We start from the raw sequence: 72,089 nt of genomic DNA on the forward strand, positions 1-72,089 counted from the left end.
GGTTTGGTCAGGAGGGAGAAGACGTGGCACCTGCGAGCTTCGGACATCTGGCAGGAGGAGCGAAGGCCACGAGGCCGTTGCGAGGCTCGAACGTGGCGTCTGCAAAACCGAGCACGTGGCTCGCATGTGAGATGGGTGCGGTGGTGACGAAGCGAGGTTTAGAAACGTATAAAGGCAGGTGTCGCTGTGAGGCGAGGCCACATCTCCGGTGACGCACCTGCTTCATGCGAGGTGACGTGGCCGGTTACTATTCATGCGAGATTTCTCGGTTTTTGAGCCCCGAACTTCTAAATCCATAACTTTCGCATACGAGCTCCGTTTTTGACGTTCTTTATATGCACGCGTAGCTAAAATTACGCTCTACAACTTTTAGTTTAGACTTCGTCAACTAATTTTGAATTTATTTTTAATATTATTATTTTTAACAGACCGGGATAGGAAAATCTGTTAAAAATTCATAACTTCTTCATCCGATATCCGTTTTCGTCAGACTTTTTACCGTTGTACTACATATGACGAGACCTTCGATTCTCGTTTAGGATGTATCGGTAAAATATCGCTTGATCTAAAATTCAAGTTTTTAGTTGTCTACTGCTAAGTTGAAACTTCGAAAAATCATAACTTCCTCATACGAAGTCAGATTTTGGCGTTCTTCTTATCGAATTTATCGGTTTAACGAATACTACGACTTTCATTCAGATTACTAAGGCTAAAAAGTAGTTTATCAAAAACTCACTTTTTACGTCATTCGGCACCGTGTCTGTTTTGTTGCGGATCTTCGGTTGGTCATAACTTCTTCGTTATAACTCGGATTTTGACGAGGTTTTCGCCTACAAGTTTCTAACGAGATGATTTACAAACATCAAATAATAAAATTTTACTTATTTCAAATTTTATATTTTTCGCTAGATTTCACTATTTGGCTATTAATTGGAATCTCATAAGACTTCCAATATTTTATGAGTGATTCTAAACATAGTTTACTTCATTTCTAGTAAAAGCTAGTTGTTAGAACTCAACACTCAATTTTATTCACTTTTAATAATAACAATACACAATTTCAGAACGTGTATGTTACATTAGATCCTAGGCTTTCTGGCTATGTGCCATTATTAGGCTTTGGGCCTTATTGGATTTAGGCCTATAATAGGCTTTGGGTGTCATTTAGGAATTTGGGCCATATTGGACTTTTGGAACCATTGGGTTGGGCCTCGGTTATTGGGCCAAGTGAGAAAAGGGTAAAATGGTCTTTAACCCTAGGAGTTGGACAAATGACTTCGATTCCTAGTTATGGTTTATGAACTAATTAGTAATTGGGGTTTTATTTGATTGATTAGCACGGGGATTTTCCGGATCAGCAGTCCGAGCATTTATCTGATGTTCAGCAGTTTGAGGTGAGTCTCCTTACTGTGTCTGATGGGTCGAAGGCACCAATGTTGACCCATGACTTATTATGATCAGGATGCTAGTTGCCGGTGTGACTCTTGCATATGTAGTATGTGATATGTATACCAGGTCGGGTCCGATACCAGGTAAGGCCTAATGAGTGTATTGTATGCTATTTATATTAGTGATCCTTGCACGTATTTTATGTGTCTGTATGAATGTCGGGCGGGGCTAGATGCCAGATAGGGCCTGATAACTGTGATGGGGTGGGGCCTATCTCATATCACTGACAGATCTGTTCTAAGTGGGGCCCGATCGTTGTCGGGCATGGCCCATCGTATGTTGAAATGTATGGAATGAGGTGTTTTGGGGAGCTCGCTAAGTTTCGTGCTTGTAGTTTTCAATTTATGTTTCAAGTACTTCCAGAGCGAAGGGGAAGAGCTCGGGATGATCGCATCGCACAGACCATGATTTCCACTTTATTTGACTCTAATGTATTGGGATGATTGATTGATATACTCCGATTTTCTTGTATGGTTTTATGAACACGTTTTGGTTGATGGTTTTATTATTTTGAAAACAAAGTTTTTTGCTTTAAATTTTGGGACGTTACAAAGTTTGGGCATCTTGGGGAACACGTTCCTTAGCTCTCGCTAATTGTATACATCACATCCTTTATGTTAGTCTTTTTAGAGTTAATTTTTAAAAATACTTTTGCAGATTCTTAGTTTGAGAATGGAATCACACAAGTGTTCGTCCAATTCTCTCAAACCAGGACAATGATACCAACTTGTAACGTCCAAAAAATCATAGTAAAAATTTTCATTTTCAAAACATATTATAATCCATAAGTCATATAAAACATTGTTTTCAAAAATCCATAATCATAAATTAGAGTATCCCAAAATCATTTATCAATAAAATATCCAAGGATGATGTGCACAATCACGCCTTCCCCAATTATCTGATGTACCTGAAACCATGGAATCAAACTATAAGCCAAAGCTTAGTGAGTTCCCCTAAAATACCACCACAAAAACATATAACAACATGCATATTAGGTCCACAGGCATCGAACTAGATTAACCCTGAGCTCACAGCTCGAGTCTGGATTGCCAAACTAGCCCACAACTCATGCCTGGATCGCTCCCGAGCTCACAACATAAGTCTCGATTGCCCACCTGGCCCACATCCCATGTCTGGATTGCTCTTGAGTCCACAACATAAGTTTGGATTGTTCACCTAGCCCACAACTTATGTATGGATTGCTCCCAGGTTTTTTGGCCTCCGCAAAAGAGCAGCATTGCCTCAAATCAACCGCACTATGTCGATATATGCAACAGATAAACATATAACCAACAAAAGATAATCATGCAGATCTAATAGATCACTACGGCATAGCAGCATCCTATCTACAAGGATACATAACCTAGTGGGTCGGCATTGGTGCCTTCGAGTAACAAGTACAGTGAGGAAAACTCACATGAACCACTCGCCAGAAGCTCATCAGCTACTTCAACAACAGAACAGCCAACCCAAGCTTCCTAAAGCCAGACCGAGACCAATCCTTAGTCAAATACTCAATTATACCGAAGTTTAACCAATAGTCAAAATGGTCAAAAAGTCAACAGTCAAAGTCCACAAGGTCAACGATCATCTTAGTCAAAGTTAACATCACGTCGTGACCATTCCTTGGAATCATAGTTCTAGACACCGTCACTTCGTGATACTTCCTATGTCATGTCGTGACTTTTGGTCAGAAGGCCAAAATCTTCGTTAAGTGCTTAATCTCTTCAGACCAAGGCCCACAACCTTAGATCTACCTCCTAAATAGCTTCATAATGGATAAAATTTCCAACTTTATCCATTAGGATGGTCCAAAAAACCAATATCTAGTCTTTAAGTCTCAAGGGACCAAGAATGCATCTTTCTCAGCTAAATCCATTAAGTCCAAGTCTCCAACCTTCAGAGTTGAATCAACATAATGTTTAGATGGATAAATTTTCAAACTTCATCCATAATAATGTCTCAAGCTTTCAAAATCTAAACTTCAATACACCAAAATTGCCTAAATAATCAAAATAACTTGCATGGCTGAAAGGGAAGGCAAAAGATAAAAACTTTCCTAGTCCAAGAGGTCCAAGAAAACATTTTAAACTGATCAAAAGGTTTTGGTGTCCAGATCTGAAACATACAATGTTTTTGGGACATAAGAGAGTAATAAAGTTGCAAACTTTATTCCCAACTCTCACTCAAAACTCATTAAAAATGGACCAAAACACCAAATACACTTAGATCCAAAGATGAAATGCAATAAATTTTGGAACTTTATAACTTACAAAGGTCTATAAGGTAGATGAAAGTTGAGATCTTCAATTACCAAATTTCATGAATCAATCTTGCATGAAAACATTGCTCCAAAACCACCAAAAACTCCAAAAAAATGAATGAAAGGGAGAGGCGAGGCTCAAATCTTGAAAATGGAGGCTAGGGTTTCTCTTAAGAGGTTCTAGATATGATGGAGGCTAAGAAAATACCCTAACACATGAAACCTTACCTTTAAATACACTGAAAACCCAAAAAATTTTGTGGGATTTGGGTTGCACAGTTCTCACATCGTGAGAATATATTTTCACCTTGTGAGGACTCTCACGTCGTAAGAATTGCTTTTCACTCTGTGAGAACGGGTTTTCACCCAATTTCACTCCAACTTAAAACAGTGATAACTTTTTCGTTTGAACTCTGTTTTCGGCGATCTTTATATCCACATAAATGTATAACGAACCCCACACTTCTATCTAATTAATTTTGGCTTAACTCATGTTGAACCAAAAATCACAATCCATGTATGAAGCCTAACAAATAACTTTTTCCATTTTACCCTTTGACTCCATAACACAAACCAAGGGCTTAGATCACATAACCAATATTTTCAACATCCAATAGGGTCTAAACCTTATTCATTTGAAGCCCAATGCCTTTATTTGATCCATTTAATGTCCAAAATTTTGAAATACAAAACTTTTTCAAAATAGGATGTTACAATTGAACTCTACTGGGAAGTTTACACAAAATTTAATGTTGCCTTTTTTATTCATTTAAGAGATAATTTGATTAAGTTAATAAAAAGTTAAGTTTAACTCAAAGAATTTATTATGGTTAAATAATTTGGTAAAAAACAATTATTAGAGTGTGTTAATGATTTTCAATACCCGTTTAGACATAACACATTTTAAATAATCGGCTAACGATTAGGTCGTGTCATTGTGGATTCAACCTACTTCTTCGTGCTACCTTTTAGTACAACCAAGCAGTGAGCTTTATTATATGTTTAGGTTTGACGCGCCCAACAATTATCCATTAATATAGTACCTACTTAATGTGACCTACATGCTACAACAAACAATCATTTAAGAAAGACCAAAAATAACAAATGATCTTAATTTGGAACTTAGAATATATATGAATTTACGATATGCAAATACTAAGTGTGATATTTCCATAGCCTTTGTTACAAAGAACACAATAAATAATCATTTCAAACAGAATTTGTATACAAAATTTGGAAAGGGAAAGTTGCCATTTTTCATAATTTTCACGGAGTACCCTACCTCATAGATAAATAAGTATAAGTTCCCGACCTCCAAATTTGGAGTGTGGTATGTCCATGGATAGCCTTTGTTAGAGTGGTATAAGGAAAACTCAGTTAACACACTCAACTCACTAGCACATTAGCTCCACACTCATTTATCTTTCCAAACCCACAACACATAAAAACAATATCTTTTCCAACCTACTCAACACATTTAATTAAAAACATAAAAATCAACATATGGTCCAAATCCTTAAACTGTTGGTACAAGAGAAAAATAGAGAGAGTGATGAAATCGGGTTCCTCAACTCGTCAAATAGCTTGCATGCGATCCATGTGCAATGTCGGAGAAACCACCTTGGCGTTGGTGGTACTGCCGATCCAAGGGCCTCAACCTGTTCCTACTCTGTCTATCCTTATAAAGAGCACAATAAAAAAATTAGCCAAAATAGAATTCGTACACTACAACAAAATTTCGATTCAACTACGGAAAAATTTCGTAGCAAAAAGTTAAAATTTCGTAGCTAAACCTAAATAACTACGGAAGTTACTATGGAATTTGCCAATGAGATTCTATAGCAAGATTTCTTGTAGCAAAATATTTAACTACGAAAATATAGTTACGTAGCAATTTTGCTATGGCCGTTGCTATGACGTCTATCCGTAGCAATTCAACTACAACATACTTTCATAATAATTACGTAACAAGGAATTGTGTAGCCATTTGTTCCGTAGCGAATTCCGTAGCCAATTGTTTTGTAGAAAATTCCAAATTTCATAGTTATTTGTTCCGTAGCAAATTTTGTAGTCATTTGTTTCGTAGCGAATTTTGTAGCCAATTGTTCTGTAGCAAATTTTGTAGCTATTTATTCCGTAGTCATTTATTTCGTAGTAAATTCTGTAGCCATTTGTTTCGTTGCAAATTTCGTAGCTATTGGTTCCATAACAATAGGCTCCAAAGCAAATTTAGTATGATGAAAAGATTCAACCAAATCCAAATTTCCGATTATAATATTCATAAAATATTTAAAAATGTAGTAAATAAAAATTTAATAGGTACATCAACTTTATAGATATATTACATCATCGAAAATTCTTCTACAAGGTTGCCTAATCATCAAAACTAAAAATTAATTACAAATACAGTAACAGTTCAACTGAACCACCACGAACACACAAACAACCACATATACTCAGCCAAAATGGTAAAACATGCAAAACCAAATTTACAGTCAACTTAATTAAAGTTCAATTTGTAGTATGAAATGTAAAAATGAATTTAAAATAAAACAACAAGCTAACTAGGGATGAGCAAAAGGACCGAACCGGCCCAAACCGGACCGGAACCGGGAACCGGCTTCGGCCAAAATCAAGAACCGAACCGGCCCGGCAGTTCTATCGGTTCCGGTTCTACCGGTTCCCGGTTCCTACCGGTTCTTGTCGTGTCTTCAAATGTTGGAACCGGTCCTTGAAAAATAGCATGATACGGTTCCGGTTTTTGCCGGTTCTACCGGTTCCGGTTCCTACGGGTTCCCGGTTCCAAAAATCCACAAAAATAATGTCCCGGTCCCGGCCCAACCGGTTCCATCGGGTTCCGGTTCCGGTGCCGGTTCCGGTTCCGGTACCGGTTCCGGCCTGTTCCCCGGTCCATTTGCTCATCCCTAAAGCTAACTCTTTTATTTGATGCACTATTAACATAGACACAAGAATAAAATAAATCATCTTTTGAGCACCATCAAGAAATAAAATAAAATGGTTGTCTTATCTTTTCTCTTTCCAAGCTATCACATGATGCCATAAAGATATGAATCTGTCACATGATGCCAAATGCTTTTGAAATAAAGTTGAAAACACATGATAACACAATAATCATAGACCTGAATAGTAAATATTAACTTATTTTTGTAACACTTTATTTTCAATTATAAAAGGTAAAGAAAATGAACCTGCATACTGATCTTATTAAGTTATTATTGACATTGTTCCATAATTATCTATAATGTTGTTACATGTGCCTTCGAATCTAGTCAAAACCAATACAAATAAAATAAGATATAAGATAACAAGGGTTAAGAAATAGCAACCTACCTTCATTTATTTATTTATTATAGCATCCTACTCTCATTTCATCCTATTAGAACATCGAAAAATCTACCCAACTATTTACAAAGTAATTTCCATTGATATAATTTGGTAGATTTTTCAAAGTATAATTTTCAAATAAGAAAAACTTAAAAGTACAATGCTATAATAAGCAAATAAATGGAAGTGCATTGACACCACTTGTGTAAGATAAAATTTAAAATTTACCAAAAGATTATTCTTTGTATAATATGTGTGCTTGTGTGAAACGACGGTTGTTTGCAGCCTACAAAGATAGTGGATGTCAGAAATTATTAAATAACAACAATAATAATAGTATAAAAGTCAAAAAATACAGACATCACATCACATACCTTAACACATTCCAAATATATATATTTTTAATAATTATAATAAATGAGAATTTGTTACCTGATTCAATATGCATATTAATGTAAGTGAAAACATGAAATGACTTATTTAACCCGAACATTGTCATTTTCATCCAAATCTTTAATGAATCATTTTATTAGTTCAAATAAAGCCCCAACCTACAAAAGATCACAAATGTTAAAAAGTGAAACATTTATTAAAATACAAACTCTACTCTTTTCATCATGAAGATCAACTTTAGGTTGTGGCTTTCTTTTTTTAACCGGATGAAACAAACCCTCATATGGAACTACACTCCCATGTCCTTGAAAAGGAACAATAGTATTAGCATTCTCATTCTCATTCCTTTCACTATACCCCAAAAAATATAGAACAACCGCCACCCTATCCTTTTCCTCAATCAATCCATTAATAATCAACCACTCAAATTGTTTGTAAGTTTATCAAAATGACATCTTATATTTGGATGACACCCTGCAATAGTGTACATTGATACATATGTCTCCAAAGAAACAGGAAAAGGTGACATTCCATGTCCATCAATTTGTTGCTTTGATCCATGTACACTTGTCTTGCAGTTTGATTATAATACTTCAATTTTTCCATTTTTGTAAATATACTCAACCTTTTAACAAATCAACCAAAAATGTAAATTACAGTAATTAGTCACAATGAAACCACTAGAAATCAACGCAATATCATATAAAAGATCAATAGCTCTCAACGCCCCATCATCACCATTATTACTCCTGTAATCTGCCTGCATCATTCATAAATAAATTATAATCATATTATTTTCTTAAATAAATTTTTTTTTTTAAAATAAATCTTACAGTCTGTCAATGTCAGAATGATTATATGTTACTTTATGTGCTTTTAGCCTTTACAAGTGAGTCTAGGTGCAACCAAGAAGAGTCTTGGGTGAGGCAATTTAGGAAATGGCATATCATGAACTCTAAATCTTGTGGAATATAGTAAAAATTACAATGGTGGTGTAGTGGATTATCTATCTAAGGAGTAGGAGCCAAAAAGACATGATTTTTATGATAATGCTAAAACTATTATAAGACAACAGCATGTGCCTTATTTGAAAGAAATGAAAGAATTTCTTTAATTTCTGTCAATTGTGATATAATGTATATTACATAAAAAAGTAATTTTTTTTGGTCTTTTGATTTAGATAGTTAGATGGATATCATTTGTTTCGAGTTTTTAAAATTGTATAATCTATTTAGGTTATGGTTTCTTGATTAGGATTGCATGATGTGTTTTTTTGATCAGGGTATGTTTAGTTCTTAACTTCTAGCAAGCAATCAATAAGCTCAGTCAAATAACATTTTGCTAGTTAAAAATATGAAAATTGAACTATTCAATGAATGCATATGGATTTATATGAACCTTATATATTTTCTGAGTTATGCTTTATTTTTTTGGTATGATTTTAATGTCATATAGTTCTTTTAATACTGATCACCAAGCCAATTAACACTAAAATAATCAAATGAAATGTGTCATGAACTTTTTCTCCCTTAAACTAATTAACTCTACCACAACCTTTAGAGAAGCTACTATGGAGTTCATAGTTCTCAAAAGCTAAACATTGTTCGAGAGGATCTAATTTATAAAACCAATTGCTGGAAAATTGCTCAAATGAACAAAACTACTTTATAACAATAGTACTTACTTAAATTAGACTTCAGAAACTCTAAATTTAATAAGTAATTAGCAAATCTTCTAGAACTTAACATTCTTGCTAAAAATGTTTTAGTTTTTTCATGACTAGAATAGAGAAAAATGGATGCAACGTACCTAGTGATTGACAGAGTAGGGGACGATAGGCAGAGCAGACAAGAGGATTTATAGGATTTGGGGGCGAATCACGACAAAGGATGTTTGTAGTTCACACCAAAATGCTTATTAACGGCCTCTAATTTGTTCATGAAATCTCATCAGTGGAAGTCAATTTGGAAGTTGAATGGAACTTTCCCTGTGTGAAAGACAGTCTATAGGTCACACTGTACTCCATCACAGATCTCACTGTCGTCCAACATCATGGATGCCTCTCCAAAGAATTACATAGGGTTAATGTTGCAGAAGACTAATATAGATCACATCGTATCTCTCACGTGACTGGCCCGAGCATAATGCTCTCGTCGAAGTTACATGATCTTCTTTGGAAAGTAGATGCTCTGTTGGAAAATGTTTTCAAGCACAGATCCAACCTCACCTTTGATTTATCTACACTCAACTTAGCTAACACCGCAACTAATCAATTCGTATACATGACAATTACACATATGTACTGATCCGACTCTAGTTTAAACTTGATCCGCCTAGTTTCTTTGCCGAAGTTATTGCTTTCCAAACATTAGATACATTGGAAATTAGACTCGCTCCTACCATCGACTCAATTTCCGACCTCAGTAATCAAATAGCTGAAATCCTTTGTAACCACTTCACTTCACCGGAGCACTTCATTAAATCAACAAACCTTCGTCGGAAATCTGAGCAGTGAATGCCTAATTCTCTTCCTCTTCATCTCTCTCTCTCTCTATATATATATATATATATATATATACATATATATATATATATATATATACATATATATATATATATATATATATATATATATATATATATATTAAAGCTACTTCAGCCACGCTAGAATGTTACCGTCGGAAAAACCTCATAGAAGCAATCCATGCTAGGGACCGAAAATACTTAGCTCTTCATCACATGTGGTCTAAAATGGCGTTGCTTTTGTCTGCCCTAGATCTAGAACCTCCCCTCGAGAATAAATTTTATGAGCATTACCAAACTTGATCCCATTTATTTAATTTAAACCATTTATATTCTCATATCTACTCTAAGCCCCCTAATACTTAATTTACTAAATTACCCTTCAAATGTTTTTATATTTTCACTAACTCACAGTTCCTAAATGGAAGTGGTACGGTTTATAAATCATTTATCAACTAAAATACCCAATATTCTTACCTAATATTACTAGTTTGCTAGTGGAGACCATCATCTTTAATCTATCATGATTATTTTCTCTTTTAACTGCCCTTAAAAATAATCATTTTTTTTCTATGGAAAGATATTTCGTCGCTACTTGACTGTGAAATATTTTGTAGCCAAATAGCTACGGGATATGTTTCCGTTGCTATTTTACAAATTCAAAAACCAAGTTGTATACATAAGTAACTATGGTTAAGATTTTCGTAAAAAATTCCATAATAGATTAGCTACAGAATTTTATTGTATAACAAATTTTTGTAGCCAAAGTAGCTACGAATTTCAATTTCATAGTCAACTACCTACGGATTTTAATTTGGTAGTTAGTTATGTAGCTAACTAGCTACATATATGAATTCTATAACAGGTTTCATAGTGAACTAGCTATAACCAACAATTTTGTAGCATATTTAGTAGTAAAATAGCTACGCAATTTTGCTTTCGTAACAATTATTTAGAATTTAGCTACGGAATGCAATTCCGTAACCATTTTCGTAGCAAAATGGCTACGACCAACTATTATGTAGCATATTTCGTAGTTAAAAACCTACGGATTTTGATTCCGCAGCAACTTTCCGTAGTTATTTAGGATTTAGCTATGGAATACAATTCCGTAACCATTTCCGTAGCAAAGTAGCTATGACAACCCATTTCGTAGCATATTCCGTAGAATAATAGCTACATATTTTGATTCTTAGTAGCTTTTCGTAGCTATTAAGAATTTTTCTTGTAATTGTATGAACAGTTATGAATGTTCAAAGTTCTGGAAAAAAATTGATTTTTGCAACCTGCATGCTAGTTAGATTTTCGCAGACGATAGACTTCAAAAACTATTTGTCTATTTTAAATATTTTTCTAATTTTTAGTTATTCTATAAAAAAACATTAGAAAAATGGCTTTTAATCTTTTATAGTATTTCATATTTATGTCCCTTTCCCAAATAAATATTTATGAGGCAAAATGACTTAAAAGCCCAACAAAATTTTCAAATCATTTAAAAAATCTCAATCATGTTTTGTCTGTTCAAAAAAAACCCAACGAACTTATCTATTTGTCTAAAAAATCCAACAAAGTTTCAAACCGTTCAAAAAATCCAAATTTTGTTTTGTTTAAGTTCATTTGGGGTTTTTATTGAACATTCAAAACATGATTGAAGTTTTTTAAACGTTTTAGAAACTCTGTTGGTCTAACAAGTCATTTTCCCGATTCGGTAATAAACCACGACATTTATTTCTCTTATTTGACTTTCATGAAAGTGTAACATAGTTGGACTTTTTAGATAAAATATTAAGTTTATTGGGTTTTTTTATAGATAAAATATAATTGGGGTTGATTTTTAAGAGTTTAGAAACATTTTCCCATATTTTTGATTATGGTTGTTTATGAAACAGTGACACCCTCTTTCTTTCTACTCACATCTTTTTCTCTCCTCAACCCCACAACCCCAAAACCATAAGAAAAAAACCATCTACAGATCTGTATTTCTCTCTCTACTCACCCCGGAGATAAACACATCCTTGAAGATTACTACCCACACGTAGATGCTTTGTAGATGGAATTGTGGGTTAAATCGGCCTCATCGTCTAGCCTATGTCAAGTTCGATCAACTGGACTCCTCATCTTCGTCGTGACAATGGCTATAATTTATATTTGAAATCAAGTGACCAGAAGCCATTCGCAACCTACCCCTTTTAGTCTCTCTATGTGTATCGTTTAGTTTAATTGGTGTTTGATCACAGGAGCTGCATCGTAGTTTAATTGGATTGGTGCTTGATCACAAGAGATGAAGATGATGAACGACCAGGTGTGGATCGAAGCTTTATTGGTAACTTTGTGTAGGTTTTAGATTAGGTTCCATCTGTTTTTATTGCTTTAGTCAATCTTCAAAACTTTTTAGTTATTAGGTTTGATTTGTTTTAGTGGGTTAGTCAACATTCAATGACTATTTTTTTTTTTTTTTTCATCACCACATCCGACCACTAAACTATACCCATCATTATATACCTCTTATTTTATAATTTTTAAATAAAAAATTACTGTAGAAAGAGATAGAAAAACTTAGAGAGAGATAGAGAAACAGAGGAAGAAAGAATTTAATTAGTGGTCGTTGCCGCATCAACCACTAATTAAATCCTTCGTTAAGGTCTTAATGTATTAAGGAAATCTTGGGTTTTGTTTGGTTTTCATTATTGGTTCCCCTGTTTTTGGTTTTTGTACAGATAGATATTTATTTATTTATTTATTTTATTTTTTTGCAGTACGTGTAACTGTAAGCATCCGCTTTTGAGAACAAGAAGCATGAGGGTACTGCTGTGACCTTGAAAGTGGCACTTTTGGTTAAATTAGAAAAACAAAAAACGAGTGAGTTTTTCAGAAAAGTAGTCAAACCACATTTTATAACCATTTCCTCTTTTCGTTTTATATAAATAGTTGGGATTTATAGATGAATATGTAGTACTTTGTTGTTGATGTAATTTGTGTGTGCGTCTAAACTTAAGTGTTACTAATATTTTAATGTTATATAACGGTCTTTCCTCAATTAATCATGATGATGAGCTCCACACCCCATTAGGATCCTGGGCAAAAGAAGCGGAAAAACCGGAACCAGTATGCCTCCACAGGTTTGGTCCTCGGTCATCAATTTTCCTTCAAATCGGTCCAATCAAAAAAACCGGTTCTCGATCTAAAAAAAAAAACAAACTTTGTACGTTCTAAAAAAATAAAAAATAAGGTTTTGAAAACTTTTCATTGTTATAAATTGGTTTTTTTTTTTTTTTTTTTTTTTTTGTTGCAGATGATGCAAAGCCCTAATGATGATATGTTCCTCAAGGAGGCCATCAAACCCGACCCGAGTGGAGGGAAGGTGACCAGGAGGAATGACATTGCGGTACAAACGCAATACCTTTATGTCCGTGTAGTGAAAGCAAGGAATTTAGGTGCCAAGGATGATACTGCAGGCAGTAGTTGTGACCCTTATGCTGAGGTTCGGCTGGGAAAGTATAAAGAAACAACTCGTCATTGTGAGAAGAATTTTGATCCTCAGTGGAACCAAGTGTTTGCTTTCACTAAAGACAGGATTAATAAGGCGTCTGTGGTTGAGGTTACTATAAAGAATAAAGATATGGTGAAGGATGATTTCATGGGGTGGGTATTATTTGATCTTACCGAGGTTCCAAAGACCGCACCACTGGATAGTCCTCTAGCTCCTGTATGGTATAGACTGGAAGACAGGAAAGGGAACAAGTTGCAAGGATTTATTATGTTAGCTGTGTGGTGGGGTACTCAAGCTGATGAAGCTTTACGTGAAGCATGGCATGTAGATGATGATGGTGATGCTGCTTCTTCTTCTCCTCCTGTTGTTGGAGCTGATGCTCTTGCAAATAATATCCGTTCAAAGGTGTATCTTTCTCCTACTCTATGGTATCTCAGAGTTAATGTGATTGAAGCCAAGGACTTGGTACCCGGTGATATAACTAAAACCCCTGAACTTGTTGTGAAAGCCACCCTTGGTATTCAGACTAAATGGACTCGCGTATCCACAAGCAGGTCTATCGATCCTAAGTGGAATGAGGATTTGATGTTCGTAGCTGCAGAGCCATTTGAAGAGCCTCTGATATTGAGCGTGGAAGATAAGTCTGCCCCTTACAATAGTAAAGTATTTGGAACGTGTGCAATTCCTTTGCAGTACGTGGAACGAAGATTAGATCATCACAAAGCTATAAACAACGCAAGGTGGTTTAATCTGGAGAAGGATAATGTTACCATAGATGTTGAAAACGAGAAGGAAGTCAAGCTTGCTAGCAGGCTTCATACGAGAATCTGCTTGGAAGGTGGTTATCATGTTCTTGATGAATCTACTAACTTCTGTAGTGATTTCAGGCCAGCAGCAAAGAAGTTATGGAAGAAAAGCATTGGGGTTCTTGAAGTGGGAATCTTGGGTGCTAGTGGGTTATTACCGATGACGAAGAAAGATGGAAGGGGAACAACAGATGCATATTGTGTGGCCAAGTATGGGAAAAAGTGGGTCAGAACAAAAACAGTAACAGACAGTCTTTCTCCAAAATGGAATGAGCAATGCACTTGGGAAGTTTTTGATCCGTGTACTGTTGTAACCATTGGTGTGTTTGATAACTGCCATCTGCCAGGTGGAGGAGGGACTAAGGATTCAAATATTGGGAAAGTCAGAATTCGCCTTTCAACCCTTGAAACGGACTGTATATACACTCAAGCATACCCTCTTCTGGTTTTGCGACCATCTGGGTTGAAAAGGATGGGTGAGATTCATTTAGCTGTGAGATTTACATGTTCTTCATTGCTAAACATGATGCATATGTACTCGCAACCTTTGTTACCCAAAATGCACTACATCCATCCATTGACAGTGAGTCAACTCGATATGTTGAGGCACAATGCGACTCAGATTGTGGCCATGAGGCTCAGCCGGGCTGAGCCGCCATTGAGGAAAGAGGTGGTGGAGTATATGCTTGATGTGGATTACCACATGTTTAGCATGAGAAGAAGTAAAGCGAATTTCTTCAGAATCATGGGTGTTTTACGCGGTTTGATTGCAGCTATAAAATGGTTTGATGATATTCGTAATTGGAAGAATCCAATCGCCACTGCTCTGGTTCACATCGTTTTTGTTATATTGGTCTTGTATCCTGTGTTTATTCTGCCCTCTGTTTGCCTCTCTCTCCTTTCAGTTGGAGTTTGGAACCACAAAGGGAGACCAAGGAGTCCTCCCCATGTGGACACTCGCCTGTCTTATGCAGATAATGCACACCCTGATGAACTAGATGAAGAGTTTGATACCTTTCCAACATCTCGTCTTCCTGATGTTGTGAGGATGAGATATGACCGTTTGAGGAGTGTTTGTGGAAGGCTTCAGACGGTTGCTGGTGATATAGCAATACATGGAGAGAGGCTTCTGTCTTTACTCAGCTGGAGAGACCCCAGAGCTACAACGCTGTTCATAATATTCTGTTTGATCGCTGCTATTGTTCTATATGTGAAACCTTTCTATGTTGTTGTCATTCAGACAGGCTTTACTGTGTTAAGCCACCCAAGGTTCCAGCACAACCTACCTCTCATCCCACTCAACTTCTTTAGAAGATTGCCATCGAAATATGACTGCATGATATGAGAAAAAAGATATGCAACTTTCTGCTTCATTACAAACCTCTTGGTCTTTGCCCTACAAATATGGTGCAGAATCACAAGGGAGTTCCTTCAATTATTCTTCTCTCTCATGCATGTAGCAGAAGAGTATTAATCTTAGAACAAAGTTGCTGGTCTGCCTTTTGGCTTGTAGTTTAAGTTTGTGTTTTTGTTTGAATCAATAAGTTGTTATTAGTATGTAATAGGCGTACAATAATTATGTTGGACTGGCTTTTAAATGTGTGTGAATTGCGTAACAAGTTTGACATGTGCTCTACAAAACATGCTTCTAAAAAAAGTAAATGGTGTGTCTTAATGTCTTATAGTAATAAGTTCCACGACAGCTTTGAAATAGCACTAAAGTCCTTAACAAAGTGTCCATAAATTCATGCATGTCCCAACTCCCAACTACAACCCATTCCGTAATCAGAAACTTTTTCTTCTCCAAACTTGGTACTAAACTTGTCGCCGTGTAATGTTTTAGAAATTTTTTACAATTGTTAGAGAAAATTATTTAAATGATGACCCAAATATAGAAGAATCACCCGTGAAGATTTTAAAAATAATCCAGACCATGTGAGAAAAAGAATATCATAAGGCTTTGAAAAGTAGTATGGGGAATGTAAGTTGTTTTTATATAATTTGAATTACATTCACGGAAAGCAAAAATAAGATATATATTTGAACAATCCATACACTAATTTAATATGTTTGTTTGTGTTCCTATGCTTAGAGATGCACAAAACCCGAATCCGATCCGATCCGATCCGGATCCGAATCCGATCCGGTTTCGCTTACGTCATCAAAAATCCGATTTGGTCAAAATCCGATCCGGTTCCAACCAAAATCCGAATCCGATTCTAATCCGATTTTAGTGAGTTTTAATCGGATTTTGGGGCGGATTTGGATTTGGTTTTTAGCGAATCCGGTTTACGATCCGGTATCAAATCCGATTTGGAATATAGGATTAGGATCCGATTGAAAATCCGGTTTTAAATCTGATCCGATCCGGTTTGGTCAAAACCGGTTTTGACCCAATCCGGTTTCGGATTGGATCCGGTTTTGAATAGTGAAACCGGTTTTTGTGTGCATCTGCCTAATATTTTAATTAGGGTTAAACTAATTTAGTATTGAAAAACCTTTTTTTAAATCCAAAATACCGTATGATATTACTAAACTATCATTCTTAAATTATAACAATAGGATTTAACCGATTTAATTAGAATCGAAACCAATTTAATACTTAAAACTTTCAAGCCTTCAATGTCATTTTTTAAAGCTTTCGACCAACATATATTCAAAATGTAATAACATGTAAATGAATAGACAAAAGTCATAAAACTACATTACTTAATATAAATATTAATGTAAAATAAGTCTAAGAAAAACAAAATTCTTTTGATGTCAATGTTGGTTTAAATTGTTTATTGTTGTTAACTTCGTTAATCAAATATCGACATAATGCTATTCAATTGAATCGATACCCATATTAGTAATCGCAAACCCTTTTACGCAATTGATAAACACACAAGTCTATAACACTAGATTTCCCCAAACTCCAAAGAACATCAAGTGAACGATACCAAAATGCTTATAAACACTCCAAAACATTAGATATATGCATAAGAATCATAAATATTGAATCTTTATAACTTATAAATGTGCACAAGATGATTGACAAATTTAGAACTTCATTGTATTTTGTTTCTCTAGCACAAAAGACACATTCTCCTCCTTCTAACTCAAGGCACTAGAACACCGTAAAGGGAAGAGAGGAGGCTAAGGTTTGCTTCTACGGTTCTCTCTGAAGGATCAAGGCTACAAATGAAAGAAACCCTAAGAGTTAGAGTCTTTAAACAGGACCGAAGACCCGAGACCTAGGGTTTTGAGTTTTGCGGTGGTGCGTCACACCTTGCAGTTAAGACATGTCACGCCCAACACACGCCACAATAGATGCTCTGGGTTCCAACTCAAAATCAACATTCTCAAATTCATGAATTTAATAAAGAAGGTGTCACAGAATATGGGGTGTTAGATGGCCAAAAGGCCCAAAACTGTTTGCTTTTGGTCATTTTGAATGTCAAACACATTTTTTACTTTTGCAAATAAAGCCTAGGAAATTAACGGGTGTGTAAGAAAAATTCTTAATTTTTGTGTAACTTTTAAAATACTTGATAAATTTAGTGAGATTTATCTGTTTTTCTCTCAAAAAATTATAATCGAGTAATCGTCAAAAAAGTATATAACTATATAAGTAAAATAACTTGAATTGGGTTCGATCGTTTGGTTTGGTCTAACCGTGGATACCGTCAGTGCAATTTTTGAAACAACAGAAATCAACCAGAAGGAAGAAAAAAGACCTTGGAAACTAGTGTAGCGATGGCGGAGGAAGATGATGATTACATGGGCGACCTCTCTCAGTTTCTACCTTCCGAATCCCAACCCTCTCCAAATCCTCCCGCCCAAAAGGTGAGCCATGCAACATATAGGAATTGATTTTACATATCAAATGAATATTTGTCAAAACCCTAGCTTTTCAATTTGTATCAGGTTCCTAACATCAATGGTGGTAGTAAAGCAACTTCTTTACAATCTTCGAAGAAGAGACCCAAAACTCGAAATTGGCAAGAACAAAGAAAGCTCAAGCGAGAAATCAAGCAAGTGGAAGAGGATGAACGAACCCTAGCTAGCCTAGAATCAGCCATCCCCCAATCCAACATCGGTTTCAAGATGTTGAAGCAGATGGGCTACACTCCTGGGTCTGGTTTGGGTGGTTCGGGTCGGGCGGAGCCTGTGGGGCTGGAGATTCGGAGGTCGAGAGCTGGAATTGGGCGTGAGGACCCGATAAAGGAGAAACTGAGGAAAGATGAAGAGATGCTTTGGGAGAAGCGGAAGAAAGAGGAGGAATTGATGGCGGATTTTGGGTGTAGGGTTAAGGAGAGGTGGCGGAATAAGAGGGTGGTGGTGAATTTTCACAAGGCTAAAGGGGTGTTGGATCAATTGGAGAACAAAGAGGTTGTGGAGGTAGAGAAGAAAGATGATGATGATGAAAAAGACGATGAAGATGATGAAGAGGAGGAAGTGATCACAGAAGAGGTAAATAAATGGTTACATTTCTTTGATTTTTACACATTATTACATTTACATCAATGATTTTAATTGAATTCAATTCCATTTGTCAGTTGATTCATAGCAATCAGTTCTTGGTTTTTAGATTTTTGTTCATCATTTTAAATTCTGTAATTATGCAGGATCTGCACGAAATATTAATGAAGCTGAGGGATGATTTTAGTTACTGTCTGTTTTGCGGATGTCAGGTGTGTTGTTTTATGCTTTCTAGTTTAATCATTTGTTTCTTGTTCCCAATTGTTTGTTTGACTTTTGTTGACTCTGTTTCAGTATGAATCAATGGAAGCACTCTTGGCTAACTGTCCTGGCATAAATGAAGATGATCACTAGCACTTGTAATGATAGTGGAAGATTTTTGCATTTAGATATAATGAACAAGAGATTCATGATTGTAATTAACATTCTGATAAGTTCATTGAAGAAGGTACTTTTTTTTTTATATATGATCATATACAAGGGTAGTTGGATTTTATGTATATTGTGGGATGAATGGTGTTTAAGGAAGAGGCCAATTTGCCTGAAAAGCCCTAGATGCTTAATCTAACTGTAGAAATCCTTATGGTTGTATAGCTTGTTAAAGGAATGACATGGTATTTGTTATTTTGTGATATAGTTTTGATGACATTTCTATAATGTTGCAAATGGATATCAAAGATTAGGTTTTCCTCCTCTGAAACAATAGATTTGCCTTTTTTTTTTTTTTAATTTATTTATTTATTTATTTTTAATCTCTGTTTGGTGATATGAGTATAAAAAGGTATTCTTATATATCTAACTTCGGATTAGTAGTTGATGTTTGTTAGAATGAAAAATCAAACGAAAGGATCACACATATATATATATATACAAAATCTTTTTTGTTGGAGTAAATTTGAACATTTTTTACAGTCTTATCCGAAACATATATCTTTACTATCTTATAAAAGAAATCTAACTATTTCTAAAAATAGATTGATTATAATAATAATATTTTTTTAAGACGTCCAAATAATGAAGCTGATAGTACAAGTAAACATTAATAAAATAATATTAAATCTTAACCACATTTTGAATTCAAATATTTATCATTAAATCTCCTTATATTTCTCAGCAATTTGATATTGTTCCCTCAAATCCCGGATTCATTCAAATTTTGAACCCTTTTAGATATCCTTAAATTTAGCATGTTGATTCAAATATCCCTCCAATCGCATATACCTCTTTGTTCCCTCATCTGCTATAAAGCCCACCGTCTAGAAACAAAAAATGACTTTATTTCTCAAATAACACCATAGTTTGATTATTTTGTTTTCGACATGTACTTTCTTTTGTAACATAACATTTTTTAGAGGAAACATATCACCGAAAGAATTTACACACCCCGCCGCTTTGCGCGGGTACGCTGCTAGTATATATATATACAAAATCTTTTTTTTTTAATATATATATATATATATATATATATATATATATATATATTAATTTTGAGTCCCTTTACGAATATACCTTGTTCCTAGGAACAGTATTGTGTTCCTATTGGACCATTATCAATTGTTTTTTTTTTAGATAAAACTGCAAATTTAGTCCTTGTGGTTTGCAAAAATTTTTGGATAGGGTCCAAAAAGTTTTCGATTTGCATAGAAGGTCCAAAATCAAAACTTTTCCGTGAATTTGGTCCAAATAAATATGAAAAGACTATTTTACCCTTATTATTTCTGTTTTTACATTTTCTTTGTTTATTTTGATTGTTTTAGTATAAAAGAAAAAAAACAGGCATGACCATTTGACTAGACAATACCCACCCCACATATTTCTTTCTTTCTCTCTCTCTCTCTCTCTCTCTCTCTCTCTCTCTCTCTCTCACATCAAAAAGACTTCCATGATCAATTCGTTTCCATAGCTATCACCTTCCTTTCCCGTCAAGATGCCCTACAATAGTCGTCGACCCTTCTCGCCGGTAAGTTTCTTACCTTACACTGCCTCCACTCCCCCTTCTTCTTCTCGAGCCAATGGGTTTAAGTTTTAGATCTTGAAGCTTGCCATCTACACCAAAACCTCGATACGACAACGGTGAATCCGATAGGAAATTCGATAGCTTGAAACGTGTTAACTTGTGACAGCCTACTAATATCTTTTCCCAGCCATCGAAATCTTCTAAGGTTCCATTTTACATTTGATTTTGTGTTTTCTGAAAATTTCTAGGTTAGCTTAGAATTTTGATTTTCAATTTCTACAATTGGTGTTTGTTATTATGTGGGTGGGTGTAGATTTTCTGGTGAAGAGATTTTCTAGGATCCATTCATCATCTTAAAGACTTTGTGAGTTTCAATTTCTATAATTTTTGTTCAATTTGAGCAATTCGTGTTTATTAATGAGGAATTGCGAGTTTTCTTTATGAATATTACTGATGAAGAACAGATGATTGAATTTTATAAACATTGGAATCACCCACTTCATGATGCATATACGGAAAACCCGTGAGCTTTTATGCATTTTTATTAGGTGGAATCCCTAACTGTGTTGTGTAAATGTAAGCATGATTGAATCGATTGGTGTTAAACTAAGTTGGGTTTCTGTAGGATTACATTGATGAATGCAAAACCGATGGATTGAAGCTTTTAAGGTAAATTTTTGTTGGTTTTTTGACAGATCGTTTTGTTTGAAGGAAACGTAAAACCGATGTCCCTGAAACATTTGGAGACTGATTTTGAATATGTAATGGTGGGTGTTTTTGATCCAGTTGTAGGTTAGAGGTGGCAGTCCCCGTTGGGTTTTTTTTTTGTTTGGGTTTTCCGACGAAGAAAATAGGAGAGAGGAATAGTGGGCTGCAATGAAGCTTACACTCAATATTCAAGTGGATTTGTGTTTTGTTGCAGGTATTAAAGAACAAGAAGAAGAAGAAAAGGAGGAGACAGAGAGAGAGAGAGGGAGAGAGAGGGGGGAGAGAGTGAGAGAGAGAGAAACGGTATGGTGGGTTGTATATATATTTTTAATTTCTTTTTATTTTTTTAAGTATAAAAACATTATAAATTGTAAAAATAATATAAAAAAGAAATTAGAAGGGCAAAACCGTCATTTCAGGTCTTCCAAGGACCAAAACCACAAGAATCTTCTAATTTGGGACGAAATTCATGGAAAAGTTTTGATTTTGGATCTTCTATTTCTATGCAAGTCGAAAACTTTTTGAACTATATCTAAAAAAATTTACAAACCACAAGTACCAAATTTGCAGTTAGTTTTTTTTTTTTTTTTTTTTTTTTTTTTTTTTTTTTAACATGCTCTACTGCTTACTACACAACGTTTACTTCGCCGCCACAATCCTCCAATAGATACACAACGCCTCTTTGGCTCTTCCTATATATACCGTTTTTTTGGATGTTTCCCACCGCCCTCTTTCTCCGATTATATTTTCCGTTTGTTTCATATTTTCTTCCGAGAGCACAGTTCGTAAACTTTAAGGAAAACCCCTACATGGTGTTGAGGGTGTGCGACAGTGGTGGTTTACCTGAAAACCTACCCTAATATCGGTGGAACTCTTAGATGCGTGATTTCTCAAGTCCAAAATCCAGCTTGAGGCACCACTCTCTGCACCCATGATCGGTCTCTCTTTTTCCTGCACCAATTGAAGCCTCCCGTGTCTCTAGATTCTTTTTCTCTACGCATCGCCTTCACTGCAATTCCTCTAAATCTACCAATGGTCGCTCCGGTAAGAGTCAATTGAAATTATCTCTTCAAAAGTCGATGACGGAAGGAATTGATTGAAGGCAGTCGTCATCTACCCCCACTCTAGAAACCAACTTTTGTTGGCCTTATCTATCTGAGAGAAATCGACTTTCACAAGGTGAAACGCATACAAAGACACTTCGTCTTTTGATTTTGACCAACAGATGGTAGGGCATCGTCGCTCCTGCTACGACACCCCCTTTTTTTAAGCTTTTTAGTTGTTTGTTTTTCATATTCCGTGCCCTAATCTTACAATTTTATAAAAATTGGTAGTCATCTTGTTGTACAGATAAGCCAAGATAACCCAAAATAGACGACAAATCGACCAGGTAAATCTCATCGACCTCACTGCATCATCTTTTGGTCTTTTCCTTTTGGTGGTTTTCGATTCTGAATCATTTTCATGTTTGTTTCTTTCATATTTTGGTTGGGGCTGCACTATAACTAACCCAATACACTCGAACTAACAACATTGAATTAATTCAATGAAAAAATGAAAATTGTGTACTAGTAATCATGTTAGTTTCTTTCATATTTTAGTTGGGAATGCACTATAACTCACCCAAGATTTTGTGGTGAAAGTTAAAGGAGCTGCATATGATAATGATTTGTTTCATCATTGTGGACAACATTGTTAAACATATCTGGATCATGGGAATGTAGACAAATAGTGATTTTGATGCCAAACCAATGGTGATGATTTTAGGTCAACATTTACAGGGAAAACCAGATTCATCAAGCATTTCCTTAGAAGTAGCTATCTAGGAAATTATGTACACCCCTTCCATTCCCTTTGTAATTTGTATGTATACTTTCTTTCTCTATTATATGAATAAGTTTATACCAAATTTGTAACAGGAGCTCATACTAGAGGGGAGCCTACTACTAATCGATTTGTTGTTGTTATGGTATATGCTTTAAATTATTCTATATTATATGTGGGTCTACATATTTGTTCAAAAAGTGTCCGATTTAGGTCATTTGGTAAAGATCAATGACTTAAGTGGGAGACATTGTTATTTCATAACCTTGATATCATACTTTAGAGTTTATACATCATTTATTAAAATTGTTATTTTTTTTCCACATAATGGACCAGATGAAAGAAGTATCCAATTTTGACAGCTAGCTGTTCTTGAAGGGTTATTATTGGCAAGTTTTCTATCTGGCTATTATTTACAAAAAAAAAAAAAAAAAAAAAAAAAAAAAACATAGATTTATTTGTAAGATGTGGCTATATGACACACAAAAAAACACGGACCCGTGAGTTGAGCTCCCTCTTCGTGTTGTCTTCGTATTAGGCCACGTCTCTCCTCCCTTCATACGGGTTTATTTCTAATGTCATTAATTGCTTTACGATTTCCTTTCTCTAAACCCTACTTTGGTTACTTTTTTCTTCAAAAATCATCATCCTAGCATGCTGATAGTTTCTGATCCGGGTATATACAGATTTCATATTGGAACTATATAGATATCTTCAGTGAAACCAAACGTGAGGTATCAAGATGATATTTGTAAACACAATTGCACTCTAATGATTAGTTATCTGAGATTTGTTTGGCATAAAGTTACACAAACAAATCAAAATATATTGTTATTTACTGCTTCAGACTTTTAAAAATGTACCTCTTATTGCAATATTTTCCAAAGACAAAGTAATTAATTTTCATAATTGTAATCGGGTAAAATTCTCAGAGTATAACATCTAAAGTGGTTATAGAAACAAGAAAACGGTTTGATGAGCCAAGAAAATTCAAAGATAAAAGTAAAAAAAGTGTATTTGAAATTGATTAATTGATTGATTGGATTCGTTTCTGATATCGCTAATTTTTTTCTTTTCTTTTCCATAAGGATCATGGAGAATGATGTTTTCAATGAAGATGGGCAAAGTAGAAGTAAGATCCAGAACATTGCTGGTATTAAGTTTGTGATCACCTCCAACAAGATGTTGGGAAACAAGTAAGACTTACTTTTATAAACTGTTTTCTACAATCTCACTTTTTAATTGTTAGAATAAATTGTCTTTCTTTACTGAATCTTTAATCCTTTTGTTACAGGTATGCAGAAGCATTTCTCATATTTTCAGCTTCAAATTTAGGCCTTACTTTGTTTGTTGTTATATTAAACAACTTTAATATCACAAGAACCTGTTGGATCAGGCATTCCTGAATATTAATCATAAAGAGACAACAAATAATCTACACCAGTAGGTTTAAGCCACATCAAAGGTATGTCAACCACATATTCATGAGTTTTGTTGCTTATCTATAATATTTCATTTTTGTTCCCTCCATTAAAAAAATAATAATCAATTTGTGTTTTTGTTTTGACAAACAAATGTGACCAACAATTATGCAGCTCCTGCACTCAAATATGACACAGTGTAGTAATTTGTGACATTGGATTTTGTAAACAGGTCCTGAGTGCAAAGTATTTTGGGTGAACAGTTATGTAAACTGCCCTTGCATACTGTTTTTAATAGTTAGCAATTTTGAATTGTAACAGTTTTGGACCAAACTGTCCCTAATGTTTATTTATGTAATAGTGTTCCATTTTTTCCAAATTTATACAACAATGATTCCTATTTTTACCATTTATTCAACAATGTTGTATAAATGGTGAGTAGAAACAGTTTTAGCATCCGATTCATGGTAGAAAATAAACTACCGTTGGTTCCTAGGATGTCGGAACCGGAATTGGAACGGTTACATCAGAAAACTTTGCACCAATTCTTTGGTGTTTCCAATCCCGCAAAGCGGGGTTCTTCCCTAGTTTGGTTTTAATATATAAATATATTCAGGATAAAAATCCAATTTTACAAAAGGTGGCAACTTTAATGAAATCGGGTTACAAATCATCGGATATGACAAACCTATGGTTTTTCTATAAAAAAGCCGCTTGGTTTACTTTTGGATTTTATATTATTGTATGCCAATTTTTCACAATAACTTGTAAAAATCAAAGCTTCATTTTTGCATAAATATGGACACGTTTTTAAGTTTTGCACTAATATACTACACTACTTGTTGGTTATTTGTGTTTGACAAACTCAAAAACATTTTTATAATAGTTTTTCTATTACCAAAAGGTTTTTTTCCAACGGTATAAAAGGTTATGTATGGGTTTAAGTCTCTTAGGATTCATATGTGGTATTTAAGAGTAGGTTTAGATAGTTTGTTGTTTCAAAAAAAAAATAACAAAATAACTTCAAAAAACACATTTTAAACAAAATATTTTTTAACTTATTAATTTATTGACTTTTTCACCGTAAAAATTACTCCAAACTTTTTAAAAAACATTTTTAGAGTTTAAATTAATAAAATATATATGTTATATAGATGAATAAAATCCTTAAGTGGAAATATTACTTTGCAAAAATATAAATAATCACTTGTAAACAAATAGAATCATGAAAACCGGAAATAAGTGGGATTAGAAAAAAGCTATACCCAACATTTGAATACACTATAAAAAAAGGTTATCTTCCATGGGTAGAATGCTAGAATCAAATTACTAATGAATTCAAACGTTAACAATTTCCATTCCTAAATCCAATAAATACAAACATATCAAATCCTTCTGCACAATACAAAATAAACAGTCATTAAATCCTAAAAAAAAACTAACAAACTAAAAATAAACAGTCATAAAACCCTAAGATAACCTAACAAACTAAAAAAATCAAGCACAAACTGCCTCCACAACTAATCTCTTTCTAACACCAAGATCGCAATTCGTTGATCCAAATACTCCTTCATTTGCTTCAATCGAACATACTTCTTTTCCAACACATTCCTGCAAGATTCAGTAACATTAGTATCAATTCAAAACAACAAAACAAGTAGATCATATAAATTACATTTACATACCTTCTGAATAAAAGAGATCACGTCATTTTTCGCTTGACAACTTCCTTTCCTAAACGACCCACAGCTTCCTTTCACATCACCAAACGAAGCAAATCGAATAGAAGAAATCGATCGATTTTGGCATGAAATCTCCATCGTCTTGTTCTCATACGCATTACCACATGTCCTACCAACCCTAACTGTCTGGAAATTCACCGACAATGGATTGCCTCCGTATTCTTCAAAAAGGACCAATTCGTTCTCACCATTCACCAAAAACGATCGAGGAACATGGTACCTACATCGATAATTTCAAACAATTTAGCCTCAAAACAAACCCTACCTAAACCAAAATTATAGTCTAGAAATCTTACCATTTTTGCGTAGGTTTACCACAATTTGTAACGCATTTGGTGTTATTATATGGCCCACGATAATCACAAGCTTCATTCGAGCACCCGGTTTCTTGAGCGATGTAACTCGGCCAGTATCTTCCAATGTTGTTCCCGTTAACCCAAGCCACGCCTTTACCTAATCCTTCCAGATCCAATGACACAGGTTCGTTTCCTAATGGAGCCTTGAATGTTGTCTGATTACAAACAATTAACAGAGATTCATTAATAAAAATCATTAACAAAAACAGATTTTGATTGATTATTGATTCAATAAATACCTTGTACCAAATCATCCTTTGAGAAATAGGAAGATCATCAGCTCGCCATTCGGATGTATTTCCAGAAAAGAATTTGTTGTCAAATCCATCCAATCCAACTTTGTAATACCATTTTTTGGTTGATAAGTCTTTGATTATGGTCTCGTCTCCTTTCTTTCCTATAATTTGGACTGGACCAGGGACTCCGGTTTGAATCAAATCGAATTTTGGCCCATAATTCTGCATAAAATGTCAACAAAATATTACTATAAAACAGAAATTATCTTCGATTCGATCTTTACAAAATTGTTGAAAATTACCTGCAACCCGATTGTGGCACTGAGTAGAATGATCTTATTAGGACCAGGGTTCAACTTGATTTTCTTCTCAAACACATAATTAAAAACACCGTATGTAGCACTTTGGTCACTAAGATAATCGCCATTTACATATACATGAAGAACTTGACCAGTCGCGTTGACTCTCAGACTCATATCATCGCTCCATACGGGGTCGTTTTTAGTAAGGTAGAAACTATGCATAAAAATACAAAACTTGGTTAGAATATGACAAATCTTAAAAAGTTCGTTAAATTTAAATAAGGAGAGTTAAAATTATTACTTTGTCATGTACCACAAGTAGTCACTAACATCATTTGCAACTTTCTGATCAATAAGTTTCTTGGCACTAACTCTACCGGTGCCTCTAAGGGCTAAATCGTCAATTAACTCCCGCCTCCATACCCATTTTAATGCTTCGGGTTCACTTTCTGCTTCGTTACATTGCTTTTTCATGACCCAACTTTCGGTATTTACCTATCAAAAAATTAACCATTTTTCAATAATAAATAAATATATGAATGTATTCGGGTTTTATTTGAATTTTTTCTTACCTTAGCAGTGTTGTAAATTTCTTGTTTACAGTTACGAAGTATGCTAACTGACCAAGCAGGGATATTATAGTGGTTTCCTTCGTAAACAATATCAGCATCTGTCGTAGTGTTGGCATTGACAAAGAAGCAACTTTGTCCATTTGTTGTCGCATATATTGTGCCCTTATAATATTAAAAGATTAATATAATTAGTGATTATTTAAGTATAAATGAAACGAATAAATTAAAAAAAAAAAAATGAATTACCGAAACTGAATTGCCAAAATTGATGTTTGTAATATTTCCATGTGTAAGAATGTGTTCCATTGAATGAAGAACATCATGAAGCTCCTTCAAATGCCCGTATTTTGGTTGATTCAAGTTACCTATAACAATAAATATAAATATACAAAAGTTAAAGTTAAAAACATTAATATTCTTCATTATATAAATAATATTGGAATGATTTAAAATTTTAATTACCATATTCGTCAAGTGGTGCATCATAATCATATGAAGTGGTAATATATGGACCACCGGCAGTTCTACCAAAATTGGTGCCTCCATGGTACTGATTAAAACACATTATTATCGTTCATATAGTAAAAATAAATATTTATAGAAATAATTTTTTTAATAATTAAATACCATATAGTAGTTTTGGAAAGTGCCACCACTTTGGAAAAACCTTGCAACAGCAAAAGCCACATCTTCAGCTGTTCTCTTCGGGTCTAAACCTCCCCAGTTTTTAAACCTTAATTCAAGGAAAAGTAATTTAATTACTATTAAATTTATGTAAACAAAATAAATAAATTTAATAAAATAAATATATGAAAAGAACTACTAACCATCCAGTCCAATTCTCAGTCCACATCTTTGGGCTGTTAGGATTATTTGGAGTGAAATTATCACAATACCATCCATTACAAGTATTTATCTACCACAAAACAAAAATTTAAACACCAATCTTTAATCAAAATAATTATTTTATAAAATTGTAATAATAATGTTAATTTCTTAAAAAAATATTACCATTGGTTGTGGAGCATCTGGTTGTTGACACATAATCCAAGGAACTCCAATATCAAGTGAATTAGCCATATTCGCACACCAGTCAATATAAGCTTTCCCCGCAGCTCCATATGATGAAATTACATTTCCATATTCATTCTCAATCTGTTTTTTTTTTTTAATAAATTAATGATTCATTTTCTTCTTCAAATAGTAGTAAATACTAAAAAAAAGAAAAAAGAAAAAGAAAATAATAGATATAGAAACCTGAGCAAGAATAATGGGTCCTCCCTGGGCAGCAAAGAGGTTCTCTTCTTTAACCATATTCACGATCTTTGTCGTAAAATTTTGCATCTCATTCTATTAAGAAAATTTAACATATTAATAAATATGTTATCGACATATTATAGTATTTTAATAAAATAAATATACATAAAAAAATAATGGTACATACCATGAAGACGGTATTTGCAGTACGAAGCTCAATTCCAGGCATGTTATGCAACCACACAGGAAGGCCTCTATAAATTTTTATGAAACAAAATAATATTGTTGATAAAGTTATTAATTATGGTATGAAATAATAAAAGGTGATTTAAATTGAACTTGAAACGAAACGAAAGTATACCCATAATTCCATTCAGCACAAACATATGGGCCAATACGAAGAACAGCATAAAGTCCTTCACTTTGAATGGTTTTAATAAACCTTATAAGATCCAAATTACCAGAAAAATCATATTTACGAGGAAGAGGCTCATGAGCATTCCAAAAAACATAAGTTTCAATAGCATCAACACCTCCTTCCTTCGCTTTTCTAATCAAATCGGGCCACATCTAACGAAAAAAAAAAAAAAAACAATAGTCAATAAATAAATAAATAGTTTTTTCAGCAACATTTTAGTAGACATATATTTTTTGTGACTCCATTATTACCTCAGCAGTGCTACGAGGGTAGTGAATAGAACCAGAAATGATGATATGACGTTGGCCATCAATGGTAATTGCTCGCCCATCATGAGAGACTTCAGTGGCATTAATGGTATTGAAGAAACACAAGAGAAGAACCAAGCAAAGCTTATACGAGGGTAGTAAACAATGAAACTTGAAAGAAGTCATCGATCGTTCATAATCAAAATGATGGTGTTATCCTTTGTATTTATACAGATGAAAGTAGAGTCCAATTTCGTTGCGGATTATGAGAATATCTAGGGATTTTCTTTTGACTAAGTTGGATAAAATTTGGATAATTATCTTTTAGTTTTCATCTAATACAACGTTTTCGTGGGTTGAGTTGGCATCATAACCCCCTCTATCCTGGACTTATCTTTGAAACGATCTTTAATGGATAAAAACATTTTGTAATTCTATATCTAACGTTTTGATTACTTTGTTTCGAATTCTTTGACAATTTTCTACTTGAATTCATTCAATTCATAATAGAAACTAGTAGATCCATTCTATATAAGACATTTGATTAATCAAGATAACAGCTTGGAAGTAAATTATCTTAACGGTTGGACTACAAATCCGTTCTATAATAGGATTTGAAAACATCAATGAATAGAGAAAATTATCTTTTAAACGTTAACAAAATCGCATATGCTATGAAAGTCGAAGCGTTTTTTTTTCCTGGAAAATCTCATTATTGGTTTTTTTCCTTAAAAACCCTTTATACTTAGTTATATATATCCGTAAAAGCCATCTTATAGTTTAATTAATTGTTTTTTTTTTAAGTTAACGCAACTTCATATTGTTTTGATTGAAATTTTATGAAAAATTAACAATTCCTTGATTGTTTTTTTTTTTTTTTTTTAAAGGTAGCAAATCAATAAATTTGGTCAAACAATTAAAAGATGAAAAAAAATGCGTTTGCCGGGAGTCGAACCCGGGTCTATTGCTTGGAAGGCAATTATCCTAACCGTTGGACTACAAACGCTACATGTTTGGTAGGTTTCTCGTGTTTATATACAAAAACAATAATAATCACAATGTCAGTATTGAATAACGATACAACCAAAATCAAAAACTGCATGAGCTACAAAAGGCTTCATATTTTTCTATTTTTCATGAAAAATCCATTATTGAATTTGTTTTATGATACCTTTCAATTCTTTTTGCAAAGCCACATATTCAATTTTATATGCCACATACACTTTCCTTTCATCTACTGCAAAGGCATTCAAAACATATAAGTGGACCGTCTTAGATTATTACTTTTTGATTAATATATATTTATTACTTGCAAATGAACTTTCAATATATTTAAAATGGAATGATGAATATCAATGAAATGAATGTCCATATCATTTACAAGAAGTAATTGAAAGACACAAAGCATCCACCGCTGGATGGTCTAACTATTCAAATTATTGTTACTTTTCCATAAATAAAATTATCTTGATCAATGACTACAGATGAAAAAAAAAATCAAATCATAACAGAAATAATATATTTCAACTGTAAGAGTAAAACCTCCAAGACTCAAATCGAAATAATCCAACAATCAATTTTCTTGTAAGAACTTGTCAAATTTAAATAACTTAATTTTGACATATCAAAACAACAACAAATCCAAACATTCGCCCAAACTCCATCCATCAACTCAACTCTTTTACCAAACCCACGAATCAATTTCACACAAAAGAAATACAACCGAATTCACTATCATCAACCATACAACCTATCATACCAAATATAAATTCGAGCTTAAATTTCCAAAGGAAGTACACATTGAGACAATATATACAATTTAAATATCATAGAAATTTAACTACATATATTCTCATAACCCAACACTTCAAAAATAAAAAGAGCTATTTCGCTTTTATAAGTGATGAGCTATTATTACTTATTATCACCAACATCTATCATTCATTACTTAGTGCCATAGTACGCATACCCCCCTGTTGGTGTAATCAAAGAATTCCCCACATTTTCCTTCCTTAAAATATACTGTGAGTACCCAGTCTGAGGTTGGATTGGATACTCAGCGGTTGCAGCCTGTGGGCCCGAACCAAGATAGGCTGCAACCACCTGAGAAGGGAAACCATAACCGCCACTTAAATGTGACTTTCCCGGCTGTCCATATCCAACCATCTGAATCGGAACCATTGTTCCGCCAGGTAATATTTGTGTCTGGACCATTTTGCCCTTCTGGTTATCAGCAAGCTTCACTGTTATATTTCGACCCTGCATCAAGCAAGTCATACATATATATATCAACAAAATCATTTCCCATTTTTTGGACTGAATGAACTGTCTGAATGAGAGTAATAAATGACCACTTTACCCCTAACATCTTTTGAGGGTTATCAATAGCCTTCTTGGCAGCCTCTACAGTCTTGTAAGTAATAAACCCGAAACCACTTTGAGATTAAAAAAAAAACATGCAAAAATACCACGATTTTTTTCAGATGCCATATCATTAATAAATGAATTAATGAATCCATTTTTTTTTTATTTCACATAACTTACCGTGATTTGTTTGTGTCTTTATCATATGCAACCGAACCTTCTTCTATCTCACCATGTTTTTTAAAAAACAAAAGCAACGTCTCACTTGTTATTTCAGGGGACAAACCACCAATATAAAGCTTCCTTTGTGCTTGATCAGTAGTAGTAGTACTACTACTACTACTACCTATTGTACTTATGCCTTCACATGCTAAAGTGCAAACAGCCATACGTCCCTAAAACAGAAATATTCAAGCATTAGTTATCATAATCATGAAACTCATCAAAAGACACACAAACAACACTTACATCGATGAGTTTACTAGGTGCTTCTAGAGCTTTTCGGGTTGAATCTATATATTTATATGTAATAAAACCATACCCACGTGATTTTCCACTTGCTTTATCAAGTATAACAGCACCCTCTTCGATTTCACCATGTTCTTCAAACGCCTGAATGTAATTATTAACCTTGATGTTAGAATGTATTCATACGTCAAAAATGCAGTTAGGTCAAACAACACACAGAAGTACAAAAACAAGCATTGACAATGCACTCACAGTATACAAGGTCTCTGTGGTGGTATTCCAGGCTAACCCACGAACAAAAAGCTTTCGATTTGCTGGATCTGCACTTGCAACACTTTTAATTTCTTCAGAAATAGAAGGGTATTGGCATCCTCTTCATGACAAACATGCAAACAAGCACACATCGCATGGTCATTTCACAGTTCAATTGAAAAGGGCTCTTGATGTAGCTAAGACAGAAAGCGTTTGTGGAATGATCAAGCATATACATGAAAATTGAAAATGAAATGAATTGTAGACAACAATAAAAGGTTCACTTTTATATGAAGAATCATGATTTCCTTTTTCATGTTTTGAAAACCAAACGTCCTAACTTGCAGAATATCAATTAGATGAAATGAAAGAGGTTAGGTATTAAATTCTCAGAATTCAAATAAACCAGGATGCTGAAACTTAAAACAGATAAGATACAGAAATTAATGGGAAGTATTTATGTGGGAAGTTATGTATAGAAATGTACAGCTTTGATAAGAGATCAACCAACTGAGTTTTGGAGAGTGGGTCTAACAGAGAACGCAACTGATCCTCCGACGTATTGGAAGCAATTTCACCATTCGCGTTCTGCTCAAGCTTCCTCTTTTTAATTTCCTCCATCTCCCTCCCCTCTCTGTGTCAATCTCGAGGATCAAAATTAGGGTTCCTGTATATTAGATATAGACATGTATATTTGGTCACTTTTATGTACTTATGTAATAGTTGAGGGTTAATTCTGTAATTTACCATTCAGTTGGTTAGAAGTTGTATATAGATGAGATGGTAGAGGTGTAATTGATTTCAATCTAATGAAATGAATTAGAAATTGGGCTGTCCGTTTGCGTTCAATATATTGAAAAAAAAATCTAATGAAAATATTCTATCTCTTTCTCTCGAAATATGGTATAAGAGCTTCTGATTCTAATTTCATATTTCGATTGAATTTTTGTTTATTTTTCTATCTCCATCTTGTTTTCAATCATACTTTCTTTCTGTACTTCGTTGATTGTGCTATTTCATCATGTCAACCAATTCTCGTTCTACTTCTAGATCTATTTTAACTCCCATGGATGATAGAACACATCCATATTATCTTCACCATTCCGATAGTCCCAGATTTGTTCTCGTTTCATAATTGCTTACTGGCGAGTATTACAATTCATGGAGCCAAGCAATGCAGATCACATTATCTATGAAGAACAAGACTGTATTTATTGACAGAACTCTTCCAAAGCCAAGCTCGTCTAAAGTTTCTAATTTCAATGCATGGATGCGCAACAACAAATTGGTAATTTCTTGGATTTTAAACTTAATTTCCAAATAAATTTCAGCCAGTATCATGTTTACTGAAAACGCTTTTGAAATTTGAAACGATTTAAAAGATTGTTTCCAGCAGAGTAATGGACCAAGAATTTTTCAAATTCGAAGAGAATTATCGAATCTTAGTTAGAATCAAGATTCTATCGCTACTTCACAAAACTCAAAACGATTACAGATGAACTGGTCAATTTCAGATCTAATTGTACCTGTAACAAATGTGATTGTGGTGGTGTTGAGAAAATCAAGCAGTATTTTCACAATGAGCACATAATGAATTCCTTAATGGGATTGAATAATTCATTCTCCCAAACCAAAGGTCGGATCTTGCTTATGGATCCTTTGCCTTCCATTAATCATACTTTTTCTCTAATTTTTCAAGAAGAGAAACAGAAATCTATTCACAGTGATGTACAACATTCAATGGTTTTTGTGCTAAAGCTTCAACTCAAAATTATGGCAAACCTCAAAACAACTTAAAGAATAACAATCATGACAGGCCTTTCTGCACTCATTGCAAGTTGCAAGGTCACATGATCGATAAATGTTACAAGCTCCGCGAATATCCTCCTGGTTATAAATCCAAAAGCAGGGTTGCTGCAGTTGCTTCTCATAATGATCCAAATGTTCAAATGTCATCCATCAACAATGATTTGTCCAACATGTTCAAAGGGTTTTCTTAAGAACAATGCCAACAAATCATGTCATCTCTCTCTAATCATATGATATATGTTAATCCAAATGAGGAAACAACTACTGGTAAATGTTATTCCATTTCTATTAATTCAGGGCAAAAATCACAGAAATGGATAATTGATTACGGTGCAACTCAACATGTTTGTCATGAATTCTCTATGTTTTCCAACAAAAGAAGAGTTTCTCATTACATTGTTACTTTGCCTAACAAGATTACTCTTCCTCTTAATCTCATTGGTGACATTATAATTGATCATCTTTTTGTTTTAAAAGATGTTCTATATGTTCCATCTTTTTATCAGAATTTGATTTCTATGAGTTCTCTTACTATGAATCAAAGATTAATGATATGGTTTACTTGTCATCATGCTTTGATCCAGGATATGAAGGAAATGAAGATAATTGGCAAAGCTGATTTGTGTCAAGAGCTTTATGTGTTGGATGAGAAAAGCCACAAGAAAGATATCAATATTTGTTCTATTTCTTTAGATGTTTGGCACACCAGATTAGGGAATCCATCTAATAAGTGTATATCATCAATAAAAGAGTTGTTATCTATAAAAATTGCTACTGCATATCTCTCCCAATGTTCCATTTGCCCTTTAACCAAACAAAAACAATTGCCATTTGTTTCTGTAAACAATATGGAAAATGATTGTTTTGCCCTTGTGCATTGTGATATTTGGGGTCCATTTTCTAGTTCATATATTCAAGGATTTAGATACTTTGCTACAATTGTAGAAGATCGTAGCAGATATACTTGGATTTATATGTTGAAAAACAAATAAGATGTTATTACCATCATTCCAGCTTTCTATCAAATAGTTATTACTCAATTTGATAAGAAAATTAAAGTCTTTAGGTCTGACAATGCTAAAGAATTGGATTTTATAGATATTTTTTTTATCAAAAATGGATTCTTCATCAAAGGTCATGTGTTGCTAAACCTCAACAAAAATATGTTGTGGAAATAAAACATCAACATTTGCTCAATGTAACTAGAGTATTATGTTTTCATTTAAATTTACCTTTGAATCTGTGGAGTGAATGTATTTTAACTGCTGCTTATCTCATTAATCGTCTGCCTTCTCAAGTTTTGAACAATAATACTCCTTATCAGAGGTTACTTGGTAAACATTCTTCTTATTCTCAGTTAACAAGTTGTGGATGTTTGGCTTATGTTTCTACTTTGGCTGCAAACAAATCAAAATTCTGTCCCAAGGCAAAATCTTGTGTTTTTGTTGGTTATCCTACCAACATAAAGGCTTACAGACTCTATGATCTTTCCAAAAATGAGTTTATCATTTCTAGAGATGTTGTATTTCATGAATCAATATTCCCTTTTACAAATACTCAAGTTCATACATCTTTTTTTTTTTATCAATTTATGCTTTCTATTTCCACAATTGAAGATGTTCCATTTCCAGTTGAGCACAATGATCATTCTTATTCTGATCATTCACACGATTCCAATTCTTCTTCTGATTCTGGAAATTCTTCTCATAATCCTATCATTGTCACTAGTAAGCCTACTAGAAACAGACATTCATCATTATACTTAAGAGATTTTCATTGTAAGTCTCTAACACATTAAAATTTATCCTCTACTACAATCTATCCTTTGGAAGATGTTCTTAGTTATGAAAAGATTTCTCCAAATCACAAAGTCTTAATGATGAATATTTCAGCAAATTTTAAGCCTCAAAGTTTTATTCAACCTACCAAATATCATCAGTAATGTAACGCAATAGATGAAGAACTAGTTGCAATGGAAGCAAACAACACTTGGACCATTATACCCTTGCCTTTTGATAAACATATAGTTGGATGCAGATTGGTTTATAAATTGAAATATGGAAGTAATGGTCAAGTTGAAAGAAATAAAGCTCGAATGGTTACCAAAGGCTTTAGCCAACAAGAAGGAGTGGATTTTTTTTACACATATATTTTAACACCCGGGTTTCAGGGCTAAGCATTTTAGACGACGTAATAGTTTAGGTCAACTATTTTAACTCTTTTTGAAGTAATAAAGATGAAATATTTGAGTATTATGTGAATTATGTGAATTTATGTGTTTTATACTTAATTATAAAGGTATAATTAATAAAGAATAAAAATAAGCGTCAAAATTAAAGTGTGAGATAAGCCCAATATCTTTACATAAAGTTGTAGTGGTTGAAACAAGGATTTTGGGGATATAAAGAACGCCGAAATCCGAGTTATAACGAAGAAGTTATGACCCGTCGAAGTTTTGCGATGGAACCGACACAACACTGGGAAGCGTAAAAAGTGAATTTATGATAGAAGAGTTTTTAGCCTTAGTAATCTATAAACCAAGAAAATCCATAAAAAGAACACCCAAATCTGATTTCGTATGAAAAAGTTATGATTTTTCAAAGTTTCGGCTTAGCAGTGTACAGCCCAAAACTCGAATTTTAGTTCGAGCGGTTTTGGCTTACGTGACCTAAATGAGAGTTGAAGATCTCATTAATAGGAACTCAACGGTAAAAAGACAGACAAAAACGGAGTATGTATGAAGGAGTTACGAATTCGTCGCGGTCATTTAGCAGTCTAATCTCCTCCTACTGTTAAATTTAAGATCGGTTGAAAATTAGTCGATGGAGTCTAAATGAAAGTTGTAGATCTTGATTTTACCTACGCGTGGATATAAAGAACGTCGAAAACGGAGCTCTTATGCGAGAGTTATAATTTTTCTAAGTCGGGAGGCTGATACGCGATATTAGGTGACGTGGCACCACCAGAATTGGACACGTGGCACCACCAGAAGGCTGCCACATGCACCAAATCGGCGAGTTTTTGGTCAAAAATCGACCAGTCCATCAGAAATTTCACTATAAATAGAGGTGCCGGTCTTGCCATTTCTTCACACCTCTCAAACCTTCTTTCTCTCTCTACACTCTCTCTCTCTAAGCTCCCTAAGCCCACCCTAAAGTCTAGGTAAACCACCTAGCATCTGAAGGAAGACCCAAGGCTTCCGGAGTCCCGAGAAAAGAGCCTTTCGGCTCGGAAACGCTGCTCCAGCGAAGCCCGGTTTTGAGAAAAACCCATTGTAAGTGAGTTACGTCTAACCTATCTTTAGTTTAGCTTATGTTTTAATATAGTAATATTATTAGGACCATATAATAAGTACTTGGGCAATTATTATGGGTTATATAAGTATCAAGATCCACTTATGTTGCTCTTTTAGTATATGTAGATGATATCTTGATTACTGGATCATCTAATACAGAAATAAATTTTCTTAAGCAACAACTAAGTGAAAACCTCAAGCTCAAAGATTTGGGTTCTCTAGGATATTTCTTAGGATTAGAAGCGGCTATATCCAAAGAAGGAATCTTTTTTTCACAAAGAAATTATACACCCCAACTGATTGAGAATTTGGGTTTCTTAGCAGCTAAACTTGTTTCTACTCCTATGGATCCTAGAAATAATATGCAAAGTGATAAAGGTGATATTTTTGATGATCCTGCACAATATAGAAAATTAGTGGGTCGATTATTATACTTAAACATAACAAGACCAGACATTTCTTTTTCAGTTCAGAAATTGTCTCAGTTTATGTCTTCTCCAAGAGTTCCTCATTATCAAGCTGCATGTCATCTAGTGAAGTATTTGAAACAAAATCTTGGTCAAGGAATTTTCTTATCTACTAAATCCAACTTGAAATTAAGGGATTTTTGTGATGCAAATTGGGGTAAGTGTTTAAATTCAAGAAGATCTATTACTGGATTTCGCATATTTCTTGGTGATTCTTTAGTCTCGTGGAAATCTAAGAGACAAGCTACTATATCTCGTTCTTTAGCTGAAGCAGAGTATAGAGCTATTGCTTCTACTGCTTATGATATAATATGGCTGAGACAGTTGTTATAATATTTTGATATCGATAATAAAGAAGCAACATTATTATTCTGTGATAACATCTAAACCTGAGCCTGAACATATTAGAGTAATTGTTCAGTGGTAGTTGGTGGTATTGAGGAGATTCACTTTCACACATCTTCTCACACTGAATATCTGGAGAATTTTCAAGAGTATCTTGAATGAATGGAAGAAAATGTATGTATCCTTAATGAGACAACAGAATCACAGGTCAAAAAACTTCATGTCACTATTAAAGACTTTGAAGGCACAACTGCTTATATCAAAGGACAAGTTGCTCGCAACATGCGGAGGATCAAAACTCTAGATCATAAAATTCACAACACTACTGAAGATTGTCTATCTCCAATGCATCAAAATATAGATAACTTTATCCAATCCTTATCCAGTCTAGATTTTGTCTATGAAGCCAAGTTAGATCATATGCAGAATCATGTTACAACTCAAGACCGGTATATCTCCACTATTGAGAAGTCCATTGCAAAACTATCTAAAGCTTCTGCATCATCCTCCACCTATCCCTTTCGAGCATCTAGTAAGCAAGTTCAACGTCAATTGGATTCATTACGATTGGACATTGCAAATCTCTCAAATCCAATTCCCAAAAATACAATAGCTCAATAGGTGACATATCTTCCCTTCATAAAACTATTTAGTTGCTAGTCAATGAAGTTAAGGCTATCAAGACACAATCTTCCTCTTCTTATCTATGTGATCTTTAACAAAAGGTTGCATCAACTGATTCGAAACTTGACTTGATCTTAGCAAAGCTATATGGTTCAAACGATAGGCCACCTGAACCAAAGGGGGAAAAGGTCAACAATACCAGATCAAGCAGTCTCCTATTATACATCACATTCCAGACCCACCAAATGAGTTTGAGAAAAGGAGACAAGAGAAATTAGAGTCACTCGATGTGACATCCCCAATTTCTCGGCCATAAAAGACCGATTTGTTTATGTTTTGTTTTATAAATCAGAGTAATCGTTTAAAGAAAACGGTTGCGGAATTTGTTCCCAAAACAAGATATGATAAAAACTTATCAAAACATTTCTCAAAGAGAATGTATTTACATTAAATAATAAAACCTCGGGATGTCATGTTCTGATACAGACACATAAGCATAAACAGAACATACATTCATTTACTCTAGTGATTTACATCTCCTTTAATCTCTCAGTGCAAAGCAACTTCATATCGAAACCTGTGATACAATTAAACTGAGTGGGTCAGGCTTGGGAGCCTGGTGAGCATATAAGGTTTTCAACCCACAATAATATAATTATTATATTTAATCATCAAACAATCAACCCAATTACCCATCCCTGTTATCTTCTTTATTTCTTAAGGTTTTACCCTAAGAGTCACCTATCCTTTATTCATTCATTCCTAAAATTTGACTTTAAGGAATAGACAGGAATTCCACTGTTATTTAAGGCGCATCTACCAACTTTATCATTTAAGCACCTCTGCCAGGATTATGATATTCACTATTAGGCACATCTGCCGACCTTATCCTATAAGCGCATCTGCCAGGATTATCCTATAAGCGCATCTGCTAGTATTATGACATTCTCTATTTGGTGTATCTACCAATATTATTCTTAAGCGCGTCTTCTAGTATTATGACATCTCTATTTGGTGCATCTACCAATATTATTCTTAAGCGCATCTGCTAGTATTATGACATCTCTATTTGGTGCATCTACCAATATTATTCTTAAGCGCATCTGCTAGTATTACGACATCTCTATTTGGCACATCTGCCGACATTATCCTATAAGCGCGTCTTCTAGTATTATGACATCTCTATTTGGTGCATCTACCAATATTATTCTTAAGCGCATCTGCTAGTATTATGACATCTCTATTTGGTGCATCTACCAATATTATTCTTAAGCGCATCTGCTAGTATTACGACATCTCTATTTGGCACATCTGCCGACATTATCCTATAAGCGCATCTGCCAGGATTATCCTATAAGCGCGTCTTTCATACCTCCTCATTTTATCACATACCAACTATCTCATCTACCCATGTTCTACCCAACATATTCGCAGATATAAAATACATATACAGTTTAACTCATTTAAAAACTATATAAAACATCCATTCCACACTCATCTCAAATAAGCAAACAATGTACAAACACATAACACGTATTTCTTAGCAAATACTTCATATCTATGCGTTAAAAGAAAGTAACCACACACTCACACATATAAACAATTTTATATTATACACATAGCACATATTTCATAGCAAATACTTAATATTTATGTGTTAGAAGAAAGTGACCACACACTCACACATATAAACAACTTTATATTATACACATAGCACATATTTCATAGCAAATACTTAATATTTATGTGTTAGAAGAAAGTAACCACACACTCACACATATAAACAACTATATATATACACATATCACGTATTTTATAAAATACTTCATATCTATGTGTAAGACGAAAGTGACTATACACTCACTTGATCAGAAGTTGATCGGACAGCACTACGGCATGTAGAAGTAGTATTCTTCGGTGAAACCGGGATCACTTCACACACCGGGTTTCTCGTGGGCAGAGCTTCGGCTCGGAAACTCTTTTCTTCTCGGGATCTTCGGACTTCGGGACTTGCTTCGGGTCTTGGGGTGATACCGGGGCTTCGGGGGTTAAAATTGCACGTAAAACGATGTAATATGGGAGAGAGATGAGAGAATGAGCAACCAAACTCGGTTGGCCCTTCAAACCTATTTATAGGGCAAAACTGGCCCTTTCCACGTCGTGGGCTTGGTCGTCACTGCATGCGTCATCTCAAGTTGCATCTGGGGGACTCCCGGAGGTGTCAAGAGACTTGCCACGTCGTGGTCTCTGACACAGCTTTCGGGTTCGCGCCCTGAACTTCAGAAATTTATAACTTTCGCATACGAACTCCGTTTTCAACGTTATTTATATCGACGCGAAGGTGAGATTATGCTCTACAACTCTCGTTTAGATTCCATTGGCTAAATTTTACTTTATTTTTAATATATTATAAGTATATTACTTATATATTATCTTTAGTAGTCCGGGACAGGAAAACTCCGTTCAAAATTCATAACTCCTTCATCTGAACTCCATTTTCGTCTGTCTTTTTATCATTGGAATACTATCAAAGAAATATTCGAATCTCGTTTAAATCACTAAGGATAGATATCTATCTACCTTAAATTCACTATTTACGTCACGCTGGGTCACGCTGGGTCGCGCTGGGTCATACCGGTTCTGTCGTGAAACTTCGACAGGTCATAACTTGTTATAACTCGGATTCTGGCGTTCTTTATATGCATGGAAACCTTGTGACATATACTACAACTTGGTTAAGATTAATCCTTCTAAATAATCTTCCATCAAAAAGTCATTTTCGATGCTTGTCGTCTCTAATTTGACTAGCCCGGATCTACGGGCGTTACACTCGACAAAATGGTTGTTGATGCACGGTTTAAGGCTCAATAGAACAGAGCAAAGATGGCAGAGAAAGAAAAAGAACTCGTTCGACAACAAGGGATCAAGTATCCATCTCTAAAAGTTCCAAGAAGGAAAGATGTTTACTTCTCCAAGCCTGTCACCGTATCTTAAACAATCACTCAACCAAAGCTTCCTTAAACTGATCCCAAGGATAAGGGATAACAAAAGATTGTCTTCAAATCTAAGAAGGAATTAGCAAAAGAATCTCAAATGGATATAGATGAAGAATTAGCTAAGCAACTGAAGGCTAAGGAATTAAAGTCTAAACAATAGGTGCTTCTCAAAAAGAAATCTTTGGAGATCTTGCCTGAAGAAAGATGTACATGGCATGATGAACAATTTAGAGCACCATCTCCTAAAAGAACCATCTTCTTTAATCCTGATAGAGATTCTTATCAGAAGATCAAGGTCATCAAGCCCACAAATTACTTCACACCTCCTTCAGACCTCACTAAAGAAAACTGGGATATTCCTGAACCCCCGAATGGTATGAAGTTTAACTTATTGCCAAGTGCAATTTATCCAGTTGAGCCTGATGTAGACATTGAAGAGGTGAAGAAAATACTATTCTTGAAAAAACCAATTCAAGTTGTGTCACACCCCGCTAAAGCGGAAACGCAAGGTATGACAGCGATAACGGTTTCATTGCAAAAGATAAAGATACATCACCATAGCAGTATTTAAAAGTTTACAACCCATAGCTTCAAAAGAACAAAATACAAGTTTTTCAAAATAACATTGTTCAAAATATAGCTTCATAATAGCTTCAACACGATGCAGCATGCTCTATGATGATGAATCTTTACATCCACTTACTAATTATTTCCTGAAAAAGCATGTAAAACGAGCGTCAACTATGAAAATAGTTGGTGAGTATCACAAGTTTATAAAATCGAGCGTACAATAAGGCTTTTCGTAAATACAAGTACATTGCTTCAATGATAAACAAGTTGATTGCTATTAATGAATACAAGTTTATTGCTATAACGAGAAACGAGTTTGTATGTGTATGAGCAAACAATGAGTCTCAACCAAACCTATGACTGAAGCCCTATCGAGATCTATGCTTATCGTTCCATAGATGAATATGGTATCATGCACTCCAGCGATTCGGGCGAGTGAGGAGTTGTCAATTCCTAATAGCGCTATCCATAACGACCATTGGCTCAAAGAGTTAATGGTTAGAGATAAGGGAAGGGCCTTTGTACGATAAGTTCTCATGTTCCGTGTTGCATAGACATACATAAAGAAACATAGCAATACAATAGCAATCATGTTTGATACAATTCAATTTAAGTACAACATGCAAACAATAGTTTTTCTGGACATGCTTTTCCACCCCAAAACATAAAACTGAAAATAGGGGAGTGCGTGAATACTCACGATGTTTTGTGTAGACACAAGCGGTACTTCGGGATGCACCAACGTCTTACTACCGGGATCCTACGACACCAAACACACGCACTAGTGAGTTTCCATGTCGATATCTAATGCTAATATACTAAACTCTACATATAGGGAAATGCCAATTTATGTTTTAGTATTGGATTTATATCATTTTGTTACACTTTTTCTGATGTATTGAAATTTTACAAGTCGTGCGATTAATTACAACCTTGGAAGGTTAATTTTTCAAATTTTAAGTCTCAATAACAACATAAATTCACGAAAAATAGCATTCGAGGGATAAAAATTCTCAAACTTTTTATTTAACTGTTAATACACAATACTAAGCTGGGAAAATTATAAAAATGGATTTCCAAGCTGTTTAATTATATTTTATAATTTTTGAGCATTTATTTCAATAAAAATTGAAATAAATAGTAAACAGTTTCCAAAATTACCCAAACTTTTTATTTAATTGTTATTATACATAAATAGGCTGGGAAAAATATAAAATATATTTTTCAGTGGTTATTTGTATTTTTCCTTGTTTTATTCCTTTAAATAGTCATTAATTAAAGAAATATTATTAAACAGTTAAAATAAATTACCATAAATTTTTGTAACATCATTTACAGTATAAATATCTTGGGAAAAATATCAAAAGTGGTTTTCATAATGTATAAACTGGTTTTGGGTATTTATGTATATTTAAGTGAATTTTAGTGCAATTAACTTTAGAAAATAAGGGAAAAATAGTTTACAGTGGAGAAAAATATTCAAAATTTTTATGTAACCTCCTACTATATAATATGATATCCTGGCAAATTTTCATGAATTTTGGATAATCAGAACTATTTTTCCCATTTTTAAGCCATTATAATTACCAAAAATTGGGAAAAATAGCTAGACATGATGAAAAATCTTGAAATTATTTTATTGAGTCACCCATCACAAGTAAGGTATGCGAAAATTGTTAGATACAATTTTCACATCCTAAAAAGTGGTTTTGTAATTTATCATGTCCTAAATAAAAGAAAATTAGAAATCATATGAAACAGTAACAAAAATTGCTGAAATTTGGTGAGGGGTCATTATTCCCCATAAGTATCATTCATGAATTTATTTAGGATTTATTGACCTCTGGAAGTATTTTATATGATTTATGCCCTTGGTTTTAGCAATAATTCTAATAAATCAAATAAATAACAAAAGCTCTTGAAATTTTCCAGATTATCTCATGCATGCAAGGGCTTTCAAAAGTAAAAATGTTAAGAATGTATCCAGAAGAGAAATGAGGGTAATGATTCCAAACAATTTAAGAAAAGTTGCATGCAATAATGCATGAAGTGTAGATGTGGCTGAGGTTCATGAATTTTTGTAGCCCATTCAGTGAGGTTTTAAGCCACGAAATTTCAACCATAACTCACTAGATATGTTAAGTTTCTAAGGTATTTTTCCTAAGATTTATGGTTGGGTTTAAGACCATTGTTTAAGCAAGATAAAAATAGTGATCACAGAAAAAGAGCTGTATGCGCAACCTTTTTGTAAAATCTGCCAAAAATCGGATATTTAATATTTTACAGTAAGACCAGTTGGGTTTGAAAGTTAACTCGTGGAAATAACCAATACAAAAAGAATATCATGATTTGGTTAAAAAATGACTGAGTTATGACTGTTCAAAGTCGAACAAAATAATCTGGCAGATTGCATGTTTGCTTGTGTGCATTTTTAGGGTATTTCAATAAGAACATCATGCATGTCCTTGGTAAGGCCCGATTTCTAACACATGCATGGAATGAATGAGCATCCAAGATGTACTAGAAATGGTTTAATGCTTTCGTTCATGCATGAACACACAAGAAATGGAGAAGAACATGAAATATTATGTTTTGATGTCACATGATCATATGTGCTTCTTTTCCACTCCTTGCATGGGTTTGATCCCGGATTTTCACCATCTTTAACACATGCATTGTGTTATGGTGAGAATCTACAAACCACAAGGGGAGAATAAAGATTTCTAGCCATGGAAAGGCATAGAATCCGAAAAGTAGAGAAGACTAAGAAGAAAAAGAGGTTTAACCATGAAACTATGGAAGAAGATGTTGTTGTTTACCTTGGTTTTGATCTTGAGAGAAGTAAGAACACTTCAAGGGATTCAAAATCTGGAAATTTTGCAGAGGATTGAGAGGATTTTCGTGAGTTTAGAGAGAAGGAAGAAGAGAGTGAAGTGAGAGAGTGAAGTGGAAGAGGTGGAGTAAGGGTTTAGGCTTGATGATTGTGTTTTGGGGAAGAGAGAGGGCATGGGGAGAGGTGATGGCCGGTTTTTGCATGCCTTTTGGCCTCCTCTCTCCTAAATTTTAAACTTTATAAACTTCCCTCCCATATTTTATATAAAAACATTCATTTTTATAAAATGTTTATTAAGCAATTTGATTTATTTAAAAATCTTGTTTTCAACAAATAATTTATGATTAATACTTGTAATTTATATTTCTAGTTCATTGGTATAATCCATAATTTGATTAATATAATTTGATACTAGGAAGTTTATAGCCAAATTTTATAAAGTTTTTAAGCTTTATATTTTATAACTTTGGATTTTTGGCTCTTTAGGGTTTTTGGAACATTGTTTGGTATTCAACAACATGTTGAAGTATAATTAGAGTGTTTTAATTTATTTTTAGAGTTTTATACCCTATTTCAATTATAACAAAGTTTGAAGCTTATTCTAATTATAGTATTGGCATTTCCTATTGTAGCTAAGCAACTTACTAGAATTGTAAGTATCAAGTATATTAGTCCTAGACCTTAGTTGGATCCTAGTTTATGCAAGATTTTTGACCTAATTTATACTACTAGGTCATGGCATGTTGTGCATGAATGGTTATTATAAAGATGCATGAGTCCAAGAATGACCTGAATTGACAGTTGTCACAGTATCCCCCACTTAAAAAGAATTTCGTCCCGAAATTCATTCTATATCATCGCTTGTCATCGCATGGGAATAGTTGCGGATACTTTTCCTTTATGTAATCCTCGCGCTCCCAGGTGTACTCCGGCCCGCGTTTTGAGTTCCATCGAACTTTCACAATCGGGATCTTACTCCGCTTAAGTTGTTTTACCTCCCTGTCAAGGATTTCTATCGGTTCCTCAACGAAGTTCAGCTTATCATTGATCTTAATTTCCTCCAGGGGTACTATTAATGTTTCGTCGGCTAGACATTTCTTAAGGTTGGAGACGTGGAATGTGTCGTGAATGGCGCTTAACTCTTGGGGCAATTGGAGTTTATACGCTACCGGACCAATCCTTTCAAGGATTTCAAAGGGTCCAACATATCTCGGGCTTAGTTTTCCTTTCTTACCAAAACGCACAAGCCCTTTCCAAGGCGACACTTTTAAAAGTACCTTGTCTCCTACTTGGAATTCTAATGGTTTTCGACGATTATCCGCATAACTTTTCTGACGATCTCTAGCAGCTTTAAGCTTATCTTTGATGATAGTAATCTTGTCAGATGTTTCCTGGATAAGTTCGACTCTAGTCAACTGTCTGTCACCGATTTCTGTCCAGCATAAGGGCGAACGACACTTGCGTCCATACAATGCTTCATATGGAGCACATTGGATACTCGTGTGGTAACTGTTATTGTAGGAAAACTCAATTAGGGGCAAATGAGTATCCCAATTTCCTTTGAACTCAATGACACACGCTCGTAGCATGTCTTCCAATGTTTGTATTGTTCTCTCTGTTTGCCCATCTGTCTGAGGGTGGTAAGCTGTGCTCAAATCTATCTTGGTTCCTAGTGCCCTCTGTAACATCCACCAAAATCGAGATGTAAAACGACTATCTCTATCAGAAATGATAGATAGGGGTACACCATGCAGAGAAACAATTTTGTCGATGTAGATTTGGGCCAATTTTTCCATCTTGAAATCTTCTCGAATAGGGAGAAAGTGAGCGGATTTCGTCAGTCGATCCACTATGACCCAAATTGAGTCGTGACCTCTAGCAGTTCTAGGGAGTTTGGTAACGAAATCCATAGATATTTGCTCCCATTTCCATTGGGGAATTTCAGGTTGTTGCAACAACCCGGAAGGTTTCTGATGTTCAGCTTTGACTATTGAGCATGTCAAACACTTCCCGACGTACAAGGCAATATCCTTTTTCATTCCAGGCCACCAATAGTACTCTTTAAGATCCTTGTACATCTTATCTGCTCCAGGGTGGATGGAGTATTTAGATCGATGAGACTCTTCTAATACCATGTCTCTCAGGTTGTTAACCCTTGGAATCTAGACCCTGTCTTTAAAATAACGAACTCCATCAGGTTTGGTTTCAAATCTTTCTTCCAAACCATGTAAAGTTTCGCCTGGAAGATTTTCCTTGCATAACGCTTTCTCCTGGGCATTAATGATTTGAGATTTCAAGCTTGTCTGAATTACCATTCCCAAAGCTCTCACACGGGAAGGTTTCACTCTTACTTTCCTACTAAGAGCGTCGGCTACTATGTTAGCCTTTCCTGGGTGGTATCGTATCTCACAATCATAATCACTAAACAACTCTACCCATCTTCTCTGCCGCATGTTTAACATTTTCTGATCCAGGATATGCTGAAGGCTTTTGTGATCGGTATAAATGGTGCATTTGGTTCCGTACAAATAATGCCTCCATATCTTAAGGGCGAAAACTATTGCTCCTAGTTCTAGATCATGGGTGGTATAATTCTTCTCGTGCGGTTTGAGTTGTCTGGAAGCATATGCAATGACCCTATCTTTTTGCATTAGCACACATCCTAATCCTTGATGAGACGCATCACAATACACCACAAAGTTCTCTGATCCTTCTGGTAAAGCCAGAATTGGTGCATTGCACAGCTTGTTTTTCAGGATTTGAAACGCCTCTTCGTGTTTCTCTTCCCAGAGAAATTTTCTATCCTTTTGGGTCAAAGATGTTAATGGTTGAGCAATCCTAGAGAAATTCTCAATGAAGCGTCTGTAGTACCCAGCTAATCCTAGGAATTGTCGTATTTCTGTCGGGGTTTTGGGGGCCTCCCATTTCTTGATTGCCTCTATCTTAGCTGGATCTACATGGATTCCTCTTTCACCGATCACATGACCAAGAAAATGTACTTCCCGAATCCAAAATTCACACTTAGTGAACTTGGCATACAATTTTTGTTCCTTCAACAGCTCCAACACTAGCTTTAGATGTCTATTGTGATCTTCTTTGGTCCGCGAGTAAACAAGTATGTCATCGATAAAGACAATTATAAACCTGTCTAGGTATGGTCTACAGACCCTATTCATCAAATCCATGAATACAGCGGGTGCGTTCGTTAGTCCAAAAGGCATGACTAAGAATTCATAATGTCCATAACGGGTTCTAAACGCTGTCTTGTGAATGTCCTCTTCGTGAATTCTTAGCTGATGATACCCTGACCGAAGGTCGATTTTTGAGAAGTAGGAAGCGCCCTGCAACTGATCGAACAAGTCATCTATTCTAGGGAGGGGATATCGATTCTTGATTGTCAACTTGTTCAATTCTCTGTAATCAATGCACATTCGGAACGAACCATCTTTCTTTTTGACGAATAACACTGGGGCTCCCCAAGGTGAAGAACTTGGTCGAATAAACCCTTTGTCTAGAAGTTCTTGAAGTTGTCCGGATAGTTCTTGCATCTCGGATGGTGCAAGGCGATATGGTGCTTTTGCTACCGGTGCCGCTCCGGGAACTAAGTCTATCCGAAATTCGACCTGTCTATAAGGGGGTAGACCGGGCAATTCCTCCGGAAATACTTCGGGATAGTTTTGAACCACTGGAATCTCCTTGAGTTGCTTAGCTTCTAGTTCTCTTTCTAGCACGTGGGCCATGAATGCAATACAATTCTTCTTCAGGTACTTGTGAACCTTCACGCTTGATACTATGTTTAAACTTCTTCCTGGCTTCTCACCGTGTATGATAAGGGTTTCTCCATTAGGGAGAGGCACTCTGATGACTTTCTCATAACAACCAATGTCTGCTCTATTTTTGGATAACCAATCCATCCCTACTATCACATCAAAACTACCTAGCTCTATAGGAATTAGGTCAATGCTAAAGAGTTTATCAGCTAAATTCAGAGTACAACCAGGAATTATATCACTAGCCCTAATTTCATACCCATCAGCAAGTTCAATAGCATATGCAATCCTCATCTTTACCGATTTCAAGCCAATTAACGGTCTAAATGCTAAAGAAACAAAACTCCTATCTGCTCCCGCATCGAATATTACTGATGCAAAGTGGTTGTTCAGGAGGAACGTACCTGTTATCACTTCAGGGTTCTGACGAGCTTCTTCTGCACCAATCACAAAGGCTACACCTCTTGGTTGTCTAACTTGATTTCCTTGAAAGTTTTGCCTGGCTTGGCCTTGTCCATGGTTACCAGGTCCATTGTTCAGTTTAGGACATGCTCTACGGAGATGATCAATACTCCCGCACTCGTAACATGTCCTTTTTCCCTCCTTATTCACCTTACAATACTTCGAGTAATGGCCTGTTTGCTTACAGTTTTGGCACACCGGGCAAGCTCCCTTGTGATGGAAGTTACACTTATTGCACTTCGGAAGCGGCCCTGAGTACTGCTTTCGCTCCTGCACTTCTTGTCCTTGAGTTTTCACTGGTTCTTGCTCCTGGGCTCTTACCATAAAGTTTCTTGAGACTTTCTGCTCCCTCCCTGACTTGCCTCCATACTTCTTCTCTCCCTGATTTATTGGCTTCCTCTTGCTACTAGAGCTTTCCTTTGCTGATGCTCCCATCCTTATCACATCATTGGTTAGTCGATTTGCTAGGCTTACTGCACTTTGAATGGTAGTTGGGTTTGCTGAGGTAACCATTCCCCGAATCTCTGGTGCCAGACCCCAGATGTAACGATCTATCCGTTTCTCCTCAGGAGTAACCATGTGAGGTACTAGTTTTGCTAGTTCATGAAATCGGACTGTGTACTTCTCTATTTGTGTTCCAACCATAGAATGGTTCCAGAATTCATATTCAAGTTTCTGAAGTTCATCCTTGGGACAATACTCCTCTATCAGCAGCTTCTTTAGGTCTTCCCAAGTTAGCTGATATGCTGCTGTACGGCCTCGGGTTTGCACTAGAGTATTCCACCAGGTTAATGCCCTATCTTGGAATAGGCAAGATGCATACTCAACTTTGTTGCGCTCGAGGCATTTGCTAATATGAAGGACCGACTCCATGCTGTCAATCCATTTCAGTAACCCAACCGCACCTTCCTTTCCATGGAACTCCTTAGGTTTACAGGCCATAAAGGACTTGTAGTTGCATTCTCTTTCATTGTTTCCCCGGTTTCCTCCACTACTTCCTTGGTTAGCATTAAGTCCTGCAGTTACTTGAGTGACAATGTTTGGGATTGCTTGCATGAGTTGTTGTGCTACCATTTGAGCAACATCGGGCGTTTCGTTCTGTGGGCGCCCGCGATTAGGCCTTCCTGACATGGTTCTATGACACAGGAGAAGAAATACGTATAAATACATAAAATAATGTATAATGTGTATTTCACTACCATTTTGAAAACCGTAAGTGTTGTCAAATTAATGGGTTGCATTAATACTATGCATATAGATTTGAGAAAGGAGAGAAAAGAAAAATCTCTTTTATTCAACCATTTACCAAATAAATTTTAGGGTTTGACCTCATAGTAAAAGTTTTCAAACATAAAATAAAAATTTTCATTACCATTTGAAATAATCTTAAAGCCAAACCAATACGTCAATCTCAAAATAAAGTTTTAAATATTTTTCCCAAAAGACACCCAACATGGGTTTTCATTTCAAAACAAAATAAAACAAAATACTGAAATCAGAACCAAAAGCCAATCGCTATCCCAACAAGAAGCATCAACACCACAATCAGGAACAGCCCACCAAACACATAATATGCTGTCATCGCATGACCTGCCTCTCGTCTAGCAGCACTAGCAGTGTTAGCAGTCTCCATCGAATGCTGATACAGGATTTCCATTCCTGCTAAAACTTCATCCAAAACTTCTCGATGCCCAGCTATCGCAGCGAGACTGTGACGTAGGCCTGCTGCTATCGACTGCAATCTCCGGGACTCCTCCGGGGTCATACCTGGCTGTCGGACAGGTATCCCTATGACTTGCTGAGGTGAGGATGCTCTTGGTCCTGCATCGCTGGGTCCTACCCCGCTAGGTCCTGCCGTGCCATGTCCTGCTGTGCTGGCGGGTATCCTTCCTGGAATGGGGACACTCTTCCTCGCTGTCCTCCGAATGCGAAGTCCATAGAGCGGTGGCTGTGGCAACACCGATGTCGGTGATGCCTCGCGTCGTTGACTCGGGGCGTTGTCATTGCTGATCTCCACCGAGTTCCCAGTATCTTCCGTATCCTCTGATGGGTCTTCTTCTATCGAGGCGGGGGGATTACGTCGAGGGATAACAGTGACGTAGCCGGATTCATCGGCTGAGGCGGTAGCGCGGGAAGATGACGATCTTGACATAGTGGACTGTGACATAGTTTCAATGAGATATGAAATAAATGACAATGCATGCCTATAATATGCAATGCTTACACACACCAAAATTAACCTTTTGAAATTTTTAAATAAGGTTTTCTCAAATATTTTTGTTGAACATATTCCCATTATAATTAGCTCAAGCTTTGTATAAATCTTTTCTTAATTAAACATAGGTGATCAGGCTATGTTTAATCAAGGTCCAATAATACAACTCCCAACCTAATTATACTTGTAATATGTTTGATGTAAAAGGAATTTCTTTGTAAGTTTTAGTTATAGGTTGTGTTTTCTTAAAGAAAAACCGATGTTCTCTATAACTTTAGCTCTGATACCACTTCTGTCACACCCCGCTAAAGCGGAAACGCAAGGTATGACAGCGATAACGGTTTCATTGCAAAAGATAAAGATACATCACCATAGCAGTATTTAAAAGTTTACAACCCATAGCTTCAAAAGAACAAAATACAAGTTTTTCAAAATAACATTGTTCAAAATATAGCTTCATAATAGCTTCAACACGATGCAGCATGCTCTATGATGATGAATCTTTACATCCACTTACTAATTATTTCCTGAAAAAGCATGTAAAACGAGCGTCAACTATGAAAATAGTTGGTGAGTATCACAAGTTTATAAAATCGAGCGTACAATAAGGCTTTTCGTAAATACAAGTACATTGCTTCAATGATAAACAAGTTGATTGCTATTAATGAATACAAGTTTATTGCTATAACGAGAAACGAGTTTGTATGTGTATGAGCAAACAATGAGTCTCAACCAAACCTATGACTGAAGCCCTATCGAGATCTATGCTTATCGTTCCATAGATGAATATGGTATCATGCACTCCAGCGATTCGGGCGAGTGAGGAGTTGTCAATTCCTAATAGCGCTATCCATAACGACCATTGGCTCAAAGAGTTAATGGTTAGAGATAAGGGAAGGGCCTTTGTACGATAAGTTCTCATGTTCCGTGTTGCATAGACATACATAAAGAAACATAGCAATACAATAGCAATCATGTTTGATACAATTCAATTTAAGTACAACATGCAAACAATAGTTTTTCTGGACATGCTTTTCCACCCCAAAACATAAAACTGAAAATAGGGGAGTGCGTGAATACTCACGATGTTTTGTGTAGACACAAGCGGTACTTCGGGATGCACCAACGTCTTACTACCGGGATCCTACGACACCAAACACACGCACTAGTGAGTTTCCATGTCGATATCTAATGCTAATATACTAAACTCTACATATAGGGAAATGCCAATTTATGTTTTAGTATTGGATTTATATCATTTTGTTACACTTTTTCTGATGTATTGAAATTTTACAAGTCGTGCGATTAATTACAACCTTGGAAGGTTAATTTTTCAAATTTTAAGTCTCAATAACAACATAAATTCACGAAAAATAGCATTCGAGGGATAAAAATTCTCAAACTTTTTATTTAACTGTTAATACACAATACTAAGCTGGGAAAATTATAAAAATGGATTTCCAAGCTGTTTAATTATATTTTATAATTTTTGAGCATTTATTTCAATAAAAATTGAAATAAATAGTAAACAGTTTCCAAAATTACCCAAACTTTTTATTTAATTGTTATTATACATAAATAGGCTGGGAAAAATATAAAATATATTTTTCAGTGGTTATTTGTATTTTTCCTTGTTTTATTCCTTTAAATAGTCATTAATTAAAGAAATATTATTAAACAGTTAAAATAAATTACCATAAATTTTTGTAACATCATTTACAGTATAAATATCTTGGGAAAAATATCAAAAGTGGTTTTCATAATGTATAAACTGGTTTTGGGTATTTATGTATATTTAAGTGAATTTTAGTGCAATTAACTTTAGAAAATAAGGGAAAAATAGTTTACAGTGGAGAAAAATATTCAAAATTTTTATGTAACCTCCTACTATATAATATGATATCCTGGCAAATTTTCATGAATTTTGGATAATCAGAACTATTTTTCCCATTTTTAAGCCATTATAATTACCAAAAATTGGGAAAAATAGCTAGACATGATGAAAAATCTTGAAATTATTTTATTGAGTCACCCATCACAAGTAAGGTATGCGAAAATTGTTAGATACAATTTTCACATCCTAAAAAGTGGTTTTGTAATTTATCATGTCCTAAATAAAAGAAAATTAGAAATCATATGAAACAGTAACAAAAATTGCTGAAATTTGGTGAGGGGTCATTATTCCCCATAAGTATCATTCATGAATTTATTTAGGATTTATTGACCTCTGGAAGTATTTTATATGATTTATGCCCTTGGTTTTAGCAATAATTCTAATAAATCAAATAAATAACAAAAGCTCTTGAAATTTTCCAGATTATCTCATGCATGCAAGGGCTTTCAAAAGTAAAAATGTTAAGAATGTATCCAGAAGAGAAATGAGGGTAATGATTCCAAACAATTTAAGAAAAGTTGCATGCAATAATGCATGAAGTGTAGATGTGGCTGAGGTTCATGAATTTTTGTAGCCCATTCAGTGAGGTTTTAAGCCACGAAATTTCAACCATAACTCACTAGATATGTTAAGTTTCTAAGGTATTTTTCCTAAGATTTATGGTTGGGTTTAAGACCATTGTTTAAGCAAGATAAAAATAGTGATCACAGAAAAAGAGCTGTATGCGCAACCTTTTTGTAAAATCTGCCAAAAATCGGATATTTAATATTTTACAGTAAGACCAGTTGGGTTTGAAAGTTAACTCGTGGAAATAACCAATACAAAAAGAATATCATGATTTGGTTAAAAAATGACTGAGTTATGACTGTTCAAAGTCGAACAAAATAATCTGGCAGATTGCATGTTTGCTTGTGTGCATTTTTAGGGTATTTCAATAAGAACATCATGCATGTCCTTGGTAAGGCCCGATTTCTAACACATGCATGGAATGAATGAGCATCCAAGATGTACTAGAAATGGTTTAATGCTTTCGTTCATGCATGAACACACAAGAAATGGAGAAGAACATGAAATATTATGTTTTGATGTCACATGATCATATGTGCTTCTTTTCCACTCCTTGCATGGGTTTGATCCCGGATTTTCACCATCTTTAACACATGCATTGTGTTATGGTGAGAATCTACAAACCACAAGGGGAGAATAAAGATTTCTAGCCATGGAAAGGCATAGAATCCGAAAAGTAGAGAAGACTAAGAAGAAAAAGAGGTTTAACCATGAAACTATGGAAGAAGATGTTGTTGTTTACCTTGGTTTTGATCTTGAGAGAAGTAAGAACACTTCAAGGGATTCAAAATCTGGAAATTTTGCAGAGGATTGAGAGGATTTTCGTGAGTTTAGAGAGAAGGAAGAAGAGAGTGAAGTGAGAGAGTGAAGTGGAAGAGGTGGAGTAAGGGTTTAGGCTTGATGATTGTGTTTTGGGGAAGAGAGAGGGCATGGGGAGAGGTGATGGCCGGTTTTTGCATGCCTTTTGGCCTCCTCTCTCCTAAATTTTAAACTTTATAAACTTCCCTCCCATATTTTATATAAAAACATTCATTTTTATAAAATGTTTATTAAGCAATTTGATTTATTTAAAAATCTTGTTTTCAACAAATAACTTATGATTAATACTTGTAATTTATATTTCTAGTTCATTGGTATAATCCATAATTTGATTAATATAATTTGATACTAGGAAGTTTATAGCCAAATTTTATAAAGTTTTTAAGCTTTATATTTTATAACTTTGGATTTTTGGCTCTTTAGGGTTTTTGGAACATTGTTTGGTATTCAACAACATGTTGAAGTATAATTAGAGTGTTTTAATTTATTTTTAGAGTTTTATACCCTATTTCAATTATAACAAAGTTTGAAGCTTATTCTAATTATAGTATTGGCATTTCCTATTGTAGCTAAGCAACTTACTAGAATTGTAAGTATCAAGTATATTAGTCCTAGACCTTAGTTGGATCCTAGTTTATGCAAGATTTTTGACCTAATTTATACTACTAGGTCATGGAATGTTGTGCATGAATGGTTATTATAAAGATGCATGAGTCCAAGAATGACCTGAATTGACAGTTGTCACAAGTTGTCTCTATATCGTCAAAATTCAAGATTTTTTCAATCAGCAAAATTGACATACGAAAATTTAAAAAGATGCCATATGCATTCTTTCAAGGAAAAAGGACAGACAAATTTGAATTCATGTTTTCTAAAGCTAATTTCCCTAAAATAAATCAAGCTGATATCAGATCACCGATCATTTGGTTGAAACAAAGGGTGAGTACAGACAAAGCTTATGCGGATGTCCTACAACACCTAAGGCAATATGTGCTCGACATGGTTATTGATTTCAACATTGATTGAGTGATTGGACAACTGGGAGAAAATGAAGCTGAGGAACCAGTCTTGGATCTAAATACGAAAAACGATTCAGCTGGGAACATTCTAAAGAAACCACACAGAGGTTTTGTATTCTCTTCTAAAGTTTAACTGAAATTCATGAGAATTTCCCAAAAACATTTTTTCTCATCTGAATGTATTCAAGGTATCATCAGTTTATTGAAAAGAATAGGTGATCAAGATAAGTCCTTGAGAGTGAAGATCATTGAAGAACTTACTTGGTTTTTAAGTTCTCGATAGTGGTTAATTAACTTGAGAAACAAAGTTTAGATTGTGTGCTTTGTTTTGTTTTAAAAAAACATATGGATGATGTTTTACTTTTGCTACTAGTAATTTATCCTTTTGTTAAAATTCATCTTTTTTTTACTACTTATTTCAGTAACCATCACATAGGGGGAAACTGATGGAAGATATTTGTATGTACTTATCACTTGAAATAAGTTAAGCCTTTTTATATATCTCTATAACAAACATTATCATAATGTTTCAAGTTAGAAAGATCCTGAAAATTCAACAAGTGTTTGAAGAATCAGATGCTAGAGCACTTGATGTACACATGGAGCACTTGTTGTTGACATGGAGCATTTGTTGAACATAGAGTACTTGAAGAATGCAAGTTAGACCATCATGATCTCAGATGTCACATCTAGATCATATGTGGAGCATCAATATATTGGTGGATCATCTGGAATATTGATGGCTCATTAGAAACATTAATGGCTCATCCACAACTCTATGGCTCAACAAGAGGTTGATGGATCAACATGAATACTTGGTGGCTCAACTCAAGTCAATGGATTAACATGATCACATTGATGGCTCAACAAGATTGCACATGAATCATCATGCACAATGAAGGCGTGTCCAAATGCTTAAAGGCACATAAATTCCGCCCATGGTCCATAATGAACATGTGGTGGTACCTCTTCAAGTTCAAGACACAGTCAACATTCAAGAAACAACTCAACTTGATTAACGTTACTTCTGGAAGTTGATGACATCTAAGAAGACAATTGAGCAGAATGATGCTCATGTGGCTCATCACATTTTCAATGTTGATCAAGAAAGCTCAAGAATTATGAAGACTCATAACGTGGATGGAACCCTAACAGAATACTAACAGAATTGGAATATTCCCTCCATTTTCCGTTAGGTAGGGCAAAGGTGTCAACAGATGACTAAGTCATGATGACGTTTCAATACCTGATTGGTCAAGCCATGTCATGGGATTTTCCAAAGCCTATAAATAGGCCCCTTAGGATCCATTATAAAGTTTCTCTTCCTTGCTCATTTGAGTGTTTTAGCTTGTCTATCATTCAAACACTTGTAACTGATTCTTGATGAATATGAGTCACTTTTGAATCATTGATATTGAACATATAAAAATGTTTTTATCATTAACTTAATGATTCAAAACTCTTTATTTTCCACATTACTTGTCACTTGACGATTCTGAAACTCTGTTTTTGTATTTTCAACACTTAGACTATTCTAGTCTAGGTTTACTGAATTTTTCTCATTTCTTTACGGACCATCCAAACACTTGAGGATATGTTGCAAGCATGTGTGATCGATTTCGGTGGTAGTTGGGACCCCTACTTTCCCATAACTAAGTTTTCATACAATAATAACTATCACTCCAATATCAGTGCACTGTCATTCGAGCTTCTTTATGGGCCCCATACTGCTAGGGAGAGGTCGGTCATAGGGAGATGGGAAGGACTGAAGTAGTCCTTCAGACGACAAAGCTTTTTCAGCAAATCATGTAGATGTTATGCTGATAGACACCGATGGAAGTTGGAGTTCTAGGTCAATGATATGGTTCTACTGAAGGTATCACCCTGGAAGGGTGCAATACGCTTCAAGAAGAGAGGAAAGTTAGGGCCCAAATATATTGGGTCATTTCGTGATATTACCAGGGTTGGCAGGGTAGCTTATCAATTGGATTTTCCTGAGGAGCTTAGTCAGATTCATAGCACTTTTCATGTTTCTAAACTTCGAAAGTGTGTAGTGGATAATTCAATAATTGTTCCCTTGGATGATATTCAGGTTGATGATCACCTGAATTATGTTGAGAGACCAGTGGTGGTCTTGGATAGGAAGACGAAGTCCTTATGCAACAAGGTGGTATCTTTGGTCAAGGTCTGGTGGCAACATTGGAAGGGTTCCGAATGGACTAAGAACCCAAGGTAGACATGCAAGAGCACTACCCTCCCTGAGTTATTCCCGGCAGCGTACTTCGAGGACGAAATCTGATTTAAGTGGGGGAGAATTGTAACATCTCGGTTTCTAGGTAATTACACTTTTAACCCTTATTATGATATTTGTTTGCAAAAAAAATTGTCCCATGTGGCATTATCTTAAAACACGTGGGTTGATAGACTATGTTGGGCATACGTTTGGTATGTTGTGCGTATGTGGATGAAGGCCAAACCCTAACTTTTAGGGTTTGGACCCTATTTAAGCATCCTTAACTCTTAAGACCTTCTTCATTCACCATAATTCTTCCTCATTTTCGTACCTAGAAAACCCTAAAATATTTTGTGAGCATCCCTGAGCCATTAGTGTGTATTTTTGTGTTCTTAGAGGAAGGAGAATGAAATAAGAACATCTTTAAAGCTTGAAGAAATCTTGGATCTGGAAGTTTTAGACCCTTGTTCATCTCCAGAAGGTATAAAGTTTATACCATGCTGCTTATTGTGTTAGATCTGGCTTGTATGATGCTATTATGTTCTTTTTGTCCCCAAGCTATGGTGTTCTTGAGTATGGCATGCTCTAGACCAAATGGGTTGTCCTTTTGGACATTTTGCAGTGTCTATAGTCATAAAAATGCAACCTTGGTCCTTTATTCCCTTCAATGCAAAGGCTAGAGAGCTTAATAGATTAAGACGAGTAAGGGTTTTGGTGTTAGGCATTTTGTAGTCATGCAAACCCATAAAAATGGAAACTTTATGGTTTGGAATGATATTTGGGGGCTAGATCTGCATTCAGACGAAGGGACTTAATGAAATAAGCACTTAATGGGAAAGTGACATTTAGTTGAGTATGTTGGGTGTACTTCTAAGTACACCAGGGGTACTTCCTTGTGAGCCCTGATCTGGATCTTGAGTACGGATGTTGGATAAAGAAGTTATGATTTTTAACAGATTTTCCTGTCCCGGTCTGTTAAAAATATAATATTAAAAATAAAGTCAAAATTAGCCGACAGAGTCTAAACGAAAGTTGTAGAGCATAATTTCACTTACGCGTGTATATAAAGAACATAAAAAACGAAGCTCGTATGTGAAAGATACGAAATTTTGAAGTTTTGAGTACAAACTTCGAGGCTGGTCCGAAGGTGTATGTCGCGCGTACCGGAGACTTACACCCAACGTACTCGTGTAAGTGCTCCGAAGTCCATCACCCTCCCTACCCCTTCTCATGAGTGCCATGTGTCTGATTTGATCCACTTCGTACGCCCTGCATACGAAGTTACGCCCAACAAAGAAGTCTGCGAGGCAGTACGCCCTGCTTACCGGAGAATTACACCCAGCGTAATGCTGAGCCTCGGGCACTATAAATAGAAACCTAAGGCTATCGAATTTTGGTTACAAATTTGATTCTCTCTCACCCTCTAAACTCTCTAAAATTACCCTTAACACCCCCCGAAGCCTAGGTATCATCCCCGACATCTGAAGCAAGTCCCGACGCACCGAATACCTGAGAAAATAATCTTTTCAAGTTGAAACTCTGCCCGCATAAGGCCTGGTTTTCAACAAAAATCCCCGGTTTCGTCACAGAAAGTCATTTTTGAGACCAAGTGCTGCCCAAATTATCATTTTATCTATCGAATATTTCATGGTGAGTTTAATATAGGGACAATTGTATGTTATGTGTTATATGTGCAATGTGCTTTCGTATGTTATTATGATAATGGAGCTATACCCTTGACCATGAAGTGAATAACTAAGCATCACTTTGGTACTGATATGTAGCCTTTGACCATGAAGTGAATGAGTAAGCATCACTTCGGCATTGGCTGAATGCTAGATAGGGCTGAAAGCCTGTATATGCTAGCAAAAATTAATTCAAAAATCGTTTATTTTTTGTGCCACTTAGGCTAAAGTCTTATTGATATATATATATATATATACATATATATATATATATATATATCAAGTTGAAATTATTGTATCTCATTGATTGTAAATCTTTGAATGAGATCATTCATTGATATGAAAAGTTTGTCACATGATTCACATATGCCTTTGTTGTTCTTTGTCCCTCTTTGTTTCTGTCATATTGATATGTATATGGCATAACGTTATGTTGTAACTGTTATTGAACTCACTAAGCGTCACCTGCTTATCCCTCTTAATGTTTAAACTATTGCAGGTGATAAACATCTAGTATAGTCATGTATTGGTAGAAGATGTAGAATAGATAATATCATAGCTTTTGTATTTAGTGTGTAAATTCTTGGGAAGTTATGTAATATATATAAAACTTTGTAATAATCTTAATAGTCGGTTTATATCCAGTCTTTTGTAATATGACCATATATGTAAAATATGTTTATGAATATGCATGTAACATGTTTGGAATAATAATATTGTAAAGGTATGATAGAAATAGTGGGTCTCACAATCATGGTAATAGAGCAGTAGTTTAAGTGAACTAAATACCAAAGGATTGATATTTAGACTTAAACCGTCAGAAGTCAATATATGAACGAATTCATTGTAAGTATATAGATACAAACCATAGGAAAGACTTAAGTAAAGTATTGGGTAATGATAAATCCTAATATTCTAAAATACTATATTACTCCAAATTTTCAGAACAATGGCTAAACAGGTGAGTAGCCATACACCAGATGTGGGTAGAGATCCTCATCCTGATGAAATAAATACTCCAGTATCCCCTCGTGAAGAGCGACTTGTGGATAAACTTACTGGTGTTATTCGACAGACTCTCGAAGAACACAAGAATAATAGTGATAAAGGCAAAGAGAAAGCCACAAGAGAAGCTTCAAAAGGGGAAGTGAAACGTCCCTCATTTAAAACTTTCAAAAGTAATGGTGCTACAGAGTTTTCAGGTGTTCTTAATCCCATTGTTGTTCTTACATGGATCCAGAACACAGAAAAAGTATTCCCTATCTCTCTTGAGGTTAATGAAGACAATGTTAATTATGATTTTGCAATGCTCATCGGAGAAGCCTTAGTTTGGTGGGAAGCGACATTTGAAGCTCTCAACGAGTATGACTAGGATATTTATCTTGGGAAATGTTCAAAAATCGCTTGCTAGGAAAGTATTGTCCTCTAGACATGAGGAAAAGATTGGACAAAGAATTCCTCGAGCTTAAACAGGGAGGAATGACTATGAATGATTATGAAACTTAATTCAATCAAAAAGCACGGTTTGCTGCAAAGTATATTCCAAATGAAGACGATAAAATTCAGTTATTCATGGAAGGACTACAGTATGAAATCCACGATTTCGTGGTTAATCAGGATGTTCTATCATGTGATAAAGCAGTTGAGTATGCTCGAAAGCGCGAGCATGACTTAAAGATACGTGGTGCCACTTTTTCTATTCCGAAGCATCAACATATTGGTCGAACTGTTCCTATTTCCTCTATTCCACCAGCTCAATCTGTTCGATCTGAACCTAGCAAACAAGTGCAATCTCATAATACCTCTCGTGGTCGTGGTAGTTCACAATGTTTTTCTCTTCAGTCACCATCGTGTCGAAATTATGGAAAGAATCATCCGAGTGAATGCAGATTAGAAAAAAAAAGTATCAGTGGTCTGTTATGGATGTGGAAAAATAGGCCACATGAAGTCTGTGTGTCCGATGAAGAATGTTACATGCTTTGCTTGTGGTGTTACTAGCCACAAGAATCATTTCTGCCCTACTCTTACTAGTCAAATGGAGGGGAGTCAAGCTTCCGTCCAACAACCAAAGAGTACTCCAACTAAAAAGGAGGAGGTGCCAAAAGCTAAAGGTCGTGTATTCCAAATTACTATGGAGGAGGCACGTAAATACCCGAATGTTGTGACCGATACATTTCTACTCAGCTCTAGACCTGCTCACATCTTATTTGATTCTGGTGCCTCAGATTCTTAAGTGTCTCATTAATTTGCGCATTCCTTTCAAATTGCTTGCTATGCACTCGCGCAACCATTTTATGTAGATATTTTGGGAAGTATATCATTACTTGTTGATAAAGTCTATAGGGACTATGTCATAGAAATTAAAGGTTATAATTTTCTTGTTCACCTGATTCGTATCTCCTTGCCCAACTTTGATATTATTTTCGACATGGATAGGTTGTCAAAGAACTGTGCAGAACTCTTGTGCTATGAAAAGCTAGTATGCATTCCTATTGAATTGGAGAATCCTATTTATGTCTACCGTGAACAAAGACTTAAAATCGTTAAAATAATCTCTTTCCTAAAACCTCGTAAATTTATATCGAAGGGGTGTTGTAACACCCAAAATCAGAAGGACCAAGAAAGGAAAGGAAACCCTAAGTCAAAAGGGGTCAACTCGTCGAGTTCTTCCTTGGACTCGACGAGTCGGAGCGGGATCCGTGTGCAAGGTTATCGACGAGTCTTGTCTGGGTTAGGAAGCCCTAATTTTGGGACTTGGTACCCTATTTAAGCATCTTATTCTCTTCCCTAGGGTTCATTTACAACCTCTCTGGTCCAGAAACCAAAACCCTAGCCACCCAACTCCATTGATTGAGCTAGTTCTTGCCTTGAGAGTGAATTGAAGCTTAGAGAAGGAGGAAGGAACTTGGTGGTGCAAGAAGAAGCTATAGATCCAGAGTTAGGGTAGTATTTCAGACCATTTAGAGTTAAAAAGCTTATAACTTGACTGTTAATCATCTAGATCCCCTTTCTAGCATAGATTTGGTCACATTTGGACCATTTCCAAGGTCAATCTGAGTATTAAGCCTTTGAGGATGGATTGAGCATAGATCTGGACACTTGAGCTTTAGAAGCTCAAAGTTGTTGGCTTTATCCAGCTAAGGTTCCATTTCATGACCTAGGCCTTCCTTGTAGCTTGGATTAAGTGTTCTATCCTCATAACACCTTGCATGCACATAACGTTAGCAACTTTACGTGCAATGCTAGCATAAGGAGTCCAGATCTATGAGTTGGAGGTGTTGGGATGGACTGGAATCGGCAGAATAGAGATGTCATAAGATGGACTCGGCGAATCAGTTCATGGACTCGACGAGTCGTGTCGCAAACCCAAACCCTTCTGTTTATGAGTCGGATCAGTGAATGGGGTTAGAGAAGGACTCAGCCAGTCTGTGTCCGTAACGGACATGAAGATCAGGGTACTCGACGAGTTCAAAGAGGAACTCGGCAAGTCCAAGGCAATCTCCTTAGCTTATGAAGATGGACTCGACGAGTTGTTCTACAACTCAGCGAGTCGGTTGAAGATGGTCTCGAATGGTTAGTTGAAGGAGAACCCGTCGAGTTGTTGCTAGACTCGACGAGTAGAGTCGAAGTTGTTTTGGGTTTTGAGGAGCAGAGACTCGACGAGTTGGTAGAACAACTCGGTGAGTCGAGTCAACTGGAAGTTGACTCTGACCGTTGACTTTGACCTTGAGAAGGACCTTAACCAGAGTTGACTTAGTTGGCTTCTAGAGGACAGTTAGGTTAAGTGTTGTTATTGGTATTGGTAGCTCAAGGAGATGGAGGAGCAGCAGTTCGGGGAGTTTTCGGATAGCAGTCATAGGGTTATCAGTAGAGTTCAACAGTGCAGGTGAGTTTCCCTTTGTGTGAATGAGTCTATGGCCAACTACAAGTTAAACAAAATGTTTCAAATCCAGATACTACTTCACGTAGCGTTTATCAAACCCCTACCAGCTACAAGTTATTTGCTATCAACTAGTTTTGTCTAAGAAACCCTAACTTTAGAGACCAAAATCACAACTAAAACAAAATCACAACTAAACCTTAAGTCAAATATTACTTTTGGAAGTTGAAACTTTACACATTAGCCAATTAAAGAAAACGTACAGCAAACAACATGACATTTTTCAAATTTTACACTTTCTTAAAAATTATAATCATTTAAATAAAACTTGATAAAGGAAGAAATGGATCGGATTGAATCCTTTTATTATAATGTTTGGCTTCATGTATATATAAATGTACATCCTTACCATCAATTTAAGATTTAGAAACCCACGAGAAACACAAAAGGGTTTAAAGGAAAACGAAAGAAAAAGCAACACTTGAAGATATGCATTAGGAAAAAGTGATTTCCAACTTTCATTTGAATTACCAAACTTACTGTATTTGGCAAGGCAAACACATGTGGACTCTGACAAAATTTTGTACAACAAATATTTAAATTAGCAATTATTTTAACAATCGTATATGAATTAAGTATGACCATATCATAGAACTATTTACACGATAAATGTGGCTGTTTAAACCATCATATATATTAATAATCAAGACCCCTTATAATACCACTCGATATAATACCCTGAGACAAAAAATGGCTACCCCATCTTCTCATTCTTTCCCAATGAAACTATCTCCTCTGATTTCTTCTTCTTCTTCTTTAGCAACCTCCATGAAATTCAAAACCCTGGTTCACAACTTCATCTTCTCCCACCTATGTCGGTTCACTCATACCTACACCAAGGCTAAATCCATTGTCATTAACCTCTTCAAAGAAACTCATCTGAACAATATCAAATTCTTGGATCCCTTCATCTTGAAAAGAAACAAAACCAAAAACAAAAACAAGGTTTATTTTGGATCATTTAGGTTTCATTACAACTGGTGTTCATCTCATGTAGTCCCAGTGACATCAGTCGAGATGCAAGATGCGTTTAACAACCATGTTTATTATGATTCCACATGGCGCTCCTATGTTGATCATGAGATGGTGTTAGAGTCACAGCTCACAGGGTACCTCCATTGGCTCGAAGAGAAGAACAAAGGTGATGGTGGTTGTGATCAGATTAATGAGATCGATCGTCTTGCTGATAAATTCATAGCAAATGGCCACGAGAAGTTTATGTTGGAAAAGCAGGAGTCATACAGGAGATTTCAAGAAATGATGGCGAGAAGTGTGTGAATTACTCAAAGGTTTGTTTTGGTCGCTTTATAATAGGGTCGTTTTGTTTTTGTTATTACTTATGAGTGTTTGGTGGGATCACAATCAAAGGAGTTTATGGTTTTGGAAAAGTTTGGTTGATTCATGATTGGATTTTAGTGGGACTTGTTTGGGAATTGTCAATTACTTGTATTTTCAATGTTTATAAGTTGAACAGATTTGATTGTATAGTCATTTTCCTTCAATTTTTCGATGTTGGCAACTTTTGGAAACTTTATGATGCAATGTTAGAGAAAAATAACCTGCCGGGAAACAAATAAAAGTACAGGAAATATTTTCTCTTTCAGATTATGGATTCTTATATATTACATTGAACAAAGTTCATATAACAATCAAATTTAGAAACTAAAAGAAATGACAAAAATAATCTATCCTAAGTTCATGAAAACAAATCTAAAATGGAAAAAGTATTTAATAAAATGCAGTTACATAATTGAGAAGTGTATTAGATTAATTGATTTATTTGATTAAACAAAGATATAATTTTGATTTTGCACATGTTGCATTGTGGTTAGTTGGATCTATTTTTGAACATGGACAACATGCATGTATATATAACACTAATCTCTCTCTCACACACACACACACACACACACACACATATATATATATATATATATATATATATATATATATAGAGAGAGAGAGAGAGAGAGAGAGAAAGAGAGAGAGGTAAATTCAATTGAGAAAATAAAAAAGATTGAGAATGAGGAATCATTCTCAGTCAATCATTTATCTAACATCTTCACCTTAAAAAAATATGCGTGTCCATTTTTCATTAAGGGTATCTTTGTAAATTAACAACGTTTTTATATAGAACTTACATGTTCGTTGTTATCATTTTCCAATTTGGTGATATCATTAGCTCATTTGAATCGGATATGATGAATTCATTATCAAGATTTTTTCTTTATATAACTGGCTAGCAATTATACGTATTTTTTCCATTAATTGTGAAGTTTCGCATCTGTGTTTCAGTTTTCTTCTTCGTATTCAGTTTCTGATTTGATCAGGTATGTATATCGTTTGAATCGGATATATCGGAGTTCATTATCAAGATTATTGCTTTATATAATTTGTTGTGAATTACGCGTATTATTTTCGTTTTGGAGTTGTTTCATCGGAGTTCATTATCAAGATTATCAAGTTTTGAATATGTATTTGAGTTGTTTCATCGGATTTTTGTTATGTAGTTTGAGATATTTATTTCAAATCGGAGCTGATTTAATTTTCAATCGGATATATCGTTGTAGTTTTTACGCTCTGAACTGAGAGAGATTGTTTAATTACATCATCGGATCGAGCTGATTTAAGTTTTTTCAGATATTTTGTACGTTATCGTTAAGGTGAGATATATTCGAAATTAACCAGGTTTTCATATTTACGACTTTTTTTGTGAGATATATTCTATATTAAGATTGCTTTTGTTTATTTATACAGATCAGTTGGTTTATTATGTCAAATTTTAGTGTATTGATGGTGATGTGTATTCTTCTATGTGTGAGAGTGAAGAAAAAGATGTTGAGAACTCATTTTTTGAATGTATCAGTTTTGAATTATTTTGTTTTTTTTTTTTAAATTTTGTTGATTATCATTTATTGACATATGAATATGTTAATATAAATAAATTATTGTCTTATTAATCTACCTCTACCTCTCCTAATAAACAAAACCTAAATATGTCACGTGTCCATTTTCTGCATCTCTACTTTGACACATGACATCTTTTCCTGTTACTTTGACACATGGCAAACTCCTCTTATAATATCCGCCTTTTATTTCATCATAATCGATTCCTACAAATCAGGCCATTAAAATTAAAACTAACACTATATACGTGATTTTTTGTTCCAACATTTACAATTGTTTACACTTAGAAAGGAGTGATTTTAAATTTAAATTTTGAATACCCCACCTTCCATATCTCCATCATTCGTTTCTTCCTCCGAATCGGGTATCTCACTAGATCTTAATAGGTTTTTGATTCATCTGTTTCAAAATGACATGACTAATACGCCACCTTCACCTAAACAAATCGGCTTCAGCGAACATCCACACACCTTGAACATATACTACCACCGAACATGTAAACAACCATCACTACAGCCACCATTCTTTCAATCATTTTCCTTTCTAACCTTAAAGTGTTGTTGTCACCTCCTTCAATCACCTGTCTCCCTCTCTTCTTCTTTATAACACCAACACACCTTCAACCACTTGATTCCATTATTGTCGCCGCCGCTTTGCAGCTTGATTCCATCACCGTCACCCACCCTCCCTTTCCCCCCTTAAAAATTTCGAGAACAGGGTGTAACTGTCGATGCTAAAATCAAGAGCATTCCATTATTGAGTCATCTCTCCCGCTTTCCATTCCCGAGACATCAATTTTCAGTTGGTATGTTTTCCAATTCTTTTTTTCTTCTATTTGACCCAATTTTTGATTTCATTAATTTGTTATTGCATCGGTAGTTGCCTGTGATTTCTTCTTTGGCTGATGTTACTGTTCAAAAATATTTGCTCATGAAATGCTTGGTTCATTTGACACGGGAAGAAATCACGTTTGTTTGGGTTTTTCTCATTTTTCTGCTTTGTTACTTCTATTTCTACAACCGATTTTAAGCTTTCGTACAATCATTTAATTTTAGTCGACTCTAATTATAAAAGAAATTAAGTTTTAGTTGAATCTGATTATTTCATCATACTTGCAAAGGTTTTGAAGGTAAATATCAATAAGGGAGAAATATAGAGGTGAGAAAGAGGTTTACATTCCAACTTTTTAATAATTTTAAAGATATGAGGCTTACATTTTGATTTTTTTTTTAACTAGGTCTATGAACTATTTTTTGGAGCAACTACTATGTGTTGGAGAGTTGAGACCTATGGTTGCATATCGTGGGTAAATTAAACTACCTATTTTTTTTTCTCTTCATATTAATTCAATAAAATAAAATAACATTGTTTTCAATAATTCAATGCTTATTTTATGATATTTAAAAAAAAATAGTTGACTATTTTACTTCTAAACTTTAAGTTTAAAATCAGTTATGAGCATAAAAAGGTTAAATTTAAGTTTAAAATTATTTATGTTCATAAAAATTAAAGAACATTGCTGATTTTTGCATTTAGACATGAGTGGGCCAAATTTAAGAAATAACAATGTACTTTTTAAGGCTTGATATATCGTTTCAAGAGTTTCAAAGCAGTCTATAAAACATACTCACGAGTGGTAAAAGTGCAATCATTAAGAAGAGTATATGTCATTTGACTATCCAGAGTTATAGACTCTCCCTGGTGAGGATTATAACATAAAGAGGTTACATCGTATTAGGCATGAAGTTACGGACTCCCTCATAAGGATAAGCTTGCATTTGTCGTTAGTGATTCTTTTTTATTCTTCTATGAACTTTGGTTAGCTTCAAGTAAACCATGAGTTCATTTGCTATAATTTGTGTTAGCATTTTGGCGATTCTACTTATTATTTTGGCCAAATTACTACATATCATTTTATAGTAATTGAACATGGATCATAAGTTTGAATTATTGAGAAGAAAACATATATTTCTTAAATTAATAATTATCCGTAAAAAGAAAACTAATCGCCTAAATGAAATTATTTATTAAAAAACAATTTCAACCCCTCCTACATTTCGCTAGAAGAAAACTAACGTTCTATTAAATTCCAAAAAATAATAATAATAATAAACTATTAGATCAATAAATATATGTATTACCAATCGAACCTTAATCGAAGAGAACATTTAATTTTAATAAAAAAAATAATACACTTTTTATTTTTAACCAAAAAAACAGTGTGTTAAACGTCACCCAAAACAAATATTCGCCAAAAGGAAATTAATCGTCTCCAATAAACTATTTGAAATTTATTTTATCATTTTATATTCATGCATGTGTCTTACAATGTCTTACTTTCTAATTTCAATTAAAATAATTTTGTTTTTATGATTGACTGTCTTTGTTTTCTTTTTTAGTCTATTAAATTTTATATTTTATTGTCAATATAATCATTTTATTATTAATCTACACCTAAAGAATGTTACTAATATCTTCAAACCATTTTACATATTAAATTAAATTAACGATCATACTATTACAGATAAAACATCTAACTTTGTATAAAAATAATTGTTTGCATAATGATTACACATTTATAGTTTTTATGTTGTTTTAATTTATCACTTGTGTAGTACACGGACTATAACCTAGTATATGAATAAACGTGTGATAATTGTATTTTCGTTTTATTCATATATGAATAAGTTATGTTTATTTTATATATTTTGAATCCTTATGGATTTTATGTATTCATATATGAATGGTTTATTAATCCATTAATAAACATTGTTTTTTGTTTTATTCATATGAATTTCATGTATTCATATATGTTTGTTTTATTCATGCATTATTATATTGATTTAGATTTAATATTTTTTAGGTGGTGAATCTTCGAGTTCAGTAGATGATGCGCAATATTGTGGTGATATAATTGGAGAACATGTCTATAAGTCAGATGTACATGTTCAACTTATTCCATTTAAAGGTTTAATCTTCATATCAATAAAGTTGACCATCAAAATGTATTCTGAGTATGCTGAAATTGGTGGTTTTGATGTGAGATTGAGCACGCAGTCAATGTTTGATAACAAGATTATAAAGAAGAAACATGTTATATACTTATATGTAATCGTGGTGGCAAACAGAAAAAAAAATCTTGTGACACATTGGGTACAAGTGATGTTAGGAGGAAACGAAATTCAAATTCAAGAGTTATTAGTTGTCAAGAAAAGATTATATTTGAATTTGCGTATGGAACTCTAGATTATAAAGTTTTCCAGTTTGATGAATTTCACAACCATCCACTTGAGAAGAGAAGTGATTGAAAAAGAGTTTATAGTGCGTGCTTCCACATCAAAAATAAGCCCAACTATGGCTGATAAGTTGAAGGCAAGTCTGAGAGGTGGGTATGAGTTTGTAAAGCCCAAAGTAGTTGACTATACAAACTTAAGGAGAGATATCAGCAGGGTTATAGGTCATAAAGCTGCCCAAATGATAATAAACACAATGAATGACCGTCGAGCTCACTATCCAAATTACTCATTAGAGTTTAACTGTCAAGATGATGTTTTGGACTGATGAAATGGAGAAGACATATTATGCTAAATTTGGTGATGTTATCTCTTTTAATGCGACTTTCCGAACAAACAAGTAAGTTATTTTATCTACTTTTATATTGCTTATTCATATATGAATATTTTAACTTTTATGTTTCTTGTTCAGTTTTTATTGTTGAAATTATTCTAATAATATATTGTAATTGTATTGATAGATGAATATTTTTATTTTTACTTACGAATACATCAAAAAAATGAACACTTTTTTTTGTGTGTTAGGTATCGAATGGTTTTTGTTCCATTTACTACTATTGACCATCATAAAAAACCAGTGTGCAAATCTACCTTCTTCTTGTTCAAATGTCTCTCGATATCTAATCTTCTCTGAACTCCAATGACAAATTGTTAGACGTTTACGTGTTACTGTTAAAGCTTCTGAATGGATGTTATCAGCATAGAACAACTGCATATAAATGATAATTAATTGATATTCATATATGAATAAGTAATTCAAACCATTACTTATTTATACATGAATATATATATATATATATATATATATATATATATATATATATATATAGAGAGAGAGAGAGAGAGAGAGATAGCTAGGTTCGGGTATTTAAAGTAATTATTATGTTATTGTATGCATACATGTGGGCCAACCAAAATTTAAAATATAAATAAATAAATAAATAAGGGTAATTAGGTAATTTTATAAACAACTTCCCTAAATACTTTCCTATAATTATGCTAGTTGATTTTAACCTAATTTATCCCCTTTTAATTACCACCGACGTCACTTTGAAAAACCCTCCGTAGGATTCGAGCTGCATCCCAATTCGTTTCTCCAGTTCTGTAACCAAAGTCGGTGCCACGTTAAATGGGGGAAAAGGATCTTCGATCCTTAGTCTTCGTCTTTGTCTTCCTCTGATCAGAAAGGAAAGATGAACAAAAGCAGGAAGCGATGTGGTGATCAGTGGTGGCTACTATCAACAACGGTGGAGGTGAGGGGTTGCTCCGGTGACTCCTCTTTGTTTTTTTTTTTTTGACTCGTTCGACAACCCCACACGAAAAAGGAAGAAGCAACTGTAAGGGGTGTTTAGAGTTAGTTGTTTGACATGAATGAGGGGTGAATAAATTCAATAACAGGTGGTGTGTTTAGCTTGTTGGGAAACCGATGAGAAGTAAGGATGGAGTGTTGCTTCCGTTCATTAACAGGTTCTTTTCCCTTTTTGT

At 34.7% G+C, this 72,089-nt stretch overlaps 5 protein-coding genes, 1 long non-coding RNA gene and 1 other non-coding gene across 16 annotated transcripts; 4 read left to right on the forward strand and 3 right to left on the reverse strand.

Moving 5' to 3' along the window:
• Positions 1-11,859: 11,859 nt before the first annotated feature.
• Positions 11,860-15,899, forward strand: LOC145011577 (FT-interacting protein 3-like). The gene is made up of 3 exons (XM_078970316.1): positions 11,860-12,278; positions 12,733-13,095; positions 13,269-15,899. Exons 2-3 carry the CDS (start codon positions 13,084-13,086, stop codon positions 15,615-15,617), a joined length of 2,361 nt encoding a protein of 786 aa, XP_078826442.1. The 5' UTR covers positions 11,860-12,278; positions 12,733-13,083; the 3' UTR covers positions 15,618-15,899.
• A 1,994-nt stretch (positions 15,900-17,893) lies between these two features.
• Positions 17,894-19,232, forward strand: LOC145008085 (D111/G-patch domain-containing protein). Its single transcript, XM_078966712.1, has 4 exons — positions 17,894-18,100; positions 18,182-18,727; positions 18,883-18,948; positions 19,031-19,232. Exons 1-4 carry the CDS (start codon positions 18,011-18,013, stop codon positions 19,088-19,090), a joined length of 762 nt encoding a protein of 253 aa, XP_078822838.1. The 5' UTR covers positions 17,894-18,010; the 3' UTR covers positions 19,091-19,232.
• A 2,831-nt stretch (positions 19,233-22,063) lies between these two features.
• LOC145010041 (uncharacterized) lies at positions 22,064-25,158 on the forward strand. 10 transcript variants are annotated; one of them, XR_013663859.1, is made up of 7 exons: positions 22,064-22,629; positions 22,736-23,370; positions 23,562-23,614; positions 23,912-23,959; positions 24,314-24,421; positions 24,520-24,690; positions 24,821-25,158. It is a non-coding gene; the product is annotated as an uncharacterized LOC145010041 (long non-coding RNA). The 10 variants fall into 10 exon arrangements; XR_013663861.1 differs by having other exon boundaries at positions 22,752-23,370; XR_013663857.1 differs by having other exon boundaries at positions 22,065-22,791; positions 23,003-23,370; positions 24,821-25,025.
• Positions 25,159-25,976: 818 nt separating this feature from the next.
• LOC145008897 (beta-galactosidase 15-like) lies at positions 25,977-29,980 on the reverse strand. The gene is made up of 16 exons (XM_078967523.1): positions 29,781-29,980; positions 29,473-29,681; positions 29,299-29,365; positions 29,112-29,204; positions 28,866-29,009; positions 28,682-28,770; positions 28,482-28,587; positions 28,317-28,404; positions 28,101-28,219; positions 27,855-28,016; positions 27,584-27,777; positions 27,283-27,496; positions 26,984-27,202; positions 26,685-26,899; positions 26,332-26,608; positions 25,977-26,257 (listed from the first exon to the last, which is right to left on the reverse strand). Exons 1-16 carry the CDS (start codon positions 29,961-29,963, stop codon positions 26,144-26,146), a joined length of 2,493 nt encoding a protein of 830 aa, XP_078823649.1. The 5' UTR covers positions 29,964-29,980; the 3' UTR covers positions 25,977-26,143.
• A 731-nt stretch (positions 29,981-30,711) lies between these two features.
• Positions 30,712-30,783, reverse strand: TRNAG-UCC (transfer RNA glycine (anticodon UCC)). Its single transcript has one exon. It is a non-coding gene; the product is annotated as a tRNA-Gly (tRNA).
• A 750-nt stretch (positions 30,784-31,533) lies between these two features.
• On the reverse strand, positions 31,534-33,528 carry LOC145008898 (UBP1-associated protein 2C-like). Its single transcript, XM_078967524.1, has 6 exons — positions 33,349-33,528; positions 32,862-32,982; positions 32,610-32,753; positions 32,322-32,536; positions 32,137-32,212; positions 31,534-32,036 (listed from the first exon to the last, which is right to left on the reverse strand). The coding sequence occupies exons 1-6, from the start codon at positions 33,480-33,482 to the stop codon at positions 31,722-31,724; spliced, it is 1,005 nt and encodes a 334-aa protein (XP_078823650.1). The 5' UTR covers positions 33,483-33,528; the 3' UTR covers positions 31,534-31,721.
• A 31,510-nt stretch (positions 33,529-65,038) lies between these two features.
• Positions 65,039-65,937, forward strand: LOC145011832 (uncharacterized). Its single transcript, XM_078970569.1, has one exon. The coding sequence runs from the start codon at positions 65,095-65,097 to the stop codon at positions 65,680-65,682; it is 588 nt and encodes a 195-aa protein (XP_078826695.1). The 5' UTR covers positions 65,039-65,094; the 3' UTR covers positions 65,683-65,937.
• The last annotated feature ends 6,152 nt before the right edge of the window (positions 65,938-72,089 follow it).

This window comes from Lactuca saligna, chromosome 8, assembly GCF_052625555.1.
Source record: "Lactuca saligna cultivar CGN05327 chromosome 8, ASM5262555v1, whole genome shotgun sequence".
Taxonomy (NCBI): Eukaryota; Viridiplantae; Streptophyta; class Magnoliopsida; order Asterales; family Asteraceae; genus Lactuca; species Lactuca saligna.

What these genes read in the sequence shown, in the direction of transcription:
- LOC145008897 (XM_078967523.1), bottom strand. Translation starts at nt 29,963, where the DNA reads ATGACTTCTTTCAAGTTTCATTGTTTACTACCCTCGTATAAGCTTTGC. An exon ending in CTTTCCAAAACTACTATATG is followed by an intron (nt 28,405 to 28,481) that starts GTATTTAATTAT and finishes TGTTTTAATCAG; the next exon opens with TACCATGGAGGCACCAATTT. An exon ending in AAATTTACAACACTGCTAAG is followed by an intron (nt 27,778 to 27,854) that starts GTAAGAAAAAAT and finishes ATTTTTTGATAG; the next exon opens with GTAAATACCGAAAGTTGGGT.
- LOC145008085 (XM_078966712.1), top strand. Translation starts at nt 18,011, where the DNA reads ATGGCGGAGGAAGATGATGATTACATGGGCGACCTCTCTCAGTTTCTA. An exon ending in CAAATCCTCCCGCCCAAAAG is followed by an intron (nt 18,101 to 18,181) that starts GTGAGCCATGCA and finishes AATTTGTATCAG; the next exon opens with GTTCCTAACATCAATGGTGG. An exon ending in GTCTGTTTTGCGGATGTCAG is followed by an intron (nt 18,949 to 19,030) that starts GTGTGTTGTTTT and finishes ACTCTGTTTCAG; the next exon opens with TATGAATCAATGGAAGCACT.
- LOC145008898 (XM_078967524.1), bottom strand. Translation starts at nt 33,482, where the DNA reads ATGGAGGAAATTAAAAAGAGGAAGCTTGAGCAGAACGCGAATGGTGAA. An exon ending in CCACAGAGACCTTGTATACT is followed by an intron (nt 32,754 to 32,861) that starts GTGAGTGCATTG and finishes AATTACATTCAG; the next exon opens with GCGTTTGAAGAACATGGTGA. An exon ending in ACCCTCAAAAGATGTTAGGG is followed by an intron (nt 32,037 to 32,136) that starts GTAAAGTGGTCA and finishes TGCTTGATGCAG; the next exon opens with GGTCGAAATATAACAGTGAA.
- LOC145011832 (XM_078970569.1), top strand. Translation starts at nt 65,095, where the DNA reads ATGGCTACCCCATCTTCTCATTCTTTCCCAATGAAACTATCTCCTCTG.